A 55,671-nucleotide genomic window follows, 5' to 3' on the forward strand; every position below is an offset into this window, starting at 1 on the left:
GTAGTCCAAGTTTTACAGCATACTATTGAAACAGGTCTCGTAGGGTATGCAATTTTATACATCATCGTTAATTCAATCAAGTAGAGTTGTTAGCTAGGTGTACTGGTGTAGTACCCTACAAAATCATCGTGTCTTGGTTATATAGGGCAGATGCGCGGCTAATCGAATTAGAGCATTAGTTGTGAAGACAACTACAATTTATATATTCATGATTATATGCTTCCATCATTAAATACAGTAATTATGAGTTATGAGATGTCAGTAGACATATATCAGCATTACATCTAGGTAATGAGTAATGACAAATATAATATGTCACATATAGGCTTAAATCATCAAATAATCGTTTATTTGTGGACATCATGATGCCTAATTAGCCCTAGGGTTCCCTCAAGATAATGAAAACAGTCTATAAATTCAACTGATACCCAACTTAATTGCACAATAGCCAATAAACAACATACAACGTCCTTGTATTGCAAAATTTCTAATTTAAAGTACAATTTAATAATTTATAATTCAGCCTATATACGTCCCACTGCTGGGCACAGGCCTCCTCTCACTCGCGAGAGGGCTTAGGCTATAGTCTTACGCTGGCCTAATGCGGATTGGGGACTTCAAAGTGCAAATTAAACAATCTAATTAATATTTGGTAATGAATGCACACATGTTAAAGTTTGACAGGAAATGTGCCACATCATCGCCCGCGCGTGCCGTTGCTGGCGCATGACTTGAGATTAGATGACACATGAAGCTTGACCCGTGGTTTGTGCTACTGCAATGATATATGCCAAGAACTTACTCGTTCTGACAATAATAATAATGGTTTAATTTGTCTGGGTGTTACGAAAGTTTCCCAATTGGTTTTAATAGGTTGCACTACAATTTAAAGTGTCCACCTCAGGGCCGTCTTAACATATGCTGGGGCCCTGGGGCACATAAGAATTTGCGACCCTTTATGAAAGTAAAGAAAACGAATTAAACTAACATATTTCTACTATGATCCTCTATTTACTATGGGTAATCAAATATACAGCTTTTGTCTGTCATTCGGGTCCCCAAGGCGATGGGACCCTGGGCACGGGCCCCGTGCGCCCTTATGATAAAGATGGTACTGGTCCTCCTCTACTCTTATTTAAAGAGTATTCCATCGTCAGTCACGAGGTATTTACACTCTTATTTACAAGACCGTATGTAGGTAACATACGAAAACATTAAAAACTTACAAAGTGTGCTAAGTCTAACAATAAAGCATTGTACAATCCATTACCACCGCGCGAACCATAAAATTCTTCAGTTTGGTTTGGGAATCAGCTCGCCACCAGAAAAAGTGAATATTAAACAACCTAAAACTACAAGCCTAAAAAATTATAGGTGAAGGCATTGGAATGATTCACCGACTAAAAATCTTCTAAAATATTCTACTTTGTAATCGTATCTTTAGTCAACGCACAATATTATGGAGAGATGTCATCCACAACAACTGGAGTTGTCAGCATCACTTTCACAATCATCGCCTCCATACGATTGTCACCTGCGTGTCAGTGATTCTTTTCATTTGTTACATTCGCTTGCATGACTGACAAGACAAGCATATAAATAATACATATAAGCCTGTTTGACCCGGCACCAGCCTAAACGGCATGTTGTCAGTTATCTGTGGGGAGTAGTAAATTTGGCAGTATAGTTACACTTAAAATAGGTAGGAGCCTATACCGTTCCATTGGTCCCATGTAAGAAATACATAGCTACTCATAGCTTACTATGGTTGTTAGTATTTGTAGTATTTATTTATGGTTGTTATTAATATGGTTGTTCTTAAAGCAACCCTCACCTAAAACCAATCAGCAAGGAAGGATGTATCATCGCCTCAGTTGAAACTACTGCTAGGTAGTTGAGAGTTGTTACTAGTTAGTAACGCATACATCCAATCATGAAGTGTTGTATTTTCTTCTTCACTTTCGGACGCTTCTTTCAGGCAGAGGAGTACTCGATTCGAAATAAATTCCAATTGCTTCCACAAATAAACACATTACGTTTATAATTTTTAACACATTTACGGAATATGTTGCCCTTATGTAATGAGCTATGTACGAATAAAGCTGGTATACCTAGTCAATAACTATGAAGTGCAGTCCAGACGTAGTGATTAAATCGACCGATTTGATCAGGAAACGAAAATAATTCGGCGAGAAAAAGTGGCGTTTGCGCCCGCACGGCCTGATTCGATTGGACAATTTAATCAGATTAGCGAAAAATTGACTCATCTGGATACGCATTTAGTATCTAAATAATATAAATACCGTACTCTATGGGGGGCCTATACAAATATTTGGTTATTCTTCCATATTAGAATACACATTTCATTACATCTGACCTATGATGCAACTTACCAATTTACATTAAATTGTTGGTAAATACTATATAAATCAGAGAGAACCTAAGCTCTTCCATTTAGTTACAAATTTTAAACAGTTTTTGGATGGGCCGGCAGTGCTATATTTGTGTTAAGCAGTATATATATAAGTTGTATTTTGTTTTTGTAAAATACATAGTATCATTATTTCATACATCAAAACCTTTTTATCACCTATATAGTGGGCTGTTGTAAGGAAAACATCAGAGGTAGTCTGGACGGAGTTATTGTAAAACTCACTTGATGAGGTTCACGTTATATGCATCAGAACTACTACTTCAGATAGTGGTTATACTTAAAATTGTACAATCTACAAGTACCTACTTATGTCTTTAATAATCATTTTGGGGACAGTTACAATTAATAGACACACAGTTTTGTTTTATATAAAAAGTTAAGTTTTATATAAAAAGTACAGTCACAATGCTTAACTTATGTTGCCAATTGTCTATCGATAATTACAAATAAGGAAAATATAGTTCAGGTTTGACGCAAACAATTCTTTAGTAGATCAGTATGGAATAAATTTCAGGGCTATATCCAATAGCTAGCTTATTAATCGCTCTATTATTACTTAGGTACTTAATTTTACAGTGCATTGGTGTTAGCTGTAATGCTGTAAAATTTAATTTCAATAAATATCAATATCAATATTCCTATTATGTGATTTTTGCTTAAATATTAATATTATTAGTCACAGTACGCCCGAGCCAGCGCCGGCAGAGGTTTAAACACGTCTCATATGTGGTTCAAGCGAAGGCACGGACACCTAAATAGAACCGTTTTTCCCCCGAAGGGTAAAAAACGGATATTTAGGTTCCTGCCGAAGCTTGAACCACCGCTAAGGGCCTTGCCGGCTTATATGGTACTGAAGAGCAAGCAGCCGCGCGCTGGCAACCGGGCGACATTAGTACTTGAGTAGTGCGTTAGATGGCGCTACTAGTTGATGAATTCGCTAGATTAGGGCTGAGTTACAAGGGTGTAATCTCATATGTGGTTCAAGCTTCGGCAGGAACCTAAATATCCGTTTTTTACCCTTCGGGGGAAAAACGGTTCTATTTTGTCTTGACCCTCGAGCAAAGAATATAATACCAAAGAATATAATACTCACTAGGAGAAGAACGGTAACTCCATACAAATAAATGTCCCCAACCGTTTATACGTTTATACTAGTGGCGCCGTCTTTGTGTACCAATGGAACTAAAGTTGACAACCGGTTTAGCCTGGCGGGTATTGGTAGGTAGTAATTCTGTTGATAAACATATTTGTTATCTTCATATCACGAAATATATGCAAGATGCAAATATTACCCCTTGTTTGTGGTATTATCAATTGATTTAAATAAAAGGCATGTTTATGTTTATAACATTATATATATTATTTATTAAAAAATGTTTTACATATAAAAATATACACTGAAAACTGGCAACTGGCAACTTAATAAAAAAATAGACATTAATAAAGCGCATTCACAAAGTTTTCAGTACCTTTTATACAAATAACATTAGGCATGCCTACCTATTACACTTTACACACAGATACACTACACTTTACACACGGCATTTTACACAGATTTCCAACTTGTATTCATACATTTCTTCACGGTTAATTAATACGCTTTCCAGATGCGTTATGACTCGGTTCCTTCTGAACCCACTAAAGTTGTAAATTTCACTCTGGCTGCTTCAACAGCCGTTGCTCCGCATTTAGCACATTTTCTATGTGCATTGCTGTAATCTATGTAGGTACAGACTTACAGTCTTAAGTGGTACGTAGCGGTACACGTTGTATGTATTATTTAAAGAGTTAATAAATAAAATTTTCGTTATGAACTTTAACCACAGCAGTTGGACAGAGTCATTGACAAATATATTTTTTATTATGGTGGGTAGACGTACCTACCCTCCATATATTTTATGAACATTGATAAAGACAGTTGGAAGCAAATATTCATTATAAAACTTAATCGCATGTAATTAAGTTTTAAGCGTTTTAAGTTTCGTTTTATGATTAATATTGTATAAAATTCGTGATAATTTAAATCAGAGTTGGGAGCAATGTTGCTGTAGAAAAATGTTTTTATTTTTATTACTCGCAACTTTTTCCCGGAGGCCAACGCACACATAGAAGCTTAAGGCGCACACATGCGCAATTATTTGGGGACATAACTTTCTTAGGAAGTGAACAGGCCTTGCCCTCGAGGCTGCATTTGTACAAATTGCACACGGTGCAAGTAACATCGCGTTGCGCATGTAGGGTACATACTTGCGTAGCTATAGTTGGTCAAACAGATCTTGTCAGTAGAAAAGAGCGGCAAATTTAAAAAATGTAGGTGGGAACGATAATCGTCCCATAGAAAATTAGAATTTTGCGCCTTTTTCTACTGACAAACTTGCTTGACCGGCTATACTTACTATTATCTGCGTGTATGGGCTCAGTTACATGCGCTGTGTGCAAAGAAACAAATTGTTTGATGTTTATCTCGGTGCATGTGGAACATACCCCTAGTTATGTCAAAAGTTTTATTTACACCTATTTACACCTACACAAATGTTTATTTTGTTAATTAGTTAATAATTTTATAATTTATTATAAATGTGAATTATATAAGTATTAGTTACAATGGTATTAAGTGTTTACGTTATACTGTTTTGTGCCTTATCTCAGGTCTATACACAAAATGAAATTCAAATCTTTGGACCAGGTTTGAATCCCAAAGAAATTGTGATGCCGGCTAGATATTTTTTCGTTAATTTCACATTTGTTACAGATCGATCGTAAGTAAAAATAGTAATTCCCATAATACTTCTAATAATTAATTTGTCACTTGCTGGAACAAAATTGGGTTTTGAAGAAATGGAACACAAAGTTCAATGAACTTATGAGGACTGCTTGTGGTTTGAGATGCCACTATTATATTTAGGTACCGGCTTTTATCTTATCAAAAGTTGAGCTAGGTCAGTAGGCCTATATTAACAGAAATTTGCATTAATATTAACAATATTAATACAAGTGTGTGCTCCAGATACTGGTTTTCTATACTAGTCCTGCACCTCCTTTCATAGTGAACAACATTTGTTGCCTTCTACAGTGAATATCAGATATATTGGAGAGGCCAATGTGTTCAAAAATATCTGGATACGCACTCTAGCACCATGACAAACAGAGGCATGTCCAGATATTTATGAGCACCTAGGCCATTCCAATATATCTAATTAATCTGATAGTGATTTGTATATCCCCTCGGGCGGTAAGATGCCGGGAGGAGGCTGGGTGGCGCCCACAATTTTGTAAAACATGGCAGATGGTGACCTGTTATGACTTTATATTTTTAATTTTGACAGCCAGTCGGCTCATGGATGTGTAATGCATTGTGTGAAAATTTAAAATATTGCATTGCCACTTGAGAGGATATTGTGTAAAGATAGCTGTTACAAATAAATAGCTCTTTCCACAACTTCATTATTACTTGTTACCTTATTAGGTTATAAACAGGTTATAAATGACTAATTAACACTTTCGCAACCGGGCAAAAAACGGCACACTACCCCAGAAACTGGTTGTCTATATCTGCGTACAAAACAACCCGCTGGGCGGGTTGTCCGGCATCTGAGCAAACATTACGAGTGCCTACCAGGCGGGTTCTCGGTAGTCAGTGTTAATAAATATAAACACTTTTATTTCAGGTATACTGCAAACCTAGCAAATGACCTAGCTGTAGAAATAAACGGTAGCTCTATGAAACATAGAGATTGCCGTATTTGGGTAAATAAATTGGACAGAAAAGATGGAACTTTCATAATTAGATACAAAGTATATGAGAGTTGCCAGGAAATGTCAATAAGTGTTTATTATAAAAGTAAACATATCACTGGATCCCCCTACCATTATGCAGGTGATTGGTGCCACTCGTGATCTACACTTATTGTTAAATATCAGCACTACTTTGAAAAAACTTGTATCTTATTCTGTCAATCAAAAGAAAAATTATTATATTATATATTGTTTAATACACTAGCAGCTGAAAGCTGATGCGTGTATATCACTGCACTTGTTTTTTTTAATGATTAATGTTCATTTTGTTAGTTGTTTTAAAAAATGTAGTAAGTATCTATGTATAAGATGCATATATAGTTACTGCCTTTCAACTTTGAGTAGCAGTGTGACATACAAGATTTTTTCAAAGTAGTGTTGAATGCATAAGGACAAGGACGCAGTCTAGTCTGATGCATAGCATATATCCATACATCGGATTAGGTTGACCTACCAAGTGAGTGTAATAAAATGCTTTTGCTGCAACATGTTATCATTCATATATCTGGTTTTTTTTCAGGTCCTATCCAACCAGATCAGTGTGACTGCCCTGAACAGGACATTAATGTATGGCTAGAAAAATATGGTTGCCCTGAGTCTTTCAGCAAAATCAACCAAGATCTAAAACCCTTTATAAATGTTGATATGGGAGTGAAAGTACCAAAGATTGTAGAAAAATACCACAAACCAGATACCACAAGTTTTTGCCACTATGTAATTAAAAGTAATAAGATTTATAGGGATTGCTATGGAAAGCATGTGGGGTTCAATATGTTTTCAGATAATGTCCTTTTGTCTTTATCAAGGAAAGTAAGGTTGCCTGACATGGAGTTGGTGATTAACTTGGGAGACTGGCCTCTGATTCGTAAGAATACTGAACTTTTGCCAGTTTTCTCATGGTGTGGTAGTGAGGATACAATGGACATTGTAATGCCTACTTATGACTTGACTGAATCTACTTTAGAGAATATGGGAAGGTATAGTAAATTTTATATCAAGTCTAAATGGCAACCAAATTTCAATTGTAAATTAAGAATATCAAAGTTGTTTTTTGGCTGGCAAATATAAACCCTTTACGAACTTTAGAAGGCATTGTACCTTCTCGTCCTTTTGGCGTCATCACAGCATATTCTTATGGTAGTATTTATAGTCGCCATTTATGTGTTATATGTATCAAGCTGGTTGTGTCATAATTTACTTCTAATTGGCGGCCGGATTCTTGATAAATGTTCTTCCCTTAAAATGTAACGTTTGCTTTTTCAGAGTAACCCTCGACATTCTATCAGTGCAAGGCAACATCGAGAAGCCGTGGGAGGCCCGCGAGCCGCGCGCGTTCTGGCGCGGCCGCGACTCGCGCGCCGAGCGCCTGCAGCTGGTCGACGTCGCTCGCGCCAACCCAGACCTCTTCAACGTGTCTCTTACTAACTTCTTCTTTTTCTTGGATAAACAAGAACAGTATGGGCCAAAGTCGCCGCATATATCTTTTTTTAAGTTCTTTGATGTAAGTAAAGATATTTTTAAGTATACTTATTTAAAATACAGATTTTTTTTAAATGTAAGACATGTTGTTGTATAGTATAGATTCTGCCCGTGACTTCATCTGCGTAGAATGACGATAATTGATAAAAACTATCCTATTTCCCCGGGCTTCAAACAGTCTCAATACCAAATTCCATTTCATCAAATTAGTACGAAGCCGGTAAGCCAGAACGACAGGACAGTAGGGTATTCCTGTATTCTTGTATGATTATAACTTTAGCAGTTGCGTTTTCTACAGATAAATCTAACTAATTACTATAAAATTACTTGATCTTGTTACTTTCAGTACAAATACCAAATAAACATCGACGGCACAGTAGCATCATACCGACTGCCGTACCTGCTCGCTGGCGGCGGCACGGTGATGAAGCAAACGTCACCGTACTACGAGCACTTCTACGGGCAGCTCGTCCCGTGGGAGCACTTCGTGCCGGTGTCACGTGACCTGTCGGACTTGGCGCAGAGGGTGCGGTGGGCGCGCGCGCACGACGAGGAAGCGTTGAAGATAGCGAGGAACGGAAGGAAGTTTGCCAACGATCATCTGCTTCCTCAACATATTTTTTGCTATCATGCGGTGCTGTTCCAGGTGAGTGCATTTTTGAAGTGAAAACTTCTTTAGCGGCGCTGTGCACTTTTTGTGATGGGAAAAAAATGTTAAACTCGCGACAGGTCACGTGACCGACAGATTCGACAGATTGAAAATTCGTAAGACGGACACGTGACTGTTATGTCATTGAGTTTTCACTTCTGCCGGCATTCCCGGAGTGCAACCCATTGTTTTTTTTTTGTTTTGATAACTAGGAGTAGATGTCGCTGTTATGAGCACAAAAAGGACGCGTATTAGACAAAAAATTTTCACTTGTTGCAGGAATGGAGCAAGAGGATGACGAACAAAGTGAATGTCCGTGAAGGAATGACGAAAGTACCTCAACCGACTTTTGACTGTGATTGCGAACCAAAAGAAAAAAAGAAACGTGAAGATCTTTGAGTATCTGGCTCTGAGCGGCAACCGCGAAAACCGAAATTCTTTCTCTTTTACTCCAATGAAGGCGTAATTAGATTGACAGAGAAAAATCCCCGCAATTTGCAAACTTCGATTTTCGCGGTTATAGCCCTGAGTTAAAGCTAATGTGTACCAAAACATTCCTTCCCGCATAATACTACAAAATAATAATCTCAGTAGTCAGTAGTGTAGTCACTGTAGTGTAAATATACTTCCCTAATATTGTGTCAAATAACATAAGGCTATGTAAATAAAAGTTTATTAAATCATAATATTTTTATTACAAATATTACCAAATAATATCACATTATAGTAAAATAAATATATATTTCTGCATTGCACATCATAATTATTAGCCTAAAATTAACATTTAATTAATTAATTAACTTTTCTCAAAAATGGACGGCAAAGTCGACTTTGCCATCTAAAAAATAGGTCGCGAAGCGCGGAGTTTATGGTCAGTCAAAAATTAAAAACTTAAAAACATTGCAGTCTCGATTTTAGGACTGCAATGTTGCATACAAATTCCATTATTTGTCGAGTTCCAAACTTTTTAAAAGTTGTAATGGCCATATCAAATGAAGGCACAGGCCCATTAAACAGCCAAACAGATGATTAGTACCGCGCACGGATTTAGAATTAATAATCCGGATTGTGTACACTGGCCAAAAAGTGTGTCCACATGAGAGGTTAAACCTGAGCCCTGCATCTCTTTCTAATTAGGGTGACCATAAGTCACATGAATGTGGGATATTAGCATAAGATGGATTATATAGTTTGGCCAGGTTCTTTTCTCATTCGCACATAATCAGAGAGAATAATACTGTATTTTCCCTATGCTAGTATAATTGCCCCAGAGAAGAGATGGATAGTCATTTTCCCTTCTGTAAAACGCTTCACACAACTTTACTTAATTTAGTCGTTATAAAATCTATTACAGATGGGATGAGCGTATTGGAGCGTATCATGGTCGATTGTGAGGAAGGTGGTCCGCCGTACGTCCATCAAAGACACAGCTATAAGAGAGAGCGAGACAGATATCCAGGGTCGGGTAAAACGTTGTAGTTGCACTAGGTAACTAGGTAATTCGCAAATCGTATCGATCAAAAACACTGCCATCGGTCGTGTTTTAATGAATCACCACTCATTGCGAATTTAATTCCTACTTTTAACACTTGTTTCGCAAATAACTTTGCAGTTATTATTACTATGCCGACTGGTTATCGATACTAGTCATTTTGTCAAGCCCTAGCGTTGCGTAACAATTTATCTTTTTTACACGAAATTATCTTGATTATTGACTAAAATGATAAAATATTAGCACACAACGAAATAAAAACTTACATTTAACCGTGTAAACCGGCATCTTACACTATTTATGCTCTTCATAATTTAACAAAATACCTATCACTATCAATATCATACTCATGGTGTGTTAATATACGTGATGACTTCCCTTTTGCATACTTTAGCTATTCTTTAAGCGTAAGCGTCATCGTAGATCTGTAATTGCAACAAAATTTTCAAATTTGCCGCCGTTGTATACGGACGGAAATATGTGTTCAACCTATATAGAATCGATTACATATATATAAATAGTTAGAATTAACGTTTTAGTAATTAAATATTATGTATAAATATGAGTCTGTAATGTCTAAGGACTTTGGATTTAATTTTTGGCAATTATTAACTCTCATTACGTGAACCGAATAATTAAACATGCAGAAATAAGTATAGTTATCTTTATTTATTTATTAGTATACTATTTAGGTACCTAAACTTATTTTTACATTAAGTATGTAATAATAATTCTGTAAGACCGATCTAAATCGTACCGACATCATGGTCACCCTAATGAGTTTGACAATGTATTCTTGTATTTTTATCGTAAAATTGAATAATTGTGACCAACCTGTAAAAGATATTCCACAATCAGCGTAGCTTTCACTTCTAGAACCCCACACACAACATGTTTTAACCATTTTTTAAAATATTTTATGAATAAATGCTAAGCGGCGCCATTTACGTATTTTGTAAATACACGAAAAATACGTCATCAAGTTGGGGATACCAATTAATATTCAAGTTACTACAATTTCTACCATATTCAATTTACTGTTTTTTTTTGTTGTACACATGCCTGGCTTAATCAGTTAATAATATTAACATCATAATAATTAACACATTACTTAAAAGATATCAGAACTGTAATCGGAATATAGCACTAAAATATTATAAGAAGATAATGAATTTCAGTAGTATATTGATATAATTTCTACCACAATGGTATCTTTTTAACATTGGCAACATGTGCGAGTGAGACACAGGGCTCGGGTTTTCTATCTCATGTGGACCGTTTTCTCTAGTCTGGTACGAACAACTTTCTGTCTCGGTGATAAGGTTCAAATTAGTGTGGCAAAAAAAGTGACAAATCGCTCCAGTTTAAACAATATAACTTCATGGTACCGCGACTATTTAGCTGTCTCAAATAGGTTGGCGTATTTTCGGCAGAAAAATACACTTCTATTTTTTTATTAAAAAAAAATAAAAAGGCGGCAAGGGCTTTGTTCTGTGAAAATATATACGTAAGAATGTTGCTTTTGTAAAATATTTCTATGATATTTATATTTCTTGCACCATTTTTGAGAAAAGCACTATATATGACTCGGCTGGAAGGCTACTTGCTGGCTTCGGATTCAATTAAACGGACTCCCAAGGTCGTCCGTTTAAAACGAATCCTCAGCCTGCAAGTAGCTACTTCCGAGCCTCGACAATAATGTACTATTATTTTACATCAAGTATTATAATCACTTTTGAAAATCGCTTAGGATGGCATTCCATCAGTCCAATTTCTTTGTCCAATGTGTATTTGCGTCTCTTATTTTGCTTAGAGAGAGAGAGTGAGATGCAATACACATTGGACCAAGAAATTGGCAGGTGGAATACCAACCTTACATACTATTCAAAGCATGAATCTAGTATTAAACTGGATTGGGCATGAGTGGTGGGGATAAGTGACAGAACGGGATAGTCTTACGTATCTTTCAGTAGGAGTAGCAGAGAAAGCTCTATTATTGTTTGTCCTTATCACGGTCTCACATATTTTTTTGTTCCCCACCTTTTTTTTAGTATGGATAATGGTGGGCAACAAATAAATTCGACCAATCATAGTGTCGCATTTGCGTATGTTTTGTCCCTCACGGAGGCACGCGTATACCACTTCTATACGATCCTACCTTATATGATTCAAAGTTTATTATTGGGTTGCGTATGAAGCAATAATTGGGTTGTGTTTTTGCCGCGTATTGTTCTACCCAAACACAATAAGAACTTAAGCGATTGCAAACCGTAATTAATGCAAATGAAGTAAGGTCTGCCAATATTTACTTTATCCACCTTTGTGTGCACTCCACCTAAGGATATGAATACATATTTTATTCTCTAATATTAGTCAACTATTTAATAACAATATTTAAATATAAATATGTAAATAAATATATTTATATGGCTTCAACTTAATTCAGATGGTTGGTGAGATGTTTTTATAGAAAACCACCGTGCAACTATTTCACAAATCGTCTGAGTGAAGTGATATTCAAGGTTCGTCATTCACATTGATCTGAATTACCTATCTACTGCAATCTTGATGGCGTTAATTAATTTTATTAAGGAAGCTTATGGCTGTGCATGACAAAATAAGGAATCTGGCTAACCTATTAAATAGTTGCAGCCATAATATTGCTAGTAGTAATAAGGCTCCCATAGATACTAAGTCTCACTGGCACAGATGAAATACAAGTTACTTTGTAGCTGCTCGAGCTGAAGAGCTTATTATAGACGTATTGTACACCTTACGGCTCGGCCACGATATTGAGCGACTTGCGACGGCGGCAGCGACAACCATAGGTGGGAACACTGGGAACCAGTGCCGGATTTAGACATTTGCCGCCCATAGGCTATGCTGGTTTTGCCGCCCCTATCCACCTCGCATATAGCTTTTTAAAGTACTTTCCAATCAGAGGCGTTTAATTTAATAGTACAACGCACCATAGTCATATTAGAATGCATATAAGGTGATGTCACTATTCTAGATACAGATTTATATGAGCCGTTTTTGTCAGCCAATGACGATGCGACCTCGTTATATGTATTTGCCTGATCTGATCGGCGACCGGTGGGTACCACTGGGTTTTGGCCATTGAGAATCAAGGTAAGGCATTGGCAGTCAGGCTGGATATAGCAAAGGAGTTTGGTCGGATCTGGCATCGATTGCTCGAGGGACTATGCTATACAAATGGCTTATATTGATGGGCCACAAATAATGTACCTCAATAAAAACGCGAGCGTAGCGATCGCGAAATTTTTTAGGTACAAATAGCGCAATTTGCTAGAAAATGGTACCTACATATTTAAGTGTTACTGTCAGTCCTAGCTTATGGTGCTCAGACTTGGTCTTTGACGGAAGCTCAGAAGTCCAAACTCGGGGTTTGACAGAGAGCTATGGAGCGCAGCTTATTAGGTGTGAAACTAAGGGATCGCATCCGGAACACCACGATGCGCTCTAAACCTCAGATAATAGCTTAGCTCGAAAAGCGGGTAAGCTATAGTCAAACCGTAAAAAGTCTGCAACGATTTTGATAGCCCACACAATACAAGTGTCATTTTAAACGTCAAACTTCTATGAAATTATGACGTATACATAACACTTACACTGCGTGGGCTATCAAATCCGCTGCAGACTTTGTTTGGTGCGACTCTAAAGTGGGACTGGGCTGGTTATGTCTGCCGAATGCCGAACAACTTGTGGGCCAAGTTAACCACAAAGTGGGTACCCCACGAGTCAAACCGGGGAACCGGTAGACCTCGTTGGCGATGGCGGGATAACTTGGACTCCTTTTTGAGAGACTGGCCAGATGTAGCTCAAAACCGGGACGAGTGAAAGAAGAGGGGGGAGGCCTTTGCCTAGCTTTATATGTGGCCCATCAATAACGTTCCTAAATAAAAACGCGAGCGTAGCTAGCGCGAAATTTTTTCGATAGAAATAGCGCAATTTGATAGAACATGGTACATTTTTAGGGTTCCAAGCTTCAAAACGGAATCCATATAGGATCACTTTGTTGTCCGTCCAACCGTTTATCTGTCTCAATATAAAGGGTCTTGACATGACAGAGGGCGGCAAAACCGACAAATAAAGCCTGTTATTTAAATTTTACAAATAAATAGGGGAGCGGCAAAATTCCGGTCATCCCTATCTGAACAGCAAATAAAATATTTTTTTGACCCAAATTTGCCGCCCCCTAAAATCTGCCGCCCTAGGCTTCAGCCTACTCAGCCTAGTGGTAAATCCGGCACTGCTGGGAACGAAAGGTACGATCGCTGTGTCTCGCTCCAACCTATGGTTATCGCTGCCGCCGTCGCAAGTCACTCAATATCGTGGCCGAGCCGTCAGCCATTCGTATCGACTCCAAGTTATCGACGCTGGTATTTAGTACAGCATACCTTCGTCACACGCGCTCATTATTACTGACCTACCTATATATAATGACGCACCTGACGCATTCTCGTAGACTCTCTAGGCAAAGGTGGGAAAGGTGGCAGCGATACGCACAGATAGTTCGGTAGAGTTATCTACCGGTACATGGCGACGTCGGGGCTGCGGTAGAAGCACATGTAGGCGTCGGCGAGCAGGCGCTTGGCGGGCGCGGGCAGCTGGCGGTCGCGCGGCGCCGACGCCAGCAGGGCTCTGGCGCCGTCCTCGCTCAGCCACGCGGCCAGCTCCGGGATGCACACGCACTCGGGGATGTTGTAGCCGTTGCGCTCGCCTGACAAATCAATATATACCTAACGTTACAACTTTATTACAGTGCACAGTGGCCCGAGCTAGTTTAGTGACACTCGGAACCTCACGAAAGTCCATTTGATCATGCGGACAGCCATGGAGTCGAAATAGTCGAATAAGTACCAAGGCGCGTCGAGCGCCTGCCCCGCCTTGACGAAGGCCACGTAGTGGCTAGTCTCGATGCACAGGACTGCGTACAGCAGCATGTAGACTTCTTACCCTTGCAGTCGGTCATGAAGTTTAAGAAACACCAAGCGCGTCGAGCTCCTGCCTCGCCTTGACGAAGGTAACGTAGTTTCTCAGTACACAGCAGGCGAACACTACACTCCTTACCCTTGCGGTCGGCCATGGAGTCGAAGAAGCACCAGGGCGCGTCGAGCGTCTGCCCCGCCTTGACGAAGGCCACATAGTGTCTCGGTGCACAGCAAGCGAACACTCCATGTACACTCCTTACCCTTGCGGTCGGCCATGGAGTCGAAGAAGCACCAGGGCGCGTCGAGCGCCTGCCCCGCCTTGACGAAGGCCACGTAGTGGCTGGTCTCGATGCACAGCACCGCGAACAGCTCCATGTAGACGCGCGGCGCTGGTGCGCCCTCCAGCACGCTCGCCCACTCTTCTGGCACCAGCAAAGGCGTTGCCTAAACATACAAACATTAATACATGTAATGTCAGGTAAGATGTAGATACAACAAATTGCGAAAACGGCCAAAAATTAAAAAAAAATTAGATATTTTCTAAAAAAATTATAATCAAACTCTATTTTTACAATCTCATAATACAGAAGAGTAATGGAATACCGTAGGAATGAACGTAGTTGTCGCAGTAAGGCATTATTTAGCATTCCTAACAGCAGAACGAAACACGCACAGCATTCATATATTGGGCGCGCATGTAGGCAGTACAATGAAAAATGTATGGACGCAGACTTGTTTGGCAGTTCATTAGGTATGTTTAAGAAAACTGTATATTCTTTGTTGAAGTAGAATAAGTGTGAAATGTTGCAAGCAACCGGATATTTGTAATTTGAGTCGTTTATCTTTTACATCTATTCCATTTTTATGTAATTGGGTACTATAAGTTTACACTAATTTTATATATTTGTAAATTAGGGAACTATAGGTCTATACCAAAATTAATTTGTAGCTACTAGCTAAGTTGCTCATATGTTTATTTTAAGACTGTTTGTTTCTCAATAAAAAAAAAAAAAAAAAAAAGTAATAGGTGAAATTTCGCTCTAAAAATGTGATAATATTCCCATTCTTTCATCTGTACATCAGTGGGTGGGTTCGCACTGCACGCTGCACTCCCAATGCGGGTTCCGCACGCGTTCAGTAGTGCAGACTGTGCAGTTAGTATACGCATACCTTGTGGTGCGGTCGCGAGGCGTGCGCGAGGCGCAGACAGGCGGCGCACAGCGCGCCCGCCTCCAGCGAGCCGCCGCGCGCGCACGCCGCGCACTCCCAGCGCGCCAGCCCGCCGCACGCGTGGAGTAGTACCGTTAGTACAGACATACCTTGTGGTGCGGTCGCGAGGCGTGCGCGAGGCGCAGACAGGCGGCGCACAGCGCGCCCGCCTCCAGCGAGCCGCCGCGCGCGCACGCCGCGCACTCCCAGCGCGCCAGCCCGCCGCACGCGTGGAGTAGTACCGTTAGTACAGACATACCTTGTGGTGCGGTCGCGAGGCGTGCGCGAGGCGCAGACAGGCGGCGCACAGCGCGCCCGCCTCCAGCGAGCCGCCGCGCGCGCACGCCGCGCACTCCCAGCGCGCCAGCCCGCCGCACGCGTGGAGTAGTACCGTTAGTACAGACATACCTTGTGGTGCGGTCGCGAGGCGTGCGCGAGGCGCAGACAGGCGGCGCACAGCGCGCCCGCCTCCAGCGAGCCGCCGCGCGCGCACGCCGCGCACTCCCAGCGCGCCAGCCCGCCGCACGCGTGGAGTAGTACCGTTAGTACAGACATACCTTGTGGTGCGGTCGCGAGGCGTGCGCGAGGCGCAGACAGGCGGCGCACAGCGCGCCCGCCTCCAGCGAGCCGCCGCGCGCGCACGCCGCGCACTCCCAGCGCGCCAGCCCGCCGCACGCGTGGAGTAGTACCGTTAGTACAGACATACCTTGTGGTGCGGTCGCGAGGCGTGCGCGAGGCGCAGACAGGCGGCGCACAGCGCGCCCGCCTCCAGCGAGCCGCCGCGCGCGCACGCCGCGCACTCCCAGCGCGCCAGCCCGCCGCACGCGTGGAGTAGTACCGTTAGTACAGACATACCTTGTGGTGCGGTCGCGAGGCGTGCGCGAGGCGCAGACAGGCGGCGCACAGCGCGCCCGCCTCCAGCGAGCCGCCGCGCGCGCACGCCGCGCACTCCCAGCGCGCCAGCCCGCCGCACGCGTGGAGTAGTACCGTTAGTACAGACATACCTTGTGGTGCGGTCGCGAGGCGTGCGCGAGGCGCAGACAGGCGGCGCACAGCGCGCCCGCCTCCAGCGAGCCGCCGCGCGCGCACGCCGCGCACTCCCAGCGCGCCAGCCCGCCGCACGCGTGGAGTAGTACCGTTAGTACAGACATACCTTGTGGTGCGGTCGCGAGGCGTGCGCGAGGCGCAGACAGGCGGCGCACAGCGCGCCCGCCTCCAGCGAGCCGCCGCGCACTCCCAGCGCGCCAGCCCGCCGCACGCGTGGAGTAGTACCGTTAGTACAGACATACCTTGTGGTGCGGTCGCGAGGCGTGCGCGAGGCGCAGACAGGCGGCGCACAGCGCGCCCGCCTCCAGCGAGCCGCCGCGCGCGCACGCCGCGCACTCCCAGCGCGCCAGCCCGCCGCACGCGTGGAGTAGTACCGTTAGTACAGACATACCTTGTGGTGCGGTCGCGAGGCGTGCGCGAGGCGCAGACAGGCGGCGCACAGCGCGCCCGCCTCCAGCGAGCCGCCGCGCGCGCACGCCGCGCACTCCCAGCGCGCCAGCCCGCCGCACGCGTGGAGTAGTACCGTTAGTACAGACATACCTTGTGGTGCGGTCGCGAGGCGTGCGCGAGGCGCAGACAGGCGGCGCACAGCGCGCCCGCCTCCAGCGAGCCGCCGCGCGCGCACGCCGCGCACTCCCAGCGCGCCAGCCCGCCGCACGCGTGGAGTAGTACCGTTAGTACAGACATACCTTGTGGTGCGGTCGCGAGGCGTGCGCGAGGCGCAGACAGGCGGCGCACAGCGCGCCCGCCTCCAGCGAGCCGCCGCGCACTCCCAGCGCGCCAGCCCGCCGCACGCGTGGAGTAGTACCGTTAGTACAGACATACCTTGTGGTGCGGTCGCGAGGCGTGCGCGAGGCGCAGACAGGCGGCGCACAGCGCGCCCGCCTCCAGCGAGCCGCCGCGCGCGCACGCCGCGCACTCCCAGCGCGCCAGCCCGCCGCACGCGTGGAGTAGTACCGTTAGTACAGACATACCTTGTGGTGCGGTCGCGAGGCGTGCGCGAGGCGCAGACAGGCGGCGCACAGCGCGCCCGCCTCCAGCGAGCCGCCGCGCGCGCACGCCGCGCACTCCCAGCGCGCCAGCCCGCCGCACGCGTGGAGTAGTACCGTTAGTACAGACATACCTTGTGGTGCGGTCGCGAGGCGTGCGCGAGGCGCAGACAGGCGGCGCACAGCGCGCCCGCCTCCAGCGAGCCGCCGCGCGCGCACGCCGCGCACTCCCAGCGCGCCAGCCCGCCGCACGCGTGGAGTAGTACCGTTAGTACAGACATACCTTGTGGTGCGGTCGCGAGGCGTGCGCGAGGCGCAGACAGGCGGCGCACAGCGCGCCCGCCTCCAGCGAGCCGCCGCGCGCGCACGCTGCGCACTCCCAGCGCGCCAGCCCGCCGCACACCGTGCACTGCCGGGGCACTGCAGGATAATCCTCACTCAGTCTTCAGAAAAAAAAACAACTGGTTGCACTCCGGGAGTGCCGGCAGAAGTGAAAACTCAATGACATTGCACAGCGCCTCTAAAGAAGTTTTCACTATGTATACTTAAGGTTAACGCCATCTAGCGTTATTTCGTCGCATTACTTGAAACCCCTAAGCACATCACTGTTAGTACTCGAGTTATATTATACCAGTTAGAGGGAAACTCACTAGATGGCATTTAAATCAATAAAGAAAAACTCAGTGACTCGTGACGTCACGTCTTACGCTCTCGCGAGTTTAAAATTTTTTCCCCATCACAAAAAGTGCATAGCGCCATTTAAGAAGTTTTCACTTCAAAAATATTAAAATATTGTGCCATGGTATGTACACATTTGAACCCTGTGAGTCCGATTTGGATATTGGCCAGTTTTCATTTACCTATTAGGGGTCATCCATTAATTACATCACACGTTTAGGGGGAGGGAGGGGGTCAAGAAAGTGTGACATATTGTGACATGGTGGAGGGGGAGACACAAACTTTGTGACGTCACTTTAACTTCATCATTAACCGAAAATTTATTTAAGTTATTTTATTCGCTGTACTTGGGCCAGCTAGTCTGTTTCAGCAACAGGCAAGACCAAGAGGTCGGACGCCGGGTCGATAACGCCTGGAAGAGCTACTGGTCCATGAAAGAGCTAATGAAGGGAAATCTTCCACTGTCACTTAAGCGAAAACTCGTCGACATGTGTATACTGCCTGTCCTAACCTACGGTGCCCAAACATGGTCACTCACAGAGAACCAGAAGTCCAAACTGAAGGTTTGCCAACGCGCTATGGAGCGCAGCATTTTAGGTGTTAAAAGGATCGATCGCATCCGGAACACCACGCTGCGCTCCAAAACTCGCATTGCTGACGTCGGCAAAAAAACCGCCAGGCTCAAATGGGACTGGGCTGGCCACGTCTATCGTATGCATCCGGATAGGTGGGCTAATGTAGCCACCAAGTGGATGCCGACGAAGAAGCGTGGGCGGGGCAGGCCCACGCGGAGATGGCGGGACGACTTTGACGCCTTCCTTAACAACTGGCCGGAAGAAACGCTAAATCGGGAGTCATGGAGAATCAGGGGAGAGGCCTTTGCCCAGCAGTGGGACACACAAATAGGCTAAGAAAAAAAAAATTCGCTGTACATTTAAATAACAAGTTTTTAAAACGATAATCGTTTTTATTCGTTTAATTTTCTTTCCTAAGCAGTTTTGGATTATAAAATTACTAATATTTATATCGTCAAAAATATTTTGATAAAATATTAATAATACTTAGGTACTTAATTCGATTTGGCGATTTCGTAGAAAAAATGTGACGTCACACAAGGGGGGGAGGGGTTTGCCAAATGTGACCAAGTGTGACAAGGATGGGGGAGGGGTCAAAAAACCTAGAAATTCGTGTGACGTAATTAATGGATGACCTCTTACAGAGTTGGTAATACTAACGAAATCTTTTTATACTCGCCAAATGATTTAAGGATCTACCTCCAGGTTGCATCTTTTACGGGAACTACACGATGCATCTTGGATACACTCCGTCTATGTTATGTACTAGACCTAAGTGACTATTTTTTTTTTATTGATAATCAATTTTAATATCTACCGACGGATCAAAGACTTATATTCTGGTAAATAATATAAACTTACAGCCTTCAATGAGATCCGTTACATCAAGCAGTGGTGAAGGCAACACTCGTTGGTACAATTTGTATTGCTTGCCAAAGCGTGGCATTTGAATTATAAACGCAGCTGGTACCTGAAACAATTCCATAATTACGTTGAAATTAAATAACGTACTTTCTAAAAAGTTCAATACATTAAAACAATTCCAAAAGATTAGGTCCATATTTGACTACATAAAAAAACTATTGAATGTTAAACAGATAACAAAAGCCCCCATCTTGAGGAGTATTGCTTCTGGAAGTGCTCCGTTCGCAGCAGCAGCAGTTAAACGCTATTTAGACTTTAAGCTATAAAACATTAAGTTCAAATTGCATTACCAACCCACCTCACTAAGCTTCACACCGGAGGTAGCGAACGACTGCTCTAACAACTGTTGAACGGTGGGCAACGTGATCTGCTCGTCCTTTTCTACGAACAGCTGATAACAAAAAGCTTCCTGTCCTGAGGATAGCTTTAGGAATGGTTCCGCTCTCAGTAACTGAGCGACAAGGCCGTTTAAGAACTCTTCTGGGTCCTGTAATACGAAAGGAAAACAAACATTGATGAATACATAAGTCTCATAATTTTGAGAGAGGCAAAGGAATTAATATGAACGTATACACAACGTATTGTTGTCGGTACGCTATAATTAACAGTCATTTATTTTATAATACTTATTTATAAGTGAAATCTTAGCCATTCAACCATCCACAATTGACCAACTTACGTACTTAGTCACTCAGCAGAGAACTATAAAATTTCCATATAATAAAATTTTGTGTACGTTTTGACGGAGGACAACACACCTGAGTGCCTCACGCGAACACCGAAGTTCACAAATTGCGGGATCGTTCTCTGTCACTCTAATTACGCCTTAATTGGAGTAAAAGAGAAATATGTCCGCAATTTCCGATCATGCTACTGCTGTTCACCACTTCCTCGCTACACGTCGGAGAGGCGCTCGAGCAGCGTGCGCAGGCGCATGACGCGGTCGGCGCGCACATAGCCGTGCCGCCGCAGCGGGTTCACTACTTCCTCGCTACTGGGGTCACCGACCTTCTCCTCGGAGGTGAGGCCGGGCACGTCGGAGAGGCGCTCGAGCAGCGTGCGCAGGCGCATGACGCGGTCGGCGCGCACGTAGCCGTGCCGCCACAGCGGGTTCACTACTTCCTCGCTACTGGGGTCACCGACCTTCTCCTCGGAGGTGAGGCCGGGCACGTCGGAGAGGCGCTCGAGCAGCGTGCGCAGGCGCATGACGCGGTCGGCGCGCACGTAGCCGTGCCGCCGCAGCGGGTTCACTACTTCCTCGCTACTGGGGTCACCGACCTTCTCCTCGGAGGTGAGGCCGGGCACGTCGGAGAGGCGCTCGAGCAGCGTGCGCAGGCGCATGACGCGGTCGGCGCGCACGTAGCCGTGCCGCCGCAGCGGGTTCACTACTTCCTCGCTACTGGGGTCACCGACCTTCTCCTCGGAGGTGAGGCCGGGCACGTCGGAGAGGCGCTCGAGCAGCGTGCGCAGGCGCATGACGCGGTCAGCGCGCACGTAGCCGTGCCGCCGCAGCGGGTTCACTACTTCCTCGCTACTGGAGTTACCGACCTTCTCCTCGGAGGTGAGGCCGGGCACGTCGGAGAGGCGCTCGAGCAGCGTGCGCAGGCGCATGACGCGGTCGGCGCGCACGTAGCCGTGCCGCCGCAGCGGGTTCACTACTTCCTCGCGCAGTACACGCTGAACCTCCAGGTAGTGTGGAGAGTCCTGTTCAAACGGATGGTCGGTTCAGGATCAGAACAAAAATGAATGGAAAAACATGTATTATGGCTCTTAGATATCTGAATTTAAACAGATATTGATATTGCAATTAAGTCACGTCACAAACTAACCTAGTGCTTTTGTTAAATGTTACGGGAGATAAGAGGCTTATTTAACCCTCTATTAACCATTTAAACGCCATAGACGGCAATTGACGTCAACGCAAAATCGTGACGACGCCAAAGACGACATTTGACATCGATCGTTTTTTGATGAATATCTACTGAAAAATACCCCACATGCATGGCATTATTTATTCACAAAACTAAATTTTACTCTCGTGGCGTCAGTGGCACGACAAATGGATGCACCGTTTGGCGTTCAAAAGGTTAATAATAATTCAAACAAGTGCACATATGTATCATTGAAAATATTAAATGAATTACCTCCGGTTCCGGCGGGCGGTACAGCAGCGCGTCGAAGACACTCGTGAACGTGAACATGGCGAAGAGCGTGGCGTCCAAGTAGCACGAGTTGTGGTGGCCCTGGATGCCGCGGTTCTTGCCCGCCAGCTCGCCCAGCGAGCTCAGCGGCGGCACCACGCCCGTCACCAGCGGGCACTCCGGCTGCAAACGTCATATATAACGTGAACATGGCGGGAGCATAGAGAGTTCAGGTAGGACGAGTTATAGTGCTCTTAGGTGCCGCGGATCTTAGCCCAATGAGCTTACAGGCAGCACCACGCCCGTCACCAGCGGGCACTCCGGCTGCAAACATGATATACACACTTATGCTGATATATAAGAGAAAATGGCGAAAGACAGTGGTTTGTAAGTCACACGAGTTGTGGTGGCCCAGAATGCCGCAGTTCTTGAATGTCCAGCGAGCTAAGCGGCGGCACCACGCCCGTCACCAGCGGACAGCAGGGGCGTCGACAACTTTTTCGATTGGCAACTTCGGAGCCGCCGCTCATCTTACGGCGATGACGAGCACAGTCTGCTTATGTGGGGGACCGAGTCAGAGCGCGCTGTGTCTGAACCGCGCATTGCGGCGACGCAGGCGAAGCGGCACGAGGAGCGTTCGCCCTAGAGCACACGAGAACAGCCGCGTTGAATCGCACGTGCCGTGCGCCTAGGCCGCATACGCTTTGCTCCAAATCGCGCCGTGTCTACACATGATCAGTCTATGCTATGTATACCTGGTCGAGATGCGGATCCGGGTCAGAGCGAGCCGTGTCAGGTGGCGGTGTGTCACGGAAGCGCGCATCGCGGCGACAGAGTGGCAGCGGCACGAACAGCGCTCGCCCTGGAGCGCACGAGAACAGCCGCGCTGAACCGCGCGTGCCGTCGCCGAGCCCGCACACGCTTTGCTCCAACTCCACGCCCGCTGTCGCTGTGTCTACATACATTTATGGAATCAATGGTTAAGTTTACAAAAACCGCGGTGCAAAGATATATTCCAGACTTGAGGGTACCGCGATGGGAACCTCAGAGTCCTATTTATTATATTCGAGCGCCTTCTGACCAATCAAGTACTTTAGTACACTTTCTACTTGCTTAAAGCACAGATTATATAATAGTTCTTACGAAAAATAGTGCTTAAAGTACAACTTCGTACATGTTTAAAGTAACAAACAGACAACTTTTATACTATAGTAAATAGGGCTGGTGCAAGATTTGCACTCGTTATAATTATTAAAGTTTACGTTATTTTTTAATTGCTTTCATTAACGCTTACCATCAATAATCCCAATCCACCTGACTACTCCATAATACTGCTGATCCACGTCTGTAGCAACCTCCACTAGAGACCCCACCCCTATGTCTTCCTGTAAGTGTAGGGGTGAAGGTCTTTGCGCGGGAACCGCCCTCGGAGACCCGGGCACTGGCGAATCATACAACTCCTCGGGTCCATCTCCGCTACACACATCTGCACAGAAATAGGTAGGTACTTTCAACAGTTACAATGCCTCATACCTATACGATGGTGTGAACAAGTACCTAGACCTATTCAGAGTGTTTGTAGTTAGAAGACCAATTTATTTCCTCACTGTAATCACTCGAGAAATCCTAGGCAACGAGTTTATTTTATTTTAAATAAAAAACTAGTGATATCGTTTCGAGCTTATTTGCATAAAATACCTAAACATTCCGTACATATTCCGTCTTGACATATACCCTGGCACTGGCAGCACCTTGGTAGATACCTATGTTTCAAGCGCGACCCAAGAGATTACCACTGGTAATTTACCAGGGACAGATTAGAAATTACACACAAAATGAGGTAAAACACAGGTGGGACACGCGAATAAATGTAGGTTTTCAGAAAAAGGTCTTGAACAAATGCATCACAATTGTTTATTTATTTATTTATTTAAGAAACAAACAGTCTTTCATAGTTATATATAACACTAGAACTTTTCTTAAAACTAGACTTACAGTTTCCTTAATAAGAATATTTGAACATCATGTTTATTAAGTAGTTTCTACACAGTAAAACAGAGCTATTTCTGCGTGCAAAAACAAAACATAAAAAAGGAAAAAAGATGAAAATAAAAATAAGAGTATTATAGCAACCTTATGGTATGTCTTTCCCATCACGGAACAATGGTGTTCCGGACCTTTGGGAGGCGTGCGCGGAGCCGAAGCCAACACGTAGAGGCCCTTTTGACACTTTAATGAAATGTAACCTTATGGTATTGTTACCAATTTTTACAAACTAAATCTTGAAAAGGTTTTGTTATTTATGAATAAAGAAATTATAAAAAGCAATAACATCTAATACTGAGATTATTTCTTTATAGCGCCAATCTTGGGTTATTAATTATTACACTGCATAGATAGTGTTTTAAATCTATTAAGTTTCTCACAGAAAATATCAAGGCTCAAAAATTTCTCGTTGTACAACCTGCACGCCCTTCTAACATAACTATTTTTTGCGTAAGCAGTCCGACTACGGGGGGTTTAAACAGTTTGAACAGTAAACACACCTTCAATACCCTCGTCATATGCTAGCACGCATAAAGGTATTTCATCGTAAGAGAGCTCCTGTACGTAAGGATACGACATCGTCGGCACTGCGCGCCAGCCGGCCGGTCGCGCGTCGCGCACTACAATGTTTATAATTAGAAACTAGGAAAGCTAAAATTGGAGTAACTTTGCGATCAGTGTTGTAGAGGAGGCGTTATGGACTAGTTTTATCAAGTGTTAGTGAGTTTGTTTATTTCAAGTGTCAGTGGGAACAATAGAAAGTTATTTATTTTATTCTTTATTAAAATGGTAGGTAAAAATAAATAAAATGTTCAGTAGTTAGTAAATAGATATTGCATAAAAATAAACACATAAGGAAGGTGAACAACACAGCAATGTCATGTGAATGTCTAATTAATTTAATTATACTTCGTTTTTTTTAGCATTAGAAATTAGGTAAACAATCTTGATGTGTCTTTTAATTGAAAAACACATTTTAAAAATAAGTTACGGCAAATACGTAACAATTATGAATCTAATACGATCATTTATATTCTCCTGCTTTCAGAAGTAATAGTCTTTGATTTTTAAAAAGCGTTGTTAAATTAAAAGACATGCCAAAATCGCTTACCTTCTTGCAAGTTCTTTCTAATGCTAAAAAAAACGAACTATAGATGCACCTTATTCTGATAAACTTTATTACTTATAGAATTAGATAAATTTTAGATTTACAAACTAGAAAATTTTTGAGAGTTGTTATATCGACATAGTTTTATAATTTTCTCACCAACAAGAATTCCAGTTTCAATTTTCTTTGGCTCATGCACCATTTTGCTTTTTGGCCTTTCCTCAGAACTTGTAGATGCAGTATTTGCAGTTGTGGGTTTAATTCTTCTTTTTTCTGGAGCCAGGTGATTAATGATATTTACAGACTTCACTCGTTCATGTGGGGATGAATGCTGCATAGTGCGTCTGCTAGGCACTGACCCATACTCAGGGTGCTCTGGTGGCCGAGGTGCAGGGGGCCAACTACCCCCAATCAAGTCATACAAATCCAGCTAAAAGTAAAATAGTAATTGTGCTTAAATAATACTATGACAGAATGATAGAACATTTTAAAGCCAGACATTTAGTTATTGAATGCAAAAAAAGTGCACCAAGATATTAACATATCCAATGTATATGTTAGTAATAAATTGAAAAGTTTGTGTTGTTAATGCAGTATAGATATATGTCTGCTGCTTAACTAAGATGGTTTGTGAAAAGTTAGTATATAAGTTATGGTTGGCTACAGTACATTAATCATAGTTAAGTCTTATTTAACAAATATTCTCAACAAGGCCACTCTATTAGTAGGTATATATAAAAAAACCTAGAGCCCCAAAATAACTTGGAACAGGTGACTTTCCAAATGCTAGAATGGTTATGTTATGCCGAGTAGATAAAAATTATAGCCCACTTATTCTCAAACTCTGCTACCCTCCACAAGAAAACCACCATAAAGCCATATGAACCAGCCATCTCAGTTAAGCAATTGGCAGTTGTGAGACAACCAATGGTTAATTCTATTTTTTTAGGTTTTTGTAACAGTATTTTTCAGTTATGTTAGCTCATGCGAATTTTATGACATAAGACATAGGGTACTTTTTCCAGTAATAATAAGTTTAATAAAATAAAGAGACTAGTGTTATTACAAACATTTGGCCACAACCACATGTTCTTAAATGCAAATGATGCTAAAGTAATCATGTTAGGAAAATAAATTGTTTTTTGTTAAAACCTTATCTTCGGAGTTCCTTGTGTTTTGGATTTCCTGTGGAATTGGATGACTCATCCCGGTGTATCAAGTAGATAATATATTTTACTCCATGGTTTATAGAATTGATATTAAAATGACTAAAATCGTCGCTGCTTACGGATCTATAGCGTAAAAAGAAGTCTATAGTACTAACTGCCTATAATAATTAGGTAATCCTATACTTATGTACAAATAAACAAGAAAGGTAATCTGTTCAAATAGATCCAAAAACGAAACAGTTATTGTTAAAATATACACACCTGCAAATAATATTGGAATTTGTTGGTAATCTTAATTTCACAAACATTGCAGTTTAAGATTGTTTACTTCCACAGCCTTAATTAGGTATTAAATCGAATAATACGTACCTATGCCAACGTAATTGATGTTTAAAGTAATCCAATTATGTTGAAAATTACTTATTGCACCTAAAAATGCATAAAATTAACAATTATTGAAAATGTAGTGCTGATGTGATGTTGAAACCTTTTTTTATAATGATTAATGGCATTTTAGAGGGCTGTTAACAACTGATGATAATACGGAATAGAGTCTGTGCGGAAAGGCCGGAAAGAGAAGAGTCGTGGGATTTGAGGGCGCGCCAGTGCTATTTTATGGTTTTTGCTATGCTGACAACACTGGTCACGTGATTATAGTACGACACTAAAGGTCATGATACTTGAATCCCTTTTGTTCCGGTTTTTTACCACGGCTTACTAAACGGAGCCTGGTGGTGGTGTCGGCTCATCAACTCAATCCCCTGATTTAGCGCAGGCACTAGTTTTCTTTTTAAAACACACTTGTTTTTATGTCTCAGATACTAAAAAGTGACAGTGCGATTGACAAAACTGCTAAAAGTGCTAAAACTAGTTAAGAATCTGCCCAATACAACTGTAATTTTAGTACCAAACAAGATAGAGTCTCATTTATGTACTGCCTAATCTGTGCAGTCCAACAGTTATTAAAACCGGGTAAATCGGGTAGAAATTGGGCAATAGAACTGTAATTTTATCTGGGATATATTTCACCCATTGTAAACTTGACTTGTAATGTATGTGTACATTATTAATAATAAATATGGATATGAATAAAAATAGTGCATAAGGAATCATCCATTAATTACGTCTCACGAATTTCTAGGTTTTTTGACCCCTCCCCCCCTCCTTGTCACACTTGGTCACATTTTGCAAATCCCTCCCCACCTTGTGTGACGTCACATTTAGGCAATTTTGTTTTCAACGAAATCGGCAATACTAACTCGGCTGTATTTTTTTTATAAAAAAATATTTTTTGTAAAAGAAATATTAGTAATTTTATAACGCAAAACCAATTAGGAACGAAAATTACATTCCTACCTACATCATTATTTAAATGTACAGCGATTAAAAAAATATAAATTAATTTTCGGTTACTGATGAATATTGATGAAGTTAAAGTGACGTCACAATGTTTGTGACTCCCCCCTCCCCTATGTCACAACACTGCTAAATATGAAATATAATTTCGTAACTAACAGAACCTACAAATAAAGAAATATTTTATTAGAAAAAGTTTTATTCTTTGTAATCGAAGTCTGAATTAAAATATTCAATGTCACTTATGTTTGAGCTAGCTTCAGAACAACCAGGGACACTCATAGAACTATCTTCATCTGAACTGGATGTGCTTGAATCCGGCACGTAGATTACGAATTCTTGCATATCACCTACTTAGCGGTCTTTTATTCGAGATGCCGTAGGTACTTTTACACAATCCTGAAAAAAAAAATTACATATAAATATGCATAAAATGGCAAGTATCAAGACTATTTGTCAGTTATTTTAAAGACCATGAATGACCTGCATATTTATGAAAATTAATATATTTTGAATGAATATACTTACCGATTATGTACCGGAGACAAGTTACTTAGGGGCCTTATTAAATAGGTAATTATTTAATATTAAATACAACATCAATACCCGCGAATAGCGGAAACACGTTCCGCGACTTTTTGTAAGTCGATAGTCGGCTTTTAGCCGTTTTCTTCCCGCTGACAAAACCGAACAATGTTAAATATAATTTTCCTTGTGGTTTTATGTACGGTTTTATCGTGTTTTGAAAATATATTATACATAAAACTTGCGGTTTTTGTTAATAAATATACAATGACAGAAGTTTGTTTACTTTTTACATGACAAGGTGTCAAAGGTTTGATTGCCATATAAAATTTAAAATGTTAGTTCCCGTTTCTGCCACGACTCTTCTCTTTCCGCACAGACTCTAATATATTTGTCTTATTATTTTTTATAAAATGACCAAGTTGTATGTACAAATCAAGCAAATTTTTTAATTATCTCATTAGTGAACATTTTTATTTGACTTTTATATTTAAGAAAAAGATACGGCTAAAATACAACGATTCAAAAAGAAAATAAGAATGAAATTAAAGCTACCTTTGCAAAAACATAGCTTAAGTCACTTTGACATTTATGACAGTGGGTTGTTTTTTTTTTTAACAATTATGGCCAACAGTGGGTTGAACTTGAAACGTTTTTTTGTGATCCGAAACATCATGTTACATTATTTTTGTTTTATTATATAAAAGGTATTTAAATCAAACAAATTTAACTAACATATTACTGATGATCATACTATTGTTGTAGCCAAATGAGAAATAAAATGTAGGAATAATACATTCAGTCTTATGAACTTCAACCATCCATAGTGAAGTTGAACATCGAAAAACGTTTTAGTAAGCGCAAAATGTGTTGTGATTTATTTTAATTTTTGGATATATTTCGTCGTTATTCGTAAGATATCACTTTCTTTTAATTATTAGTATTCAAATTTGGTAATGTAAACTTAGTCCTTTCAGGCTGTGACTTATGGATTCCTAATTTATATTTACCAAACAAATTTGACCTTTCAATGTCGTGTTAAATTTACGTAAAAAAGGTAAATAAACAGGTTTATTCAGTTTTGCTTTTGTATTGTTGTTGTGGTTTGTTTAGTTTGGATCGATAAAGTCAATAATGTCAATATACTTATAGAAAAAACTTTTTGTTAAAAATGATTTTTTTATGTTGCTTATTTTTCTATTTGTGAAATTAATTTATAACTTATTAGACCATGGCCGTGACTATGTTCGCGTGGGAGACAGCAAACTGCCTCCGGCCGCTTCACCTTAGTACTCTCGTACTAAATTTTAACATTTGTAACCACTATTGCACTCCTATAAGGGATTCATTTAGGACAAATAGTATGGATAGTACCCTGGATTTGCCTAGGCTTGAGGAGTCAACTTATTTCCTATTAAAACTTGTACACATTTAATAGGGGCATCCATTAATTATGTGAGGAGTTATTGAACATAATTAATGGATGCCCCCTTATAAACTTTTAACATGCAGTTGAATACTTGATGTACACCGTGTCCAATAAGTTCGAATACAGTTATGATCCTTAATAAAATAAATTTACGCGTAGTTTATGTTATGAAAATTATATTAAATGAAAGCCACATTTATATACAATATTTACAACAAATGTTTTGGAATAACTCCACCTTTAACTTTTTTTACAAGTTTCAAACGTTTCTCAAAAGAGTCACAAGCGGCATGCACCGCATCCATCGGCATATCGTCCCATATTTGCATGATAACCTTTTTAAAATGGCTCAGGTTTGCGACTTTATAATTATTTAGTTTCGAGAGCATGTATGACCATACGAAATAATCTAGTACGTTTAAATCTGGAGAACTTGGTGGCCATTCAGTTTTCGGCAAAAAATCGGTCAAATTAGCCTTGCACCAAGCTTGAACAGCGTTTGCCGTATGCGACGGAGCTCCGTCTTGTTGGAAAACATAATAATTGTCTCCAAACATATTTTTTAAATTTGGGGCAACATTTTTCTCCAAAACCTCCGATTTATAGTATGCCGCATTGATTTTGACGCCTTTATCAATAAAAACTAGAGGCAGTTTGCCCCTCTTACAAAGAGCACCCCAAACCATCACTGATGGTGAGCTCTGGAACCTAGGCACATTCTTTTCATACTCTGGAATGTCTTCTATCCGTGCTGCCCACAACCGGTCGTTCTGGGCGTTATGAGGCTGCTCTAACACAAAGAGTTTCTCGTCTGAGAAAACAAATTCGTCACCTGCGTGCCAAGAAAGTATGGTGCTACATCTTTCTACTCTCTTTTTCTTGGTTGCATCTGAAATGCCATGTACTTTTCGTTTTTTATAAGCACATAGTAGTTATAGTATGACATCCTAGATCTTTTTTCAATATATTATGTACAGATCCCCTGGAAATTTTCAGATCAGCAGCTAATTTTCTAATAGATCGGTGTTTTTTCCGCCGAATTCGCTCTCTTATAGCCTTTACCACTTTTTCAGTTCTAGCTGAGCGGGGCCGACCGGATCTTTTCCTGTCCTCTGTAGAAGAGATCTCTTTATACCTTTGTATAGTAGTATAAACCAGATTCCGTTTAATTCCATGCGGTTGTAACGCCTTGAATATAGCACATGGCCTGTCGCCTTTAAGGAATTTTCTAATAATTTCTTCACGAACGTACTTCATCGTGTATTCAAGCCAAACTAAAAATACGTGACTCATGAAATTATAGTACTATGTTTATGTCAATATACTTTTTAAATTAAAATAAGAATTTTATAGCCAGCGATCCGTATGTCTATACAGCAAGTGCTAAAAGTTTGTATTCGAACTTATTGGACACGGTGTATGTTTTTTTACTCTGAGAAAGGTGCTATTAATTTAATCATTACAGGGCTTACAGGCCACAATTTGTAATTTCTTCTTATTTTAATAAAAAAACCGGGCAAGTGCGAGTCGGACTCGCGCACGAAGGGTTCCGTACCATAATGCAAAAAAAAGAACAAAAAAAAGCAAAAAGAAAACGGTCATCCATCCAAGTACTGACCCCTCCCGACATTGCTTAACTTTGGTCAAAAATCACGTTTATTGTATGGGAGCCCCATTTAAATCTTTATTTTATTCTGTTTTTAGTATTTGTTGTTATAGCGGCAACAGAAATACATCATCTGTGAAAATTTCAACTGTCTAGCTATCACGGTTCGTGAGATACAGCCTGGTGACAGACGGACGGACGGACGGACAGACGGACAGTGAGGTCTTAGTAATAGGGTCCCGTTTTACCCTTTGGGTACGGAACCCAAAAAATGATGTACATAAATTGAGTTATTGTACACAAAATCCTCTTTTAAAATATATTATTGCACACATAACATGTGTCCTTTGGAAGTAAATATTTACATATACATATATATTGTAGTATATTGTTATTTCAGGCATTACCAGATAGAGATGCAATGATTAGACAGGGGAGTATAGATGATATTAATGCTCAGCAATTTCTGAAGATATCCAATTATGAAGATACTGTTAGGCAGCTAGATATATATTATGCAATTGGTAAGTAAATCTTATTTGCCTTCGTTCATTTAGTAAATAAAATAAACCTACCTACCTACTTAATGTGTCTTGTAAATGAGACAAAAAGTTTTATTGTAAGTGTAAAAAAATATTGAGCTTGTTTTTATTAAAATTTTTGGAAGTTATACATATACAAACCCTAACAACTATTTTTATATTACAGTGAAAAGACAATTGCTCCGGTTTCAAAGTCCAATCACAGGACTATTTCCAGTGCTATCATCTGACCTCCACATTGGGAGTGTGAGGGATAGTATTTACTGTGCAGCTGCAGTATGGGGCCTCTACCAAGCATACAGGTCAGTCCTGCAGACTCGTTAAAGGAATAATCCAGTTTTCAAGAATTTCCGTTAGGTACTAGCAAAAAGAATAGATAGTATAGAGGGGTCCTGTCATAGTAAATGTTGTAGTCACTGTAAATTTACTGCCATCTATCGACACACAACTATAACTCAAAATAAACATGTATAAAATTATAAAAAAATGAATATATATGGATAAATGAATTTATTATTTTTAATATCATTTTGACCCATGTTCATTCACTGATATCTATGTGTTAAAAAATATGAAACGGTGTCGTCACGCCTTCTAGCCGAACGTAGGCTAAAGGTGTGTGTGCCATCTATCCGAGAATGACTTTTTCTTGATTTCTGAGGCATATATGTTTTCTTCTTTACTCATCTTATACGAAGTTACATGTCTTTGGTACTAGCAAAATCTTGTTACTATTGTAGTAATAATAATACTTACTTGGCTTTCTTTGAATGTACAATACGCTGCAGATGTATCGGGAACCCTAAATGATACTCTCGTGTTCAATCCATAGACGCATCGACGACGACCGCGGCAAGTCGCACGAGCTCGGCCAGAGCACAGTCAAGTGCATGCGCGGCATCCTCGAGTGCTGGGTGAAGCAGTCCGCGCGCGTCGAGGCGTTCAAGACGAGGCAGATGGCAGCACACGCGCTGCACGTCAAGTTCCACCTCACTACCGGCGAGCCGGTGTTGTCGGATAACCAGTACCATCATCTGCAGATAGATGTGGTTTCTTTATATCTGCTGTTTCTTGTGCAGATGATTACTTCAGGCCTACAAATCATATATACACAGGTTTGTTGAATACGTCAAACCAGGTCCTAAAGAACTTGTACTGTCTGTTCACCAACAATATTACCTTCAGATATACGTCATCAAATCATGTTGTACCTATTTATTTTCCTTCACACAGAAACAGATATCATGTTGACCACACATATCCTACATACAAAAAATATTTCATAAAAAATAAAAAAAGGATAGAATATTGCATAATTGTCAATCTAGTGAGCACAATATCCTAATCGTAACAATTTCCTGTACACTTTTATTATTATGTATTTGTTATTGTGTTTGACAGCACCATACCAATTATAACTTTATCACTTTCTTAAAGTTAATTTTTCTATATTTCAGGATGAAGTAGCTTTTATACAGAACTTGGTGTATTACGTGGAGCGCGCCTACAGGACGCCAGATTACGGAATGTGGGAGCGCGGCTCCAAATACAACGATGGCAAACCAGAAATACATGCTTCTTCAATAGGTAAACACTAATTTCGTGTAACGAGAAATAATTAATTACTGGTCTCATTTAATAACACATTACTTACTCTATATCTCTGGTTTAAATATTTGGCCTTAGTAATGGATTTCCACATTTTCCACAATGTAACATTTAGTTTAACTTGAAAACAGTTAAAGAACTGTTGACTTTGCTATACTTCGATCCTCTAAAAAGTCTAAAGAAGAGACGTTTTACAGATAGAATTCCGTACATTGGTCTGCTTGTTGTCTCTACATCTCAACACAATCTCTATTGCGCGCGCGAACAACAACATAACACGCGCATAAGACAGCAAGCATCATGAGCAGGACAGCAATATAATTATGCGCGTGCAATAGAGATGGCAACAGTCGGGTGAATGTACGAAAATCCATCTCGGAAGCGTCTCTGCTTTATCTTTCTGTTTATTCTTCCTTGACACTTATAGGAGAAATTCTAGCTCACAGAGACAGCACAAGCTCAAGAGAAGTGTAAACTTTATTGTAACGAGATAAGGTCCATTATTAGCTAGCTGAAGTTTCCTATAAAAAAGCAAATTTCCCAGGCATGGCAAAGGCTGCATTGGAAGCGATAAACGGGTGCAACCTGTTCGGAGACAAGGGCGCGTCGTGGAGCGTGGTGTATGTGGACATTGACGCCCATAACCGCAATAGGAGTATATTCGAAACTATGCTGCCAAGGGAATCTAGTTCTAAGGTAAACCTATGCAATTTCCATTACAGAGTACTGATTCTAGACTTGATATTCAAATTTAATGCTAAATACTCGTAAATTTACTATGTAGCTATAATTATACACTCCTACATATTTCTGCTTGTCATACAATCAGATACTCCATACATATAGATTTTTGCCCGACAGACAATTTTTTTTTTGGGATCTTTGATAGGCCAGCACACCGGCAAGCGGTGTGTCATCTCTCATAAGGATCCGTATATTACAACGTAGTGTGTACAGGCCTTAAGGTGGTTTATACGTTTTCAGGGCGTCGACGTAGCTCTCCTACCGACAATATCATTTCCTGCGTTCGCCACGCACGAGGACCATTTATTCCAACTAACGAAGTCCAACATCCTTCGGCGCTTACAAGGCAAATACGGCTTCAAACGATTCAGCCGCGACGGTTACAAATGCGTACTAGAAGACCCCACACGTAGATACTACAATGAGGGTGAACTCAAGGAGTTTGATGGGATAGAGTCCGAGTGGCCACTCTTCTACGTTATGATGATTATTGACGGGGTGTTTAGAACATTACCCGACCAGGTTGAGGAGTATCAGAGGTTACTGAAGGCCAGGATATATATGGATGAGTTTGGAGGTAAATTGAATCAATACGAACAATAATGAAACTTAATACTATGAATGTACAGCCGCAATTTCAATGATGATGCAAAAACATTGAATGTCTAGAGGACTTTCAAAATTGCAACTGTATTTTCGTAACAAAGCGTTTGTTTTAAAGCATAAAAAATGCAAGCGACTTGTGGGTTTAATTTATTACTCGTAAAGCAAGTTATGTGTATGTGTGTTTTATTTACCTATTGATTTAAATGATTCCAGATCCCGTGATTCCGTGGTTTTATTATGTTCCCCGGGAAGGAATAGAGAACGAGCGTAACGAGCCATATTCAGTCCGCCGGATGCCAGCCAGTAAGTTTTTATTCAACAATGAATTAGTCACTAAAGGGTTCCTATTATGTGGCTCGTATGAATTTTAAATACGTGTCCTTTATCAAATGGAAACTTAAGCAGGATTCATTCCTGTCAGTAGCGTGTTGAATCGCAACCTTACGTAAACTTCAATCCCATGGCGTAAAACATATTTGTAGTTAAGTATCCAGTTTTTAAAGATTTAAATTTAATATCACGTTAATTCCACGCCTCTTACTGCTATATTTCTAAGGAAAAACTTTAAAACCTCGTTGATTTGACCAAGTTCTACAATGTGTAATTCCAGACAAAGCCGGCGACGACAGCAAAGGTAAAATTGTACTAGCTTTGAGAATGATCTGTGTCTTCTTTGACTTTTAATCTTCCGCACATTTTACTAGTGTCTAACAATCTTTAGTTAGTGATGCAATGCTTAACAACAATTAATTTACAAATTACTTCATTATATCTTTTTTTAGGGTTCCGTACCCAAAGGGTAAAACAGGACCCTATTACTAAGACTTCGCTGTCCGTCCGTCCGTCCGTCTGTCACCAGACTGTATCTCACGAACCGTGATAGCTAGACAGTTGAAATTTTCACAGATGATGTATTTCTGTTGCCGCTATAACAACAAATACTAAAAACAGAATAAAATAAAGATTTAAATGGGGCTCCCATACAACAAACGTGATTTTTGACCAAAGTTAAGCAACGTCGGGAGGGGTCAGTACTTGGATGGGTGACCGTTTTCTTTTTGCTTTTTTTTTGTTTTTTTTTTTGCATTATGGTACGGAACCCTTCGTGCGCGAGTCCGACTCGCACTTGCCCGGTTTTTTTTTGTTTTATGCGGAGCTCTCCTAATTCTTTAGCTTACTACTGAGCCCGTTATTTTATTTTTGCAATTACCTACATATAAATATACAAGCTAATCATTCTAATTAAGCTATTGACCTTATTGGCGTGCCTTGATTGAAAATGATGACGGTTCGGCAATGAAACGGGGTGGGTAAAATAAAGTCAATAAATTACCTACTGTGAAAACTTTAAAAATGTATAGAAATACCGATAGGCAAGCAATTTGGCTGGTCCGTAACCGTTGTGGCGCGGATATCGACAGCGACCACCACCTAGTCGTAGCCGAGGTGCGGCTCAAAGTAGCCGTAGCTCGCGCTACCAGCGCAACCACCAAGGTAGGCAAACGATTTGAGGTCAACAAGCTGCGGAACCCAGACGTAGGCGACGCCTTTAGGCTCGAGCTGCGAAATCGCTTTTCCGTCCTCGAAACGGATACTTCTTCAGTCGACGCTGAGTGGAATCACATCAAAATGGCCGATACAGAGACCAGCTCCGTCGTTCTTGGACACAAAACATACACACGTGAGGACTGGATGTCACAAAGAACCTGGAACTTCATCGAAGAAAGGCGCCAACTCCATCTTCAACTCCTGGGAACCAGCGACGTGGCAGTGCGCGAAGACCTAAGGCTGCAATACAGACAGATGCGCAGAAAAATCTACCGCAGTACCCGGCACGACCGTCGAGTATGGGTTGATAGTGTTGCGGATTGCGCCCAACGCGCTGCGAACTCCGGCAATCTCAGGGAGATGTACAAGGCAACGAAGACCTTGGCCGGGAACGGCAACCAGAGGAAGAAGAAGCCCTTGAAAGACAAGAATGGCCAGTTAATTGTGACATCGGAGGGGCAGCTTCAACGCTGGAGGGAGCACTTTGAGGAGATCTTCCGAGTCCCGAACGACCCCGTTAATACACACACACCTGCTGCCAGCTCGCCCGCACGCAGCCTAGACATTGATGTGTCTCCCCCTACAGGAGAGGAAGTAGTGAAGGCCATCCTATCACTGAAGAACGGCAAAGCCCCAGGAGTCGACCTCATCACAGCGGAAATGCTGAAAGCTGACATCCCAACCGCTGCAAACGCGCTAACGCCTTTACTACGGAACATCTGGTCAGCCGAAGAGTTCCCCGACGACTGGAACAAAGGCCTTCTTATAACCGTGCCCAAGAAGGGAGACCTCAGTGATTGTGGCAATTGGAGAGGCATCACTTTGCTTTCGATTCCATCTAAGGTGCTCTGCAAGGTCATCCTAGATAGGTTGTCGAAGGCCGTCGAACCTCTTCTTCGCAAAGAGCAGGGTGGCTTCCGACCCAACCGATCGTGTACGGACCAGATCAACATCTTGCGCATAATACTCGAACAGGCATCAGAATGGCATAGGGAAATGTACTTGACCTTTGTGGATTTCGAAAAAGCCTTCGACACACTGCGGTGGAGCTGTATCTGGGACCGGCTACGTGAAATTGGAGTCCCCGAGAAGATCACGAACATAACTAAGGCCATCTACGGGAAGTATTCTTGTAGGGTAACTCACGACGGCCTAGTCTCGGAGGACATACCGGTTCATGCGGGTGTTCGCTAGGGGTGTCTCCTTTCACCTCTCCTCTTCCTTGTCGTCCTCGATGGTATCATGAACAACACTACTAACAGCAAGCGCCGCGGCATAGAGTGGGGACTGTCCAACGTCTTGGAAGATTTGGACTATGCCGATGACCTATGCCTATTGAGCCACACGCGCGCCGACATGCAAGCCAAACTGGACGACCTACGGCGAGAAGCTTTGGAAACGGGACTAAAAATTAACACCCGGAAGACCCAGGAGATGAGGTGCGGAGCGACGAGCTCGTTGCCGTTGCTCATCGGCACAGAGGGTGTGGAGAAGGTTCACAAGTTTACCTACCTCGGAAGCGTAGTGTCGGAAACCGGAGGGACCGAAGAGGATATCGCTTCGAGAATCGCCAAGGGAAAAGCGACCTTCGCACAACTCCGTCCTGTATGGCAATCGCGGAAACTGACTAGTAGAGTTAAGCTCAAGATATTCCAGTCCAACGTGAAAACCGTATTGCTGTACGGATGTGAGACGTGGAAGGTCACAAACGACATCTCACGTCGGCTCCAAGTCTTCGTCAACCGCTGTCTTCGCCGTATTCTCGGTGTATACTGGCCCAAGAAAATCTCCAACGTAGATCTGTGGGAACGCTGTGGTGAGACTCCGATCGACCAGCAGATCAAACGCCGCAAGTGGAACTGGATCGGCCACACGTTGCGAAGGGATTGCGATCACATCCCGAGGCAAGCCCTCGACTGGAATCCCCAAGGAAAGCGGAAACGTGGCCGCCCTAAGCAATCCTGGCGACGGACGATCATCGCAGAGGCGGCGACCATTGGCAAGACGTGGAGCGAAATGAAGCGCGTAGCTCAAGACCGAACGGGATGGCGTAGCACTGTGGATGCCCTCTGCCCCATCTAGGGGACATAGGATATTAAGTCAAGCAATTTGGCTCACAATGTGCATCCAGATTGTCGGCCTCGCAAATAGCCTTCCTAAGTTGCTGGTTTGATAACCAAAACAACTCTAAATAAAAACGGATCGCGAGAAAAACTAAACTTTAAGACACTTCGATAGTACTCATTTGTCAAAATGTCGCGATAAAATGCCTGATGATCAACAATAAGCTTCACAACCGCTTTAGGGAAGTGGGTAGAATTAATTATTTACGCTCAGCTCAGTAAATGCCTAGCTAGTTAATAACTCAAATGAATAAATTGGATTCAGTGTGGTTTTTATCACTCGTGTTTAAACTAACAATCATAATGTAATACTTAACGAATCTACCAAAGAGTGAATGATTGTAGAAGAAAACAAATTAAGAAAAAAGAATGCCTGCGAGTTTGGTAGCCGAACTAGATTGCGCAATACGGCGCCATATCTTTTGTGGTAACTACTTAAATCTTCAAACATTAAGAATGTCAATGAAATTCGAAAACTAGAATGACCGTATAACGTACGGAGACGTGATCTATTTTAACTGTCAAATCCCGGGCACGATTTTTTCTTAGATTTTATATATTACCTCTTCTGGCTGTTCTACTATTAATAACACTTTTTTACGCCAACATAAAGTGTTTTATTTATGAAATGAATGGTGAGAAAAACAAAATAAGGCTAACGGGCCTAACGCTTATATTATATTACTATTATGCTCATATGACATGAGCTTATAGTTCTTTTTTTTTAGCATAAGAAAGAACTTGAAAGAAGGTAAGCGATCTTGACATATCTTTTAATTGAAAAACGCTTTTAAAAAATCAGTAACTATTACTTATGAAAGCAGAAGAATATAAATGATCGTATTAGATTCATAATTGTTACATATTTGCCGTAACTTATTTTTAAAATGTGTTTTTCAACTAAAAGACACATCAAGATTGTTTACCTTATTCCTAATGCTAAAAAAATCGAACTATAGCTTTAGTACTAAACAGGTGAAGTAATAGATACTTGATCGTGTAGACACAGGAGGGCTGTTCCTATGGGCGCAGTCCATGTTCGTGCTGGCCCAGCTGCTGACGGGCGGGCTGCTGCACGTCAACGAGCTGGACCCCATCCGCCGCTACCTGCCCTCCTACAACCGGCCAAGGCGCGCCGGACGCTACTCCGCCTTCCAGGTACAATACGTAGAGACCGAAGCCCTCTGGCCCACTTGCACCATTCACTAACCCGGGGTTAACCGGTTAAACCTGGAGTTATCATGGTTACCAGTACAATTTGACACTGGGTTAACGTTTAACCGCTTAACCCCGGGTTAGTGGGTTGGTGCAAGTGGCCCAAAGCGTATACGTATAACGCGTCTGGCCAACTCTATTGTAACACCTGCAGAAGAGTCTTTAAGACCAAGTGCGGCCTGGCCAGCCACATTCGGGCCCATAACAGGCATAATCCGTAATTGTTGAGGACGCCAGAGTTGACATACAAAATAGCCAGGAGGGCTCGCGGGCCGCCTGTTGCCGACCGCTGGTCTATAATAAAACCACCGCGCACTTTACCACACCAGCCCTCTTAGTTACCTACTCCTATAACTACAATTTTCGTGTCATTTTCATAATAAATACTTACAGAATATGGTCAGTAAATGTGTTTTTGTTTTACTTTCATGCGCATATCTCAGGCCAAGCCAGCGTTTGTAAGTATTAGGCATTGGCAAAAAGCATGTGATGCTAGTCTACAAATATTAATATAGCTCTTTGAGTTGTTTGAGCGACGTGCCGCATGGTCGCCGCTAAGGATTGATCTATTCTAATTAATTATTTATCTCTTCTGTTCTTGTAAATGTCATTTATTTCGTGTTCGTGATGTTTCCAAGCAAAGGGTTTCACTTTGTCGGTTGTCAATAAAGAATATTTTTAACTGGGTACATCTTTCATTGTATTTTACATTTTTTAATCTGTTTTTAATAATTATATATCTTAATCAATATTAATAGCATTCTCCGATTAGGCGGAGTTTTTAAACATTGACTTTGTTTGTTTTACGGTGGAAAATCAAATGGGTTGTAAGTATAGAAGTATCTTTCAATTACAAACTAGCTTTGAAATGCCTGTCGTATGCTTGCAGCACCTTTCTAACACATGAAAAAGTGACACCTTTTGCATTTCTTTTTTTATTTTCTTTCTTTCTTTATATTTCTGCAGCAAAAATAGTTACGTAGCTACAGTTTTTGTTAAGCTACGTAATTATAGCTTCAGTTTTTGTAAGCAGCATAAATTGCCCTCTAGCAATGCTTTTGTTATTGACAACGACTGTGTTAGCAAAAAAGCGTAATGTATGATTTGCAACGATATTAACACTACCAAGTGGTAGTACGAATGTAGCAGAAAAAAATGCAACCTGACGAATCACACGCTTGCTCTACTTGGCGGAAATAAAAATAACTTTGCTTCTTATTAAGAGTTACTTACACAACAAATAATTTTCAGCATATTTATAGCTTACTTAATTGAATTAAGCTTACTTAATTAAAACAGGGTCGAGTGGAGGAAACGAGGGGAGGCCTTTGCTCAGCAGTGGGACACTTATCCAGGCTAACTAAAAAATATATATATATATATATGTGCTGAAAATTATTTTTTGTGTATAATAAAACTTAAAACGTTTCGTAAGTAGATGATCTACTTACGTAACGTTTTAAGTTTTTCTTTCAATTGGTTCTTTAAACATAAAAGTAATATTACAGTAACTTGTTTAAACAGGGCATAGCGACGGACTTGGTGGTGCAAGTGGTTTTGATCGCAGAGTCCATGCGTCTGCAGGCCATGATGGGGACCTACGGCATCCAGACCCAGACGCCACATGAAGTGGAACCAGTCCAGGTAAACATCTCTTCTTCCTCGCGATATCCCGGCATTTCGCCACGGCTCAGGAGAGCCTGGGGTCCGCTTGACAACTAATCCCATGATTTGACGTAGGCACTAGTTTTTACGAAAGCGACTGCCATCTGACCTTCCAACCCAGAGGGTAAACTAGACCTTATTGGAATTAGTCCGGTTTCCTCACGATGTTTTCCTTCACCGAAAAGCGACTGTTAAATATCAAATGATATTTCGTACATAAGTTCTGAAAAACTCATTGGTACGAGCCGGGGTTTGAACCCGCGACCTCCAGATTGCAAGTCGCACGCTCTCACCGCTAGGCCATCAGCGCTTCCAGTCCAGCGCAGTCCAGGTAAACATATTCTTACATTACCCTCAACCAGTACCGTCTTTACCATAAAGGCACACCGGGCTCGTGGCCAGGGCCCCCATCCTCAGGAGGCCCGAAGGACAGACAGTAACAGTATATTTGATTACCCATAATAAATAGATCATAGTAGAAAAATGTTAATTTAATTTTCATCTCAGCAGCTCGAACAAGGGTACTTTGCTTCTTAAAAACAGTGAGCAAAATCGCATTTTGCTCACTGAGTGAGACAAAATGTCATTCAAGTGACCTTTATAGTCAAATGTCATTTCAACATGCGGGGTCTAATACAAGTTCGATATACTTGGGTTCTATTATCCCTGTCCTTCTAGGTATGTTCTCACTGCTTAGGGTGAAAAAATTTTTGTACTACACGAGATCAAAGTTATTTACATCTCGTGCGCTTTTGAATCCCTTACTACGCTCAAGATTCTAAATTAGTTTCACTCGCTACGCTCGTGAATCTATTATAGAATCTTTCGCTTGCACGGGACTCAAAATAAGCACTCGAAGAAATATCAAACTTTGATCTCTTGTTGTACAAATAACTATTGCTCACTTTACTTTTAAAAACGGCCCCAAATTCTTATGTGCCCAATTGCCCATGGGCCCCAGCATAGTTTAAGACGGCCCTGCCCTCAACTAATTTACCTGCTGCAGTGACGTAAAGAGGACTCGCATTGGAGGCGTCTTACTAAGAGTCATAGAAATTGGAACTTTATCTAGAGTAGAGTTACGTTTCACAGTCGTATAACGGCGTCATGCCAGGCGCCCTGACGCGACGCGAATGTTCATATAAGATTAGAGATATTGATGTTGTGGTTATTTCACAGATTTGCAGTTCAACACAATTAGTGCACGTGTACAGACAGCTGGGCGTTTGTCCTAAACTGAAGTTGACGGGACGCCCGATCCGACCCGTTGGATCGCTGGGAACCAGTAAGGTAACTGAGACAAAAAGCATCTTGATGGTTTGTCTTTTCCAATCCCAGGCAACTCGACCATTCAATCACCTGCCAACAGTATTTACCATGGGTATGCTAGGGCATGCTCCCGGGAATTCCCGGTTCTCATGTTACCGGAATTCCCGGGAATTGTATGGTGTCAAAAGACCCGGTACCGGTACTTCCCGGTTCTCATCATATTTATACCCATTTCAATAGTAGTAATGTTTTAGTACTTTAGCTCGGGACATTATATAACATTTAATAATGGTGCTATGAAACGGGGGACCCAAATAACCCGACAAACTAACCTAGTAAAGTAGGCATTCTAGCAGGCAGGTCGTGCCGTCATTTAGTGCTGCTGAGTGCATCGACTACGCTACGGCTGTGTGGCTCGGCCCAGGCGGAGGCAATGTGTGTTGTGTGCCGGTTAATTTCGTAAAATAGGTTGGAACGCCAATTAAGTGTTTGTTTAAAATAAAATAAATAATAAAATAAATTGATTTTATTTCAGGCAAGCACCCATATAAAAACACAAAAATTACCTATAAAATTTAAAATGTAAAATGACAAAAGTGTAAAAGAAAAATAAAAGTTAAAAGTACAAAATCTGTTAAAACCAAAATTTAAAAATTACAATTTAAAATAAAATACAACTATTTCCGGTTCGCATCTTGATGCAGAGACAGCCAAAACCTACATATTGGACTGTTCAGATCCTCACTAATTATGGCAAGGATACAGTTCTCAGAGCTGCGCAGCCTACTCCAAAAGGACGCCACTCTGGACCGAATTACGGCAAAGAAATCGGGGACACGAGCCTCCGCAAACATACTCGACGCACTACACCACCTTGGCAACTTCATCAGGATTCTGAAGGCGTCGTTATATTGAACCCTTAAGGTGTTAATTGCTTTCCTGGTGAAGTTGGTCCAAAGTTGCCCCGTGTAAAAGCTTTGACAGTATGCTCTAAAGAGCGTCACTTTGACCTCGTCGGAGCATCCGCCAAACCTGCGCGCGAGCATGTTGCACCTCACTGATAAGGCTCTTCTCTCTCGCTCGATGTCTTTGTCGTCCTTCAGGTTTTCGGTTAGGATATGTCCGAGGTATTTAAACTGCTGCACCCTTCGAACAGGTAATCCGTTTAAAAATACGTCAAGTATCCTCTCCGGACCCTTTCCCGCCTTAAATACAAGGTATTCAGTTTTAGTACTGTTATACTTCATTCCGTGAGAAATCGCATATTTCTCACAGTAATGAAGCAACCTCCTGAGGCCCTCAGCCGAGGGGCTGAGGAGCACCATGTCATCCGCATAGCTTAAACTATTAACGCAGACGCCACCTATGTGACATCCGACTCTGGTGCTCCTCAGCCCCACAATCAGGTCATTCACGTAAAGGTTGAAAAGGTCCGGAGAGGTTATTCCCCCCTGGCGAACACCGCATTCTAACCTATACTCGTTAGAAGTCGCTTCGCCCCATTTTACATAGTTCGTTTGGTTCTCGTACCAGTATCTCAACAGATTGGTAACCTCTGTAGGAACTGTAGTGTTCCTAAGCTTACTCCACAGTAAGTTATAATTGACCAAGTCAAAAGCCTTACTAAGGTCGAGAAAACATGCGTACACTGATGTTTCTCGTGTAGTGTAGTAGTTGACCGTGTGCTTTAGGCTCATGACGGCTGAATCCGTTGAGAGACCAGGACGAAAACCAAACTGAGCGTCATCAATAATACACCCCTCCTGAATCAAAGGTTGCAGCAGCCGCTCAAGCACCTTACCGACCACAGTACCTAGAGATATTGGACGATAATTGCTGGCAGATCCCAGGTTCCCGGTTTTGTTCTTAATAATAGGCACTACAACCGTCCTCATAAGTGCATCCGGTAAGAAATTATACCGAATACACATATTAAACAGGTTGCATAGCCTAGTAGTAATCCACGGTCCTGCATGGAGAATGTGCTCAATACTTAGACCGTCGTATCCTGGTGACTTGCCCTTGGTCATCGCTTTTAAGACGCTAATAATGTCATTAGTATTGAATTGCTTTACATCAGTCTTTTTAAATGTCTTATCTTTATTACTAAGGTTGAGCACATTCTCCACGGTCAAGGGACTAACCTTGAATCTGCCAGCAAACATGTCCGCTATTTCCTTACCGCCCTGTAAGCCCTCCACTGAAACCGGTGACTTCTTGGTACCTAGTATTCATTTTTTTAACAGATTTCCAGAAATTAACAAAGTTTTTCCCTCTTTGGTGGGTGGCCAGTATACTAAGTTTAATTTTATCTTCGTTATTTTGGCACCATTTTAGTTTATTTTTGAATTTTTTTCTATCTAACCTCATTTTCTCATATACCGGTCCAGTAGAGGGCTTACCGGCCTCCGCCCAACACTGAAAACTGACCCTCGCCCGTTGATGGCTGTCTTGGACATGGTAATTCCAACCAACTACCTTTTTTGCCTGACCTCTGCTACCAAAATGCGACCGTGCACTCAGCTCGGCACCTTTCTGTAAAATATTTATTATATTAGTATAATAGTCATTTATAAATGCATAGTGATCTTTCAAATTACACGTTTCATTTATACATCCCTCACATTCATAATCCTCTTTCATTTTGCTTAGCCTAATATCACAGAACATAGCATATTTCTTTATCTGACTAGAGTTACGCGTTCCCCACAGTACATTATTTCTCTGTGGTATTACATTATAGCTACAGGAGCAAGGATCACGGGCTACCAATCCTATATCGCTTTTAACTATCATAGGAAAATGATCTGACCATAACACGTCATTATTAACTGTTATTGATTTAATTGTGGACCAGCCCGCTCCCGTTACTAGACAGTGATCCAACCACCTGCGGCTACCATGTGCCTCGCTGAGGTAGGTATATATGTTTGTGTTTATAGTAAAATAAGTCATTTATTAATTCTTATGCAATTATTTATATGGAAATAAGTCATTCATAAAGATTGTACGTTAACAGAAACAATTTCTTAAAAGAAATCAAAAGATGCCTTGAGAACCGGGACGAACCGAGAATCCTGGTTTCGGCCATGCCCAGAACCGGGAAATGAAATTCTTGGTATCGGGACCGGTACTGCATGCCCTAGGGTATGCATTACTTTCGTTCGGTTATTAAGATTAGAAAACGGAATACTTAGTTACTACCCGTAAATTTGACAGCCGCATGAGATAGCGCTGTATGGCGCCGAACAATATATTGTAAATAGATTATAAATCTTAAATTCTTGACAACCTCAGTGGCTATACACTACACCGAATTATGTATCAACATACATACAATGGCAACTAGTTCCAGTCGTCAAAGTTGCCGCCATAATATGATTCAGAGTTATAGAAGCACCGAACTTCGTTCAATAACCCTTTAACGGGCATACGGGTGTCAGAAATTACGCAATATTGAATCTTACCACTAAAATAACCCTATAACAAAAGTCAACCTTGTTTTGGTACTACTACGGTTCACATGGCTCTTAGCTTGTGATAATAATTAGTGAGTTTCAAATACAAATGCGTGCCATATTTTTCTACTGTCTACAATAAGGGCTGATTCAGATGGCGTGCGAACTCGCATGCGATTTTAGTTACATTGCGGACTGTTCGTTACGTCCAATTCAACCGACCGATCAAAACTCGCAATGGTATGAAACTCGCATCGTCTAAATCAGCCCTTATGGTGTCCGTTGTAGATCTACCGCGTGTGCGGTATGACAGTGCTGTGCTACCCGCTGATATTCGAGGTGTCGGAGTTCTACCTGTACCGCGACATGGCGCTGCTCATCGACGACATCAAGACAGAGCTGCAGTTCGTTGGCAAGTGAGTTCTCAGAAACGGGTTACATTTTGCTAAAGCCATTACTGAAACTTGAGATGGCAGGACTAGACCAATACCGAATGTAATTCCGAAAAACATAAGTGCAAATTGAATGTTGAAATCAACATCTTCTATTTGCACTCTAGTCTAGTATGAAAAGAGTATGGATCCGAGATTGAAATGCAAAGATCGAACACACTCAGTCGTAATTTTTACATACGACTAGTTTAATTGATCGCTTGGGCCGCGAAGACGCATCTACGATGCCCTTTTCTTTCACTGTGACTGTGCCCGAAGGAACCTCGCGCGAGGCCCCACTTGGTACGCGAGGCCGAGAGCGACGGCCCACTTCGCCTACGCCTAGCTACGCCACTGGTGACAAGGCAAAGCATATCGATCCAAGTTCATATCCTGCCAGTTTTTTTTTTTCAGCTTTACGATGATTATTTGATTGATAAAAATCTACTGTATAGTAGGCGGGTGGAGCGAAATCCAAAATTCTTGAATATAGCAATGGAACCCCTCAAAAAGGATGTCTAATTTTTTATTATTTAAGGGAAAAATAATAAAAAAAATATTGGTATATACTTTTAGCCCTCTACTCTTCGATTTTATATAGCAATATATGTATATTTTTAATAAATTTAATTTATGTATTTTTTTTTAAAACAAGTTTTATTCATTAAATAACATCTCTTTCTTACAGATATACTCGATTCCTATACTTATTTTTGTTTATAACGTATATTTTTATGACATGGTAAAACCACGTAAATAGGGGTTTTATGGAAAATGCCCTTTAACCCGGATATTGTGCACAAATTGGAGTTTACAACCCATAACAGAATCGTGAAAACTATTTTGAACATGATAAGATAATAAAAAGAATACTAGTATAAGTATATATATGCCTAACATACGTGTGAACATGACCCAAAAACGGCGTAAGCGACGCCGAAGGGCGAAATTTGACGCTTATTTAAACATATAAGTAACCGTTTTTTTGCAGTAAAATGATACTTTTCGTAATCAATAACATCGTTACTTTGACACAAGAATGTCTAAAAAAAATAACTCATATAATTTTTTTATACTGTAGCATTTTCTATGTTTTGCATGAAATTGCTGTTTAATATGAAATTTTGAAATTATATTGTTTTATAAATATTGAAAAATGCGCTAAAATTTTGGTAATAACTTATTATACGCTTATTAAGTATTATATAATTTCAATAAAATGTACACATATTAGTGAAATAGTATATTTTAATAATTGATGAAAATTTTCCTTTATTAATTTCTTTAGCGGCCGAGTAGAGGGCTAAAAGTAGTCTTAATTTTGAATTTTTTTATAATCACTATAATCTACTTGACAAACTGCAACTTTTGGTACCGGTTCCACATTGATAATCAAATTTTTATTTTTTTCCATACAACGACGCTCCACCCTACATAGTGGAAAACTCCACTCTAAAAGCGTGAAACAATCACGATCATCGAAATTTGTGTTGTATGTAGGTACTGGCGACTGTCCGGACGCCCGACGGTGTGCCTCCTGGTGCGCGAGGAGCACATGCGCGACCCGCACTTCAAGCAGATGCTGGACCTGTTCGCGATGCTCAAGAAGGGCCACTGCGACGGCGTCAAGGTTCGCCTCGGCCGCCTGCAGAACCTCATCTCCAGCTCCTGCATGGGTAAACTTGTTGTATGTAGGTACTGGCGGCTGTCCGGTCGACCGACGGTGTGCCTCCTGGTGCGCGAGGAGCACATGCGCGACCCGCACTTCAAGCAGATGCTGGACCTGTACGCGATGCTTAAGAAGGGCCACTTAATCGGTCACAGACCACAGAGCAACATAGACCTACGTGCATATATGCATAAAGTTCAATTTCAGTTTTGACACTTCGGTGACGTGGCGTTAGAGTGACGCCGTTTGTGTTTGACACGGCGTCGAAAAGGTTAATTATAAATTAAGCACCCTTACGTTACAGTTAATCGTTTTAATAATTATCGCATATGTAATGATCAACAAAGACGTTAAAAATGCTGATCAGCGTTGACTTACAAAAACGCATCTTCTTTTTTACAGAGCACTTGGACTTCATGAGCCAAGGCGAATTCCCGTCGGAGATGTTCACCCAGTTCAGGCAGCTCGAACACGAATACATCGGCTACCAGTCCCTCACGGACGTACCGCGGACGCTCACCTACCGCGAAGAAAACCTCTGCTACGATTCGTATAAGAACCGTTCGACTGCGGACGTAGTAGCAGCGCTACGGGGCACGGACAATATCTTCGCCCAGTGCCAGCTTTGGGGCATTTTGAAGGACAGAGAAGGAGCGATGTACGAGGTAAGACCTCTAATCCCTCATAGACGTACCGCGGACGCTCACCTACCACGAGGAGAACCTGTGCTATGACTACGACTCGTATAAGAACCGTTCCACTGCGGATATCGTAACAGCACTACGGGGCACGGAACACATCGCCCATTGCCAGCTTTGGACAGAGAAAAAGCTATGTATGAAGTGCTACAAGTCGTACGTACTTTGAAATACGTGCAAGAATTGTTGATTGAAAGCTATCGATCGGTCACAGTAGTCGATTTATTTCATCCTTCCTTTTTTTATCAATATATCTGACGTTTTTTTAATTAAAACTTTAATTCTCATTACATGTTCGAAATCGTTTGTCCAGGTGAACGGCACGACGGCCCTAGACTCATTGAAGAGCCTCTACCACAGCGCCGGCGTCCTGCGGCACTGGCGCGCCGTGCGGTACTGCTCCTCGCTGCTGAACCACACCGTCGACTCCATCAGCCCCTTCATCACCACCGTGCTCGTCAACGGCAAACAGGTATACAAAGTTCTAAGGCGTTGTTAGTTTAAATGAGTCACACAAGAAAATACAATTGGGCTTGGAAATTACAGATCTTTGGATGTTTGGGTAGCTACCATTTCTTAATCAACCAACGGGTCGACAGCTGATGTTGACGAGACATCATGACATGACAAATGTCTTTTAACAGCTTTTCACTCTCACTCATAAATGTATTGTTTCAGCTAACCGTCGGCGTGATCGGGCACAAAGAAACGGTGTTTGATAAACCGATGACGCCGGGCGAGATCCAATCTGTTATGTACTCCACCATCCAGCCGTATGACGTCATCGGAGCCGTACTACAACAGGTCTTTAGTTTTTATTTTATTTCATGTACGATTATTGTGAATATATATATATCCACACTACAGGAAAGTAAATGATGATGAATGCTATGTGTAGAATTTGCATTAAATAGGCAATTAAAATATTATGTAGAAATCTCCATCTTCCCCTTATTACCGAAAATAAATATATGATATCCACTATTTTTGAGGTTAATAATGTGACTATTTTTTAAGCAAGGTTTGGCGAGTTGGCGACTTTGTCTCACTGATGTGACATCAAGTCTTACGAAAAGTTGTTGAACAAGTACTGCCCACTGTGACATAATTATTATATCTGTTTTTCTCAAAAATGGACGGCAAACTCGACTTTGCCGTCTAAAAAGTAGGTCGCGAAGCGCGTAGTTTATGGTCAGTCAAAAATTAAAAAGTTAAAAACATTGCAGTCTCGATTTTGGGACTGCAATGTTGCATACAAATTCCATTATTTGTCGAGTTCCAAACTTTTTAAAATTTGAAATAGCCATATCAAATGAAGGCATAGGCCCATTAAACAGCCAAACAGATGATTAGTACTGCGACTATTTAGCTGTCTCAAATAGGTTGGCGTATTTTCGGCAGAAAAATACACTTCAATTTTTTTATTAAAAAAATAAAAAGGCGGCAAGGGCTTGTTTCTGTGAAAATGTATACGTAAGAACGTTGCTTTTGTAAAATATTTCTATGATATTTATTTTTATTGCACCATTTTTGAGAAAAGCACTATATATGACTCGGCTGGAAGGCTACTTGCTGGCTTCGGATTCAATTAAACGGACTCCCAAGGTCGTCCGTTTAAAACGAATCCTCAGCCTGCAAGTAGCTACTTCCGAGCCTCGACAATAATGTACTATTGTTGTTGACCTCAGGAGATCGTGCTATACTGCGGGCGTCTGATCGGCACGAGCCCCGAGATGTTCCGCGGCATCCTCAAGATCCGCGTGGGCTGGGTGCTGGAAGCCATCCGCACGTACCTGCGCCTGTTCCCCGGCGAGGGCCGCGCGGGCGCGCCTCTCGAGGCACTCTCGCCTTATCGCCTGCGGACGCTCCTGCAGAGGGTGTTGACGGTTTCCGACTGGGCTGATGAAGAGGGGTCGGTACTATTTAATATCATTCACTCATTTTAAAATCTCTATGTAACTTAGTAATACATAATAAATATGTTTAATTCGAGAGATAATTCGAAAAGTGTATAATTTGTGTAATACAAGTGTACTACTTAATTCTATTATACTGACTACATATGTATTAACAGTATAAGTGTCTTGGCTGTAGCTGTAAACTTATACTTTGTGTTTGCCTCAATAAAGAACTACATATATCTCCGAAAAAAGCGTTGGTGGCCTAGCGGTAACAGCGTGCGACTTTCAATCCGGAGATCGCGGGTTCAAACCCCGGCTCATACCAATGAGTTTTTCGGAACTTATGTACGAAATATCATTTGATATTTGCCAGTCGCTTTTCAGTGAAGGAAAACACCGTGAGGAAACCGGACTAATCCCAATAAGGCCTAGTTTTCCCTCTGGGTTTGAAGTTCAGATGGCAGTCGCTTTCGTAAAACCTAGCGCCTACGTCAAATCATGGGATTAGTTGTCAAAGCGGACCCCAGGCTCCCATGAGCCGTGGCAAAGTGCCGGGATAACACGAAGAAGAAGAGAGACTCAAACTATATCTCCGGTTTTTCCCGAATCCCAGGGATTATATTTATTTTCTTATGATAAATTATTTTTGTGTCAATGTTAAGACATAATAATATAATTCAATGTAAAATGTTTTTTTTTTATGACTCACATCACATTAATTTTTTTTCAGATTGACTCCGTTACAAAGGCGACAACTGGAAGGCTGCCTGTGCCGCGTGCCCAAACACTTCTACATACAAGTGTGGGACATACTGCTGCGCACCCCGAAAGGAATAACAATCCATGTATGCATCGAACTCTCTTTAAATCTTCGCTTCCATTTTTCTAAGGCTTCACTCTCTATTGTTGAATCCAGAGATTCCAGATCAAAGCTATAGTTCGTTTTTTTTAGAATTATAAAGAAGGTAAACGATCTTGACATGTCTTTTTATTAAAACTCCCCATTGAAAAATAAGACACAGCAAATATGTTAGAATTATAAATCATACACGATCATTTACATTATTTTGCTTTCATAAGTACCTAACTTAAACAATTTTTTTAAAGCTTTTATTCAATATTTTTTAATAACAAGACACGACAAGATTTTTTACCTTCTTTCTAATGCTAAAAAACGAACTATGTATAGTATAGATTGCTGAGCGTAGTGAAAAGTTATATAATTTTTGACACTACTAATTTTTAATCTTCCTCGTAATTTTTAGCCTGTATTATGTTAATAGAGCTATTCAAGGACTCTCTCTATTTCGGTTGTGTGTATATCATCAATACACCAACAAATCTACCAATCAATGTCGGTGTGTGTGTATCAATACAATGTACTTATTTTATACAGGGTCACTGCATCCCCGCGAGCCCCACGTTAGTGAACATGTCCCGCTCGGAGCTATCGTTCGCGTTACTGGTTGAAGGTGCTCTGGTCCGCGCACCGTCGGCCGCGAGGCGACAGCTGTGTGTGGAGCTCTTGTGTGTGGTGGCCGCCATCTTGCGGCGGAACCCCGAGCTGTGTCTTCAGGCACTCGACCTTGACAAGTTACTACAGGATGCCCATCACACCTACGCTAAGGTACGTTACGTTCGTAGCTATACGCTATTCCCTTGCTTTGCTGTTTTCGGTGTCTTCTTGAAGGACGTGAATGTGTGCGAGCTGTCGGTCGTGATAACAGAATAGAATCATGAATCCCGATTTTGAAGATGGCTAATTTGTACTGTTGATTATTATGCTTAGCACAGATCTAGAATGACGCGGATTGGAAAATTAGAAAAACTATTCCGGAGTTAATGTGGATGATACATTTTTGGTATAAATTTGGTAAAAAAAAAAACAACCAATTTACTTAATTAAATAACATATTATTTCTGAATTCAATACTTCCAATGACACTTGACATCATTCCTATTTTGGTCGCACTACTGATATGCAAGCAATCATATCATATACATTGTAGATGTACGATACCTATTTAGTGACCTCTCGGGGCCGCAATCTTTCCGCCAAGGAAACGTGCAGGCGCTACCCTCTACCCTGAGCAATCAGATAAAATGCTGCGGATTTTTAGGTTGCGGTCTGATAGGTCCATACTCTCACAGCCTCACAGCTCGAACTCGATCAAACGTATGAGCGCCCGTTCATCGCGTCGCCAGCCGCTGAAGTGTAAACCGCGGCACTAAACTATAGTTCGTTTTTTTTAGCATTAGAAAGAACTTGCAAGAAGGTAAGCGATCTTAACATGTCTTTTAATTGAAAAACGCTTTTTAAAAATCAAAAACAATTACTTATGAAAGCAGAAGAATAAAATGATCGTATTAGATTCATAATTGTTACATATTTGCCGTAACTTATTTTTAAAATGTGTTTTTCAATTAAAAGACACATCACGATTGTTTACCTTATTTCTAATGCTAAAAAAAACGAACTATATATCGTGGTACGTTTCCAGGACAGCGGGGTGTCGGGCGAGTCGGAGCCGCTGGCGTCGGCGCCGGCGCCGGTGAGCGTGGGCTACCTGGCGCGCGCCGTGGTCAACAGCGTGCTGCAGGAGTCCGCGCTGCCCGACCTCTCCCTCGCCGCGCACGACTCCTGCCTAGTCTCCTAAGCGAACCGTGACACCCTAGTCTCCTAAGCGCCAATTACATCATCCCACTGGCAACCATGGTAATTGCAAATTTAACAGGTTAAGGGTCGGTTGTACCAAACTGTTCGTATCGTTAAAGAGTTCGCAAAATTTTTATGTATGTATTTTTTATGTATGGAAAGTTTCATAGTAAAGCGCCGGGGCGCGCCGGCTGACGTTGATCAGTCTGTCAAATGTGGTTGGTGCAACTGGCCCTAACCCCGGATTAGTGGGATGTTGCAAGTGGGCCTAAGCGAACGGTGCCGACGTGTACATCGACCATTTGAACGTGTTCAGTCATAAGAAAATTACCGAATAGTCGTAAGCGCGACATAATCTCGATCTCTACCGTGATGTGCCATGATGTGGCCCTGCGCCAAGTTTTTAGACGCTGTAAGCGGTCGTATTTAAATTGACTCTTTAGAATTGGAAAAAATGGTGTAAAAGTAGTTTTTCTGTGACTGAGAAACGAACTTAAATGTGATATTAAGGGGAATGTCTTAGATGTTGCCTGTTTTCCTACTTTTATTTTTACAAAATATGAACTTGCCATCGCTGCCGCAACCCATTAGCCCTCATTCACACGGGCGCTTTTACAACGCGCGTTAAAAAAGCATTGGAATGACACAAATAGGTACTGAGTAAGTAATTATAATGAAGTTCACTTGTATTAAGCAATCATTTTATAAAAATCGAATTAGCATTAGAGCAATATAAGTCGGTTAGTGATTTTGTAACATTACGTTTTGTATGAAATATTCATGACTATATTTTTGTAAATAAGATTCAGGTACCTATTTTTAAGTGCCATGGCCCCATGTAATGTATACATACGTTTTGCGTATAGCTATGAAATTTACTTTCTCCAACAAGAGTTTAACTCAAGAACATCCTTTATTTTGTATGTTTAGCGAAAATTAATGGTTTCAGAGAAATCATCGACTGTGTTCCTACTCACCATGTTTCTTCCTGTCTTTTTGTCAAAATAGGAAAGTCGATATTTATTTATACAAGGAATTCCAACAGCTATGGATGATATGTACATTAGACTTTTTAGATAGCATTACAGAGCCAATTATATTTGTAGACTATTTAATAAAAAAAACCGGGCAAGTGCGAGTCGGACTCGCGCACGAAGGGTTCCGTACCATAATGCAAAAAAAAAAACGGATAAAAATGCAAAAAAAAACGGTCACCCATCCAAGTACTGACCACGCTCGACGTTGCTTAACTTTGGTCAAAAATCACGTTTGTTGTATGGGAGCCCCATTTAAATCTTTATTTTATTCTGTTTTTAGTATTTGTTGTTATAGCGGCAACAGAAATACATCATCTGTGAAAATTTCAACTGTCTAGCTATCACGGTTCGTGAGATACAGCCTGGTGACAGACGGACGGACGGATGGACGGACAGCGAAGTCTTAGTAATAGGGCCCCTTTTTACCCTTTGGGTACGGAACCCTAAAAATCATCATGGATAATATCAACCTTAATTTTGTTGTTGAATATGTTTATTGTTTATAGAGTATTTGCTAGATAATTATATTTTATAATAATTATTATTCTTTAAAAGACAAGTAAATGTTATATACTTAAAATTTTATCCGTAGTTTTTACTTTATTACCCTTAACCTACGAAGCCAAAAGGAAAGGTTATGAAATAATATTGAAAGGACCATGGGCAACTTTCTATGCAGCCTGGACCCAACGCCAACAGAAATGAGAATAAGGTCATTAGAGATAGGTATTTCTATGTACTTCATTTTGTTCTATGGGCACCAACTGTTGGTTTTGGGGCAATTTTGACGCATAGTCCTTTATATTTTCATAGCGTGTGTAACGTGTGTTCCACCGTGCTTTTGAAACTACGTACTTCTTATTTTGACCAAGCAGTGGAAATGGATATAAATTTA

The 55,671-nt window shown here is 41.5% G+C and overlaps 3 protein-coding genes and 1 long non-coding RNA gene across 5 annotated transcripts; 2 read left to right on the forward strand and 2 right to left on the reverse strand.

The window, feature by feature from the left end:
- The first annotated feature begins 4,936 nt into the window (after window positions 1–4,936).
- LOC134663874 (protein O-glucosyltransferase 2-like) lies at window positions 4,937–9,043 on the forward strand. 2 transcript variants are annotated; one of them, XM_063520397.1, is made up of 6 exons: window positions 4,937–5,193; window positions 6,103–6,311; window positions 6,750–7,206; window positions 7,493–7,730; window positions 8,055–8,354; window positions 8,637–9,043. In XM_063520397.1, the coding sequence occupies exons 1-6, from the start codon at window positions 5,039–5,041 to the stop codon at window positions 8,754–8,756; spliced, it is 1,479 nt and encodes a 492-aa protein (XP_063376467.1). In that variant the 5' UTR covers window positions 4,937–5,038; the 3' UTR covers window positions 8,757–9,043. The 2 variants fall into 2 exon arrangements, with proteins under 2 accessions (XP_063376467.1, XP_063376468.1); XM_063520398.1 differs by lacking the exon at window positions 4,937–5,193 and adding an exon at window positions 5,217–5,339.
- LOC134663875 (uncharacterized) lies at window positions 9,013–14,144 on the reverse strand. The gene is made up of 2 exons (XR_010098184.1): window positions 11,554–14,144; window positions 9,013–9,157 (listed from the first exon to the last, which is right to left on the reverse strand). It is a non-coding gene; the product is annotated as an uncharacterized LOC134663875 (long non-coding RNA).
- A 104-nt stretch (window positions 14,145–14,248) lies between these two features.
- On the reverse strand, window positions 14,249–27,176 carry LOC134663906 (ubiquitin carboxyl-terminal hydrolase CYLD). Its single transcript, XM_063520450.1, has 12 exons — window positions 27,060–27,176; window positions 26,674–26,813; window positions 25,681–25,951; window positions 23,662–23,853; window positions 23,123–23,322; window positions 22,371–22,550; window positions 21,775–21,930; window positions 20,525–20,713; window positions 20,164–20,272; window positions 18,333–18,469; window positions 15,065–15,248; window positions 14,249–14,593 (listed from the first exon to the last, which is right to left on the reverse strand). Exons 2-12 carry the CDS (start codon window positions 26,725–26,727, stop codon window positions 14,400–14,402), a joined length of 1,866 nt encoding a protein of 621 aa, XP_063376520.1. The 5' UTR covers window positions 26,728–26,813; window positions 27,060–27,176; the 3' UTR covers window positions 14,249–14,399.
- Window positions 27,177–29,448: 2,272 nt separating this feature from the next.
- Window positions 29,449–53,743, forward strand: LOC134663885 (probable phosphorylase b kinase regulatory subunit beta). The gene is made up of 22 exons (XM_063520410.1): window positions 29,449–29,628; window positions 32,007–32,130; window positions 32,315–32,450; window positions 32,981–33,263; window positions 33,606–33,735; window positions 34,301–34,452; window positions 34,741–35,077; window positions 35,320–35,409; window positions 35,717–35,740; window positions 39,781–39,935; window positions 40,436–40,450; window positions 41,517–41,636; window positions 42,837–42,947; window positions 46,673–46,800; window positions 48,316–48,491; window positions 48,887–49,149; window positions 49,496–49,654; window positions 49,861–49,986; window positions 50,871–51,094; window positions 51,814–51,928; window positions 52,480–52,710; window positions 53,585–53,743. The coding sequence occupies exons 2-22, from the start codon at window positions 32,028–32,030 to the stop codon at window positions 53,738–53,740; spliced, it is 3,234 nt and encodes a 1,077-aa protein (XP_063376480.1). The 5' UTR covers window positions 29,449–29,628; window positions 32,007–32,027; the 3' UTR covers window positions 53,741–53,743.
- The last annotated feature ends 1,928 nt before the right edge of the window (window positions 53,744–55,671 follow it).

Source organism: Cydia fagiglandana, chromosome 4 (assembly GCF_963556715.1).
Source record: "Cydia fagiglandana chromosome 4, ilCydFagi1.1, whole genome shotgun sequence".
Classification (NCBI taxonomy): domain Eukaryota; kingdom Metazoa; phylum Arthropoda; class Insecta; order Lepidoptera; family Tortricidae; genus Cydia; species Cydia fagiglandana.

Bases quoted from the DNA above. Each gene is read 5' to 3' on its own strand.
- LOC134663885 (XM_063520410.1), top strand. From the start codon at position 32,028: ATGATTAGACAGGGGAGTATAGATGATATTAATGCTCAGCAATTTCTG. The intron at 32,451-32,980 runs GTCAGTCCTGCA...TTCAATCCATAG, and splicing joins GGCCTCTACCAAGCATACAG to ACGCATCGACGACGACCGCG. The intron at 52,711-53,584 runs GTACGTTACGTT...GTACGTTTCCAG, and splicing joins CCCATCACACCTACGCTAAG to GACAGCGGGGTGTCGGGCGA.
- LOC134663906 (XM_063520450.1), bottom strand. From the start codon at position 26,727: ATGAGTCATCCAATTCCACAGGAAATCCAAAACACAAGGAACTCCGAA. The intron at 22,551-23,122 runs GTATACATAGCA...TGACGTTTGCAG, and splicing joins CGGATCCGCATCTCGACCAG to CCGGAGTGCCCGCTGGTGAC. The intron at 15,249-18,332 runs GTATGTCTGTAC...TTGTATGTTTAG, and splicing joins CCTCGCGACCGCACCACAAG to GCAACGCCTTTGCTGGTGCC.
- LOC134663874 (XM_063520397.1), top strand. From the start codon at position 5,039: ATGGTATTAAGTGTTTACGTTATACTGTTTTGTGCCTTATCTCAGGTC. The intron at 5,194-6,102 runs GTAAGTAAAAAT...CTTTTATTTCAG, and splicing joins ACATTTGTTACAGATCGATC to GTATACTGCAAACCTAGCAA. The intron at 8,355-8,636 runs GTGAGTGCATTT...CACTTGTTGCAG, and splicing joins ATCATGCGGTGCTGTTCCAG to GAATGGAGCAAGAGGATGAC.